Source organism: Anomaloglossus baeobatrachus, chromosome 6, assembly GCF_048569485.1.
Source record: "Anomaloglossus baeobatrachus isolate aAnoBae1 chromosome 6, aAnoBae1.hap1, whole genome shotgun sequence".
Lineage (NCBI taxonomy): Eukaryota > Metazoa > Chordata > Amphibia > Anura > Aromobatidae > Anomaloglossus > Anomaloglossus baeobatrachus.
The window spans coordinates 526,540,753-526,612,841 of NC_134358.1; the positions used below are offsets into that span (position 1 = coordinate 526,540,753).

At 41.0% G+C, this 72,089-nt stretch overlaps 2 protein-coding genes across 2 annotated transcripts in view; one reads left to right on the forward strand and one right to left on the reverse strand.

Annotated features, from left to right (window-relative positions):
* The window catches only part of LOC142243970 (patched domain-containing protein 3-like), an 8,156-nt gene extending 3,931 nt beyond the window's left edge, over positions 1-4,225 (forward strand). Inside the window, exon 4 of the mRNA XM_075316161.1 lies at positions 2,364-4,225. Within this exon, the coding sequence (XP_075172276.1) occupies positions 2,364-4,225 (1,862 nt within the window). The remainder of the gene's footprint in view (positions 1-2,363) is intronic.
* Positions 4,226-26,544: 22,319 nt separating this feature from the next.
* LOC142244548 (mycolipanoate synthase-like) lies at positions 26,545-47,063 on the reverse strand. The gene is made up of 6 exons (XM_075316791.1): positions 47,006-47,063; positions 44,346-44,499; positions 41,747-41,907; positions 37,423-37,626; positions 32,602-32,783; positions 26,545-32,115 (listed from the first exon to the last, which is right to left on the reverse strand). The coding sequence occupies exons 1-6, from the start codon at positions 47,061-47,063 to the stop codon at positions 26,659-26,661; spliced, it is 6,216 nt and encodes a 2,071-aa protein (XP_075172906.1). The 3' UTR covers positions 26,545-26,658.
* Between the last annotated feature and the right edge of the window lie 25,026 nt (positions 47,064-72,089).

A 72,089-nucleotide genomic window follows, 5' to 3' on the forward strand; every position in this document is an offset into this window, starting at 1 on the left:
CACTTATTTAAGTGGGACTAGTGTGTATCTAATGTGTATGGGGGCCTCGAAGGAGAGAAGGATAGAACAGGCATTTAGATTTCCTTTCTTGTTCCCCAAGGAGGAAAAAGCCATTGCCACCAATGGACAACACAATACCACAGTGACTTACTCCCCTCTCCTCATTGAAAACACACGCACTTCAGTCTAATCCTTGAACCAGGATTTCAATATAAAGTTTCCTCAACATGGAGGAGAAAATTTCATTCTTCAGTGGCGGAAACCATTTATTAATGAAAGAACAGTGAAGATGTAAAATAGTCAGAAATCAATTTTTGCAGAAAAAAAATATCTCTTTGATTCTTAAAGTATCCATATCCATAAAACAATAGTGGGCCGAAGCCAAACTGTTGTTTATCTTGTCTATATGAGGACCATCCGATATTACCCTGGCAGATAACATTGAGGCGAAGAAGAATTGGGCATACTGAATTTCAACACATATTCTGTCCGTTCTTAGGGATGATAATCTGACACCAAAAATGTCTAAGAAGCTTACACTCCTTTCCATTTTAAGAACTCATACATGAATGTGTTTGGGAAAAAGGGTCAGGAGAACTAGTTACTGGTCAGATGAAAGCATGAGAGTCATTCCCTGCTCCCATCCGCGGGCCCGCGACATGATCGTGGGTCGCCGATGGGTTGTGATGACAGCCAGTGTTCAGCTAATGACTGCCATGTCTGTCATCATGATTCTTCTGTGAACATCATAGGAGATCGTTATTTCCGCTATATAGAGCGGTGCTGATGCTAATGCACTGTTCTGTATAACAGAAGCGATCAGTTGATCGCAGCTTCAAACTCCTTAAGAAGACTAGTAAAAACAGTATACAATTAAAAAAAAGTTTTAAAAACTGTGAAAAACCATTAAAAAACACAAAAATTTACATCACCCCCTTTTGCTCCATTGAAAATATAACAATATTTTTTATGAAAATGCACATATTTGGTATTGCTATGTTCACAAATGTCTCATCTATCAAAATATAAGATAAATAAAGATAATAAGATAATATAAGATAAATAAATCAAATAGATAGAGTAACAAACAAAATCTAAACGCCAGAATTAGTTTTTTTTGCCAACCGCAACATTACAATAAAATACAATAAGTGGTGAAAAACATTTCATCTATCCAAAAATGCTATCAGTAAAAACATCAGCTCAGTGCACAAATAATAAGCCCTCACCTAGTCCCAGATCCAAAAAAAAATAAAAAAAAGTTACTGTTCTCTGAAAATGCTAAATTGCCCATGTAGTAATGTGCCCCAGCCTTTTCCCCTTGTAGTAATGTGCCCCATTTTGGTCCCTTTGTAGTAATGTGCCCCATCCTTGTCCCCTGTAGTAATGTGCCCATCATTGTGCCCTGTAGTAATGTGCTCCATCCTTGTTCCCCCTAGTAGTAATGTGCCCCAGCCTGGTCGATCTTGTAGTGATGCCCCATCCTGGTGCCTTTGTAGTAATGTCCCCCATCCTGTAGTAATGTGCCCATCCTGATGCCCTGTAGTAATGTGCCCATCATTTAGTAATGTCGTTAGTCCTGTCCCTTCTTGTCCCCTATTATGCTGATGTTCACATACACACATATTCTCACCTGTTCTCTGTTCCTGTGGTGTCCTCTTACCTACTTCTTGCGGACCGCAGACACATAGACCACTAAATGATCTTTTCCAATGCGCGGGGCCACTGCTGCCATCATCGCTTTACTGCAGTTGAATGGTTTGCAGTGCCACAAAGCATTCAACTGCAGTAAAGCAATGATGGCAGTGGCGGCACCATGCACCGGACGCAATCATCGAGAGGTGCTTCTTGCGGACAGCAGCACAAAGACCTCTGCTTGATTGCATCTGTTGCAGGGGGCTGCCGCTGCCATCAGTGATGTACTGCACTTGAATACTTTGCGGCAGCGCAAAGCATTCAACTGCAGTAAAGTGATGACGGCAGATGACAGCGTCTGCTCTGTGCATCAGACGCGATCATGGAGGGGTCTATGTGCCTGCACACAGCAAGAAGCAAGTAAGAGGACACCACAGGAACAGAGGACAGGTGAGGATGTTTTTTTGTGCGACCCTCAATTGAGTATAAGCCTAGGGGGGCATTTTCAGCATAAAAAAATAAGCTGAAAAACTTGGCTTATACTTGAGTATATACGGTAGATATTTATATTTATAGTTAATTTATTTGGCATTTCTTATATGGCACCAACATACTTTACAAACAGTAAACATAATGGACCCACAATTGAATACCCTATTTTCTAGTACACAATCCCAGGATTACAATTGCAGTAACACAGTAGTTGCTTTTGATTTTGTCTTGCATAGGAGTCGGGGTGGACAATATGTTCATTATAATCTCCTGTTGGCAGCAAACAAAGGTGAAGAGTACAATTGAAGAACGTATGGCTGACACATACCAAGAAGCAGCAGTTTCCATCACCATCACCACGCTTACGGATGTACTCGCTTTCTACATTGGTATTATGACTCACTTTCCCTCCGTGCAATCATTCTGCATCTACTCAGGAACTGCCCTAGTTTTTTGCTACATCTACTGCATAACTTTCTTTGGAGGAATACTGGCTTTGAATGGGATACATGAAAACAAAAACAGACATTGGTTAACGTGTATGAAAGTGACTGATAAAAAAGACGATAAAAGGAGCCTTTGGTATAATGCTTGTTGTGTTGGGGGAGCGTATGACACAATTCGGGAAACAGAAACTGAACACCCGATAACTGTATTTTTCTATAAGTACTACGGACCTCTTCTTACAAAACGATGGGCAAAAGTATTGGTGTTAGTTTTGTATCTGTTATACTTATCAGCCAGCATTTATGGAAGCATTCAGATACAAGATGGCATCGATATTCGAAATTTGGCAAATGCCGATTCTTCCTTAACCCACTTTTACGATGTAGAAGCTTTATATTTTTCTAAGTATGGTCCAAGAATTATGGTGGTGGTGACTAATGAAGCAGATTACTGGGATATAAAAACAATGGAGGTCATTGAAGCTTGTATGCAAGAGTTAGAAAAGAACCACAATATAGCCAAGGAATATACAGTGTCTTGGTTGAGAACATATCAGGATGTAGCTAAAGTGGAAAATTTGAACATAACCACTAAGGGGAATTTCATTAAACATTTAAATCATGTGTATCAAAATTTTTCGCAATATAGGCAAGATATCATAACTAATGGACATGAGATTGAGACATCAAGGTTCTTTATCCAGGCCATTAATATAATTACCCTGAATGATGGTAAAAATATGTTAACCCACTTACGAGATGTCACAACTAATTGTGGCATTGAAGTATTTGTCTATCACCCATTATTTATTTACTTGGACCAGTATATCGTAATAATTCATAACACTATTCAAAATATCGTAGTCGCCACAGTGGTCATGTTGGTCATTTCGGTTCTGTTCATCCCAGACCCATTGTGTGCCTTGTGGGTAACATTTGCAATTGCATCCATTATAGTTGGTGTGACAGGCTTCATGTTTTTCTGGAAAGTCAACTTAGATTCTATATCGATGATAAATCTTGTCATATGTATAGGGTTTTCGGTCGACTTTTCAGCTCATATCGTATATGCAAGTGTTTCCAACAGGAAACCAAATGCCAACCAGAAGGTGATCGATGCCCTGCATGTTCTGGGTTACCCTATTGTACAAGGCGTTCTGTCAACAATTTTAGGAATTGCTGCCCTTTCTGTGGCACAAAACTATATATTCAAAACTTTTTTTAAGATCATGCTCCTTGTGATCACATTTGGTGCCCTACATGGGTTGCTATTTATACCTGTTTTTTTGATGACAGTAGGAGCCTGCAGAAAATCAGGTAATGGCGAAGAAGAGCCCAAATATGATGAAAATAAGGATAAAAAAGTTTTGCCACCTGCAGTTATTTACAAGGCTCAACCGTTAGCAGCTGATAACCAAATGAGAAGACCGGAAGTGAGTTTACCAGGATATGTCATTTCAACATCCAATGTAAAGGACTACAGTAGTCCTGACGGTAACTGCTTCTGTATGAATTGGCAGGGAAGTGTCTACTCTGTACTTCATCAAGATGTTCAAAAAAAGGGCAATGAAAATGCAAACGAACTTGTGGAATATAGAAGGAGAATGCTACAAGTTTATCTGGAACGTGAAACTGACCAGAAATACCACTAAATGCCATTGGTAACACATACACACAAGTAAAGGCCTCCTAGGGCTAAAAAACCTCCATCGAATTCTGCAATTATATTGATGCTTTTGTATGAAGTTTGTAATAAACTGAAAATAATGTACTATTTTTATATTCCGTAATAGCCTGGAAGTCTAGGGTTTCAATTAACTCTATCAAGTACCTTCTAATCTTATGGTTTAACAGTGTATAAAGTATTCTAATAATAGTTGCACTCAAGCAAAAAGGATAAAAAGAAGCTTTTTCCCCTCTTGGTTGAGTGCAACCGTTATTGTGATAGTACAGTCATATGAGAAAGTTTGTGCACCCCTATTAATGTTAACCTTTTTTCTTTATAACAATTTGGGTTTTTTCAACAGCTATTTCACTTTCATATATCTAATAAGTGATGGACTGAGTAATATTTCTGGATTGAAATGAGGTTTATTGTACTAACAGAAAATGTGCAATCCGCATTTAAACAAAATTTGACCGGTGCAAAAGTATGGGGATCCTTATCAATTTCTTGATTTGAACACTCCTAACTACTTTTTACTGACTTACTAAAGCACTAAATTGGTTTTGTAACCTCATTGAGCTTTGAACTTCATAGGCAGGTGTATCCAATCATGAAAAAGGTATTTAAGGTGGCCACTTGCAAGTTGTTCTCCTATTTGAATCTCCTATGAAGAGTGGCATCATGGGTTCCTCAAAACAACTTTCAAATGATCTGAAAACAAAGATTATTCAACATAGTTGTTCAGTGGAAGGATACAAAAAGTTGTCTCAGAAATTGAAACTGTCAGTTTCCACTGTGAGGAACATAGTAAGGAAATGGAAGAACACAGGTACAGTTCTTGTTAAGCCCAGAAGTGGCAGGCCAAGAAAAATATCAGAAAGGCAGAGAAGAGGAATGGTGAGAATAGTCAAGGACAATCCACAGACCACCTCCAAAGACCTGCAGCATCATCTTGCTGCAGATGGTGTCAATGTGCATTGGTCAACAATACAGCGCACGTTGCACAAGGAGAAGCTGTATGGGAGAGTGATGCGAAAGAAGCAGTTTCTACAAGCACGCCACAAACAGAGTCGCCTGAGGTATGTAAAAGCACATTTTGACAAGCCAGTTATATTTTGGAAAAAGGTCCTGGGGACTGATGAAACAAAGATTGAGTTGCTTGGTCATACAAAAAGGCGTTATGCATGGAGGCAAAAAAAACACGACATTCCAAGAAAAGCACTTGCTACCCACAGTAAAATTTGGTGGAGGTTCCATCATGCTTTGGGGCTGTGTGGCCAATGCCGGCACTGGGAATCTTGTTAAAGTTGAGGGTCGCATGGATTCAACTCAGTATCAGCAGATTCTTGACAATAATGTGCAATAATCAGTGACGAAGTTGAAGTTACGCAGGGGATGGATATTTCAGCAAGACAATGATCCAAAACACCGCTCCAAATCTACTCAGGCATTCATGCAGAGGAACAATTACAATGTTCTGGAATGGCCATCCCAGTCCCCAGACCTGAATATCATTGAACATCTGTGGGATGATTTGAAGCGTGCTGTCCATGCTCGGCAACCATCAAACTTAACTGAACTGGAATTGTTTTGTAAACAGGAATGGTCAAATATACCTTCATCCAGGATCCAGGAACTCATTAAAAGCTACAGGAAGCAACTAGAGGCTGTTATTTTTGCAAAAGGAGGATCTACAAAATATTAATGTCACTTTTATGTTGAGGTGCCCATACTTTTGCACCGGTCAAATTTTGTTTAAATGCAGATTGCACATTTTCTGTTAGTACAATAAACCTCATTTCAATCCAGAAATATTACTCAGTCCATCAGTTACTAGATATATGAAACTGAAATAGCTGTTGCAAAAACCCAAATTGTTATAAAGAAAAAAGGTTATCATTAATAGGGGTGCCCAAACTTTTTCATATGACTGTATATGTTATGTTCGGTATACACCAGGTTAGATCTTCAGGTTAGAAAGTGAAGGTAGTTTATTTATTTTTATAGTATCTAAAGTGTCTAAATAACTAGTATCCATTTATAATCTGCTTTGAAAAAACTTTGTTCAGTTTACTTAAATACAATACTTAATAGTAATAAAACTAACACGATGCAAAAAAACACAATAAAGGTTACTACATCGCAAAAGCTAAAATTGCAGAATCATTGCTGAATCGTTTTCTTCTAGTAGGTTCTTTATTTATTGTATATGCAATAAAAATAAAACTATTACTGTTTCAAAGAAATTAAAAAAAAAATTTCAATGTTTCACTGAGTTTTTGTTGGTAATAAATAATATTATATTATATTAACACATGAGAAACTGGTCTTTGAATGGGTAAATGATATTTGCAAAGTCATTACACAGAATATTACAGCTGACAATTTTCTGTACATGTTCCAGTGATTAATACAAAGCTTCCAACCAAAAACCCTTGAATTTCCTTTGAACTTGGTTTAGGGTCACTTGGTAGACAGCAAATATTAAGAGTGTTCAAACAAGAAGGCAAAGCTGTCAAAAACCTCAGGTATACCAAAGGCTGACAAATATGGAAAGTCATGCTAAGCTTGTTCTCAAGAAGGATTATGATTAGGGTTTCCTTAGGAGAGCAAATATGTTTCAAGGATAAGTTATTGTTAAAAAAGTTGGGAGTCATTGGTCTTAAATGTAGAGTAGAGCAAAGGCCACTTTACACACAGAGATAAATCTTTGGTAGATCTCTGGTTGCAGTGAAATCATGGACATATTGTTCCATTTGTACACAGCCACAAACCTGGCACTGATTGTCCACAATTTCACTGCAACCATAGATCTGCCGCAGACTTTGTGTGTAAAGTGGCCTTTAAGCAAACTAATTTACAGGAGCCTAGTGCAATGGCCACAATGGTAGTCCAGAGCACTGCAAAGGTACCTCTACCTACCGCCCATATGATCAGTAGGCCCATTGTCAAAGTTGCAATGCTATGCACACTATCAAATTCCTGTCCAGCAACTAAAGTGGCTGACAGACCGGAGTCTTGTGAATCTTTTTGTTCAGCTGTACTCTAGCGTGATTGGCCCAAATTCATCAAGATTGGTGTTTTTCTACGCCACCACTGCCTACATGGTAGCCAGTGATGTAGTTGATTACAGCAGCCAAGGGCTGATTTGATATCTAGGGCAGTGGCACAGGGTCTTTTGCAGAGTGCATAGATTAGACTATGAGATTTATATATAGATCTACTAATCTATAGTGCTAAACTGCAATTCCTAATAAGATCTTACATTAACTGGTAAGCACTTTAGTTGTCATATTCAATATAAACTAGGATTCTTTTACATTATACAGTCATGGCCAAAAGTTTTGAGAATGCTACAAATATTAATTTTTACAAAGTCTACTGCTTAAGTTTTTCTAATGGCAATTTGCATATACTCCAGAATGTCATAAAGAGTGATCAGCTTAACAGCAATTACTTGCAAAGTCAATATTGGCTAAGAAAATGAACTTTAACCCCCAAAACACATTTCAACATCATTGCATTCCTGCCTTAAAAGGAGCAGCTAACATTGTTTTAGTGATTTTTCCATTAACACAGGTGTGGGTGTTGATGAGGACAGGGCTGGCAATCAATCAGTCATGATTAAGTAAGAATGACACCACTGGACACTTTAAAAGGAGGCTGGTGCTTGGTATCATTGTTTCTCTTCAGTTAACCATGATTATCTCTAAAGAAACACGTGCAGCCATCATTGCTCTGCACAAAAATGGCCTAACAGGGAAGAGTATCGCAGCTACAAAGATTGCACCTCAGTCAACAATCTATCACGTCATCAAGAACTTCAAGGAGAGAGCTTCCATTGTTGCCAAAAAGGCTCCAGGGCGCCCAAGAAGGACCAGCAAACGCCAGGACCGTATCTTAAAACTGTTTCAGCTGCGGAATCGGACTACCAGCAGTGCCGAGCTAGCTCAGCAATGGCAGCAGGCTGGTGTGAGTGCTTCTGCACGCACTGTGAGGCGGAGACTGCTTGAGCAAGGCCTGGTTTCAAGGAGGGCAGCAAAGAAGCCACTTGTCTCCAGAAAGAACATCAGGGACCGACTGATATTCTGCAAAAAATACAGGGAGTGGATTGCTGAGGACTGGGGTAAAGTCATTTTCTCAGATGAATCCCCTTTTCGATTGTTTGGAACATCTGGAAAACAGCTTATTAGGAGAAGAGGTGAGCGCTACCACCAGTCTTGTTTCATGCCAACTGTTAAGCATCCTATAACGATTCATGTGTGGGGTTGCTTCTCAGCCAAGGGAATCGGCTCACTCACAGTCTTGCCTAAAAACACAGCCATGAATAAAGAATGGTACCAGAATGTCCTCCAAGAGCAACTTCTCCCAACTGTCCAAGAGCAGTTTGGCACCCAACAATGCCTTTTCCAGCATGATGGAGTACCTTACCATAAAGCAAAGGTGATCACTAAATGGCTCATGGAACAAAACATAGAGATTTTGGGTCCATGGCCTGGAAACTCCCCAGATCTTAATCCCATTGAGAACTTTTTTATTATTATTATTATTATTATTTATTATTATAGCGCCATTTATTCCATGGCGCTTTACAAGTAAGAGAGGGTATATGTACAACAATCATTAACAGTACAAGACAGACTGGTATAGGAGGAGAGAGGACCCTGCCCGCGAGGGCTCACAGTCTACAGGGAATGGGTGATGGTACAATAGGTGAGGACAGAGCTGGTTGCACAGTGGTCTACTGGACTGAGGGCTATTGTAGGTTGTAGGCTTGTTGGAAGAGGTGGGTCTTGAGGTTCCTCGTGAAGCTTTCCACGATAGTGGAGAGTCTGATGGGCAATCATCAAGAGACGGGTGGACAAACAAAAAACAACAAAGTCTGGCAAAATGCAAGCATTGCTTATGCAAGAATGGACAGCTATCAGTCAGGATTTGGTCCAGAAGTTGATTGAGAGCATGCCAGGGAGAATTGCAGAGGTCCTGAAGAAGAAGGGTCAACACTGCAAATATTGACTTGCTGCATTAACTCATTCTAACTGTCAATATAACCTTTCGGTACTCATAATATGATTGCAATTATATTTCTGTATGTGATGTAAACATCAGACAAACACAATTAAAAACCAGAGGGCAACAGATCATGTGAAAATATAATTTTGGTGTCATTCTCAAAACTTTTGGCCATGACTGTGTATATATATATATATATATATATATATATATATATATATATATACACATACATACCCTGTTTCCCCGAAAATAAGACACTGTCTTATATTTTTTTTTGCCCTGAAAAAAGCACTAGGTCTTATTTTCGGGGGGTGTCTTATTCTCGCTCGAGGAGACATGGTTGGGGGTAAGTTTACCCCCCACAAAAAGCAGGTCCCCTCCCATCCCAGGATCGTCATACTTACCAGCCCTGGGCGTCTGTATGGCTCCCAGATCCTCCTGTGATCTCCCAGCAAGTATGCTGCACGCCTCCCCTGCGTCTGGCTGATATCAGATCACACACACACACACTTATGCACACATCACTTCTCCCTGTGCTCTCCGGTGGGTGGTCCAAGCAGCTGTGCTGCATGCCGTCCTCCTCTGCCTCCTGTCGACACTCACAGATCCGATCGCATACATTCACACACACACACACTCACACATCAGACAGCATACACGCACACATCTGTTCGCATACACTCACACACACACACTCACAATATCGCACATATGCGCGCACACACTCACAACATCCGGAGATACCACATGCTTCCGGCCATGTGATCCTTTGCAGGTCCTGGAAGATCACTGCACACACAGTGAACAGTATCACCGTCGAGAAGCAAGCGATATTGCTGGATGTGGTGAGTGTGTGGATACGATCTGTAGTGTGTGTGTGTGATGTGTGTGTGCGTGTGTGTTCTGCTGCAGGACCTTGATGCGCTCACCTGCTCCCGGTCGGCGTCTGGTTAGTATGATTGGGGGTCTTCTTTCTTATGTCTTCTTTCTTCTGGGGGTGCCCGCTGCCTATAAAGAAGTGTCCTGCAGTGTCTTTAACTTTTTCACCGCTGCATGACACTTCATTATTGACCATGGCTAGGTTTTATTTTCAGGGGATGTCTTATATTAAAGCTTCCCTGAAAACTCCTGGGAGGTCTTATTTTCGGGGGAGGTCTTATTTTCGGGGAAACACGGTATATATATATATATATATATATATTTTCTATATTATACAGGGTATATATATATATATATATATATATATATATAGTACAGACCAAAAGTTTGGACACACCTTCTCATTTAAAGAGTTTTCTTTATTTTCAGGACTCTGAAAGTTGTAGATTCACATTGAAGGCATCAAAACTATGAATTAAAACATGTGGAATGAAATACTTAAAAAAGTGTGAAACAACTGAAAATATGTCTTATATTCTAGGTTCTTCAAAGTAGCCAACTTTTGCTTTCATTACTACTTTGCACACTTTGCACACTCTTGGCATTCTCTTGATGAGCTTCAAGAGGTAGTCACTGGAAATGGTTTTCCAACAGTCTTGAAGTAGTTCCCAAATATGCTTAGCACGTGTTGGCCCTTTTACCTTCACTCTGCCGTCCAGCTCACCCCAAACCATCTCGATTGGGTTCAGGTCTGGTGACCGTGGAGATCAGGTCATCTGGTGTAGCACCCCATCACTCTCCTTCTTAGTCAAATAGCCCTTACACAGCCTGGAGGTGTGTTTGGGGTCATTGTCCTGTTGAATAATAAATGATGGTCCAACTAAACGCAAACCGGATGGAGTAGCATGCCGCTGCAAGATGCTGTGGTAGGCATGCTGGTTCTGTATGCCTTCAATTTTGAATAAATTCCCAACAGTGTCATCAGCAAAGCACACCCACACCATCACACCTCCTCCACCATGCTTCACGGTGGGAACCAGCCATGTAGAGTCCATCCGTTCACCTTTTCTACAAAGACACGGTGGTTGGATACAAAGATCTCAAATTTTGACTCATCAGACCAAAGCACAGATTTCCACTGGTCTAATGTCCATTACTTGTGTTCTTTAGCCCAAACAAGTCTCTTTAGCTTGTTGCTTGTGTGACGCCCTGGCAAAGCCAGGTTGTCACAGAAAGAGTTAATCCTCCTTGGTAACCTGATCTCAACACCAGTGCAGTAGGACAAACCACCTCCCTCAGTGTAAGAGCAAAACAGAACAGGAGAGGAGGGGCTGGAGCAGAGTGTGTGGAGAGAGAGAGAAGAGAGGAGCCCGGAGTTGTAGCTCCCGGGCTGCTACAGAAGCGTGCTCCAAAAGGGTCGGGACAGGCTTTTAGTGAGGAAGGGGCAAGAGGTAGCCGGGGCAGGGTAGTGGCCCGCCGGTACCAAGGGTGACCCGGATCCCTGCAGGGGAGTGGACTCCCCGTTCCCGGCTGAGGAGAAAGAGAAAGAGTGGAGAAAGAGGCACCTGGCTGCAGGGAAAGAACAGGGGCTGCTGCACCGTGTGTGGGACACTAACACCCTCCGTACCGAAGGCTGCGGACTCCGGCAGTTTCTGGTTAATTCCTGACTCTGTGTGAATTTTCTTGCAAAGCGAACTGTGAGTAACAACATCCCCAGGTCCAACCGGACGCACAGCTCTCAGACGGTCTCCATCTCCTCCCTGCACCACTTCATCGGGGTCCCGGGACACCAACACCCTACCCGTGGAGGGAAATCACCACCTTGCTGCCCACCACCATCCCCGGGATCCATTAACCGGCAGCGGCGGTGCTCCGTTACCTCACCGCACACCACGGGTGACGTCACGGACAATCTCCCTTACCTAATCCCCTTCTTACTGTGGAGCCTGGGATCACAAACTGGGTCACGCCACTGTGATACCCACAGAAGTGACCCTGTGGCCCGGATCTGAGTACCCCTTGTCCCCGGGCGACACACCTTTCCTTAGCAGTGGCTTCCCAGCAGCTATTTTACCATGAAGGCCTGCTGCACAAAGTCTCCTCTTAACAGTTGTTCTAGAGATGAGAAGGTGTGTCCAAACCTTTGGTCTGTACTGTGTATATATATATATATATATATATATATATATATATACATATTATATTATACTGCCACTATTATCACTGACAATTACATGTATATATATGTAATTGTCAGTGATAATAGTAGCATTATATATGATATAATATGAACACTGCAGAACAGTGGCTGAACGGAGACCGGAGTAACTTTAATGCCTTTTTATAGTGAATTAATCCATTGGGGCTTTAACGTCAAGCACGTATTTCAGCGATGTAGAGGGAAACCCTGATGTAAGTGCTCAGCATAGAGCACAGGATAAATGTTCTGTATCCCAAATTGCCACCAAATAGCATTCACCTCAACCCACAAAAATACAAGTCTCCTCTCAGGTCCGCCACTGTCACTGACAGGGTAATGTAGTAACTGGGAATAGGAGCTTCTAAACTGGCCCTCAGGCTAGGAAGCCCTAATTGTCCCTTATCCCAGAGATACTTCTGAAGAGTTCTGAACCACCAGCATAGTCCTGACTCCAGATCAGTCCTAGGTCTAATACTCCCTCATACACAAAGTGGTGTGGTAAATCCCACACAGATAAACAGACTGGGGGGAACCCAAACTCAACCTCACAGCAATCAGTCACAGAGGTATATGTGGCGCCCCTGACCTGGTCAGGCACCACTGAGTACTGCACCCATGCTGGGGGCAGTACAATACAGGTAATCCAGAAGGCTGACCGAGGTGTGACTACACAGGCGCATAGTAATCAGGTCTCACACATGTGCCTTTGGGAGGACTCCTGAGAGCTTCCAGGAGGGGGCGTGGCCTCCATGTCCACTCAAGGGGTGTGGTGGAGAGCCTGGTTGCTAGGTGGCATAGGCAGGCACAAGGATGAAAGAGGAAGAGAAGGAGGAACAAGGAGTCTGGAGCAGAGTGTTGAGGAGTGAGGAGTTAGTGAGTGCAGCTCAGGGAGAGCAGTCGCATGCAGCAGACCCTGGAGTCTGTCACAAGCTGACAGCGTACGCGCAGTGACTACTGACGGGGGAGATCGGTCACCTGGTAGTGCCACCGGAAATCCACCCAAGGCTAGAGAGAGCAAAGGGGTGGCAGAGTAAGGGGACTGCCAGGGAGGTACCAGGCCCGCAGGGGTAACAGGTCCCAGTGCAGAGATAGATTTACCTTTCTTCTGCCAAACCTGCCGGTGTGGGGCCCTTAAATCCCACACCATACCACCACAGAGTCCGCAGCCACGTAGCAAAGACAGGGCCCATAGTTCACAGGAGGCAAGCAGCCGGAGTGACCTGGTCCAGGCTACAAGCAAACGGGCCGAAACGAGGGGAGAACAGGCAGCAGCAACTTCCCTGGGTGACCCCCATAGGGACTTCAAGTCGTGGTCGCCACGAACACAAAAGGGTTAAGGAAGGCGAGTTGGTAGTCACCCTCACAAGTCAGCCTGAAGGACGCCTGGTTTCAGCCTGGTTCATCCCAGCTACGCCGGGGTTACTCACCCTGTCACCTAACGTGAGTAAAACACCTGAAAGACATTCTGCTTGTGCACGTGAGTCATTCTGCGACTTGTGGTGCCACACACTTACACAGGGCCCTGGGGCTTGCCTCACTCTCGGGAGGCTACTACAACTGACTGCACCCACCATCAGCCCCAGGCACCCCTTAATCTGCAGTGGCGGTCCTCAATGACCGCAATACCGAGAGTGGCGTCACGACAATCCTAAAAGAAGGTTCCCTACCTGTGACCAGACTGTTCCATCCACGTGGAGTCCCTGAAGGTAATGCACCGACACAACGACACCTGTGGGGCTTCACATCTATACAAAAGTGCTCAGGAGGAAATAAAAAAGGAAGGTAATGATCAAACGACAAGAGTATTTCCACAACACACCAGAATAGCATACAGCAGTTCACCAGAAGCTGGATAACCACACACATGTACCGGAATCGCAAAAGCTATAATCGGCATGGAAGATTCCATCATCTTTTAAGGGGCTGAGGCGTCCTTGATAGGTCTCCAGAAGCCCATAACTCTACCAGCAATTCAAAGGTCAGCAGAAATTAACACCTGCTAAACCAATCATTAGTAAGCAGTATACAGGTTGACGCCCGACTCTGAGTGAGCAACTCAAAAGCACCATGTGGCATGTCAGACACTGTGAACAGGGTCCGAAGACACCATGACACCTGGTAGGTTTAGAGCTAAACACCATGTGATAGTAACTTGTTAACAGAAATATAGGGGACTTCCACATTACTGGTAGCACAAAGGCTCTAGAAAAATGCTATGGCTCCCCTCATCCTCCCCGCCCCAAAAAAAAAAATAAATTACGCATCCACTTATGGGCTCTGTATATTAAGTCTGCAAACTATTCTAGAAGAATCTGTGCTCCAAAAATCAAATGGCACTCCTTCCCTTCCAAGCCCTACCGTGCAGTCAAACAGTACTGTACCATTACATGTGCGGTATTCAGTAGAAATTGGGTAACATAATATGGGGAATTTTTTACCTATTCCCCTTGTGAAAATTGAAAATCTGGGGATAAAATAACATAGTGGTAAAAATTTAATTTTTTGTTCTTCACCGCCCAATAGTATAACATTTTATGACACACTTGTTATGTCAACATGCTCACTGCACCCTGGATGAATTAATTGAGGGGTACAGTTTATAAAATGGGGTCACTGGTGGGGGTTTTAATATGAAAAACTTTCAGCTCACCCATTCCATGTGCTCAGATTTCCCTCTGCTGCTCGGGCTGCAGGTGCTGTTACCTGAGTATAATGAAGAGGAAAGAGTTCTGCCCAGCGCAAGGAGGAGAAATACGTCAGTAAATTTCCAGGTGCTTTATTTTACTTGGTTTCCAATAAAACGATCATATAAACATATGAACAGTTAAAACATAGTCCTCCATGGATATTGACACTGGTGGGGGTTTGTGCTTTTCTGGCACCTCAGGGGCTCTGCCAATGTGACATGGCACCCCACACACCATTCCAACTTAATCTGAACTCAAATATGGTATGCCTTCTCTTTTTCACTTTGTACTGTGCCTCCAAAGTAGTTTTCCGCCACATATGAGTATCGCCATATTCAGGAGAAATTGCACAACAAATTGTTTGGTGCCTTATCTCCTGTTCCCCTTGTGAAAATGAATAATTTGGAGTTAAAGCAACATCTTTGTGGTAAAAATGTAGTTGTTTATTTATAACATCCTGTGAAGCACCTGGCAGATTAAGGTGCTCACCAGACATCTACTGCAGACAAATTCCTTGAGGGGTCTTGCAGTGTACCCCACTGATAAGATGCACCAAACTCATTAACCCCCTCATGTTTTCACCTTCCTGACCAGGCCAATTTTTTCAATTCTGACCATTGTCACATTACGAGGTAATGACTCTGGAATGATTCAATTAAACCCAGTTATTTCATGACATATTGTACTTTATGTTAGTGGTAAATTTAGAACAATAGTCTTTTTGTTTATTTGTGAAAATATCGGAAATATGGTAAAAAATTGAGAATTCACAATTTTGAAACTTTGAATTTTTATGTCCATAGACCAGAATGTTATATCACACAAAATAGTTCATAAATAACACTTGCCACATATCTACTTTAAATCAATACCATTTTTTAAACATATTCTTTTCTTTGCTACAAAATTAAAAGGGTTAAAAGTTTAGCAGCAATTTCTGATTTTTCAAACAAAATTTACGAAACCATTTTTTTAGGGACCACATCACATTTGAAGTAACGTTGCAAGGCCTATGTGACAGAAAATATCCAAAAGTGACACCATTCTAAAAACTGCACCGCTCAAAGTGCTTATCCCAACGTGGGAGGGGCTTGACTAAGCGGTTACCACTAATATGATGTTTTAACCACAGATTCTCAATTTTCACAAGTGGAATAGGTAAAAAAAAATGGCTCCATAATGTGTGAGATAATTTCTCCTGAATGTGGCAATACCTAACATATTACTTTACAGTACTGTTTGGCCGCATGGCAGGGCTTGGGAGGGAAGGAGCGCTATTTGACTTTCAGGGCACAGATTTTCCTACAATAGCTTGTGGACTCCATTTGCAGAGCCGCTAAGTGCCAGAAACGCAGAATCCCCCTCAAGTGACCACATTTTGAAAATTACATCCCTCTAGGAATTCATCTACGACGTGTGTAGTGACTGATAAAATGCCTATTGTAGTATCTGGATTATTACAGCCATTCTGATATGGATTTTCAAAGTGAGTACACCGGCCTCATCAGAGATTTATTTAATAATAGTTTATATTATAAAATCGAATGTCAGCTCTTTTAAGGGAATTAATCACAAATATGTATCAGATGTTAAAGGGAACCTGTCACCAGATTTGGCAACTATAAGCTGCTGCCACCACCACTGAGCTCTTATATACAGGATTCTAGAATACTGTATATAGGAGCCCAGGCCACGCTGTAAAACGTAAAAACACTTTTACAATACTCACCTAATGGCGGTCTGGTCTGATGGGTGTGTACTGCCCCCACGCCAGCGGCCGAGCTGCTCAGATCCGGAGCCACGGTGGCTCGAGAGGTCTCCGGATCCGGGGAGTCCGCGCGGACACTCGAAATATAAGAAGAGGGGGGATATGTACAAAGGGGTTAGAAAGTTCGTGACGCCACCCATGGTTTGTGGTAATGTGAGGGACCACCGCTGCCGTTGGGGAGCCTGGTGACGATGGTGTGGCAGCCTGATGTTTAACCCCTCCATGGGTAGGGGGTTTGTGTCCTGGGGCCCGTTGGATGGTTTATGTTTGGGTGCCATTGGGGATCGGGACAGGGGTTTTCAGTGTACTCACTCAGTCCAGGAATAACCACACCGACAGCTTGTAAACCAGAATTCTGAGCACCACTGCAGCTTGTAGGGAGCACGCTTGGGTCCGTGCCCTTGGTGTTGCTGTTAGCCTGTGGCCCTGTCCATGGCACCTTTGTCTCTGTTTGGACCCTCAGGTATAAAACTCTTCGAGTCCCGCTCACCCGTATGGCTAACGGAGTGAGCTTGCTCTCAGCGTTCACGCGTAGGATTTCTTTGGACTGTATTGGGAAAGTCCTATCCCATCAGTGCGCTAGTATCCCGATTTTGGAGCGGGTTGGGGATGAATCTTGAAGTCTTCACCCCCGTCGGGTAAATTGCCGTAACGCGTGAAGCTACTTTCCGGCCTAGGGTCCACGTACCCCGTCGTGCCCTGGCCCCTGCCTGATGATAGCTCAAGGCCGGCGGCTGCCGTCCTCGGTAGTCCGTGCCCCTTGACACTATCCCCTGCGACCGGGGTTCCAGCTTCCACCAGGCCCAGACCAACGTCTGCCACCTAGTAACTACAGGAGCCGTGCTCCCTGCCGATGACCTCTCCCTCTCAGAGAGTCACCGCTTCACTCTCCTCTCCTTTGCTCTTCTCCTTTGCACTCTCCTCTCCTTTGCACTCTCCTCTCCTTTGCTCCTTTGCCCACTCAACTGTCACTTTCTTCACTTTCCCCTTACCAACCTCCCATTCCTCCTATTCCTTTCAGGCCCCCCCCATGGTGTGTCTGGTGGGTAAAGTGTAAAGTGTTCCTAGAATTTTGATTGGCTAAGCTGTTAGCAACACTAAAGGACCAGGACCCGTAACCAAAGAGGGTGGATACTGTGCAGAAGGGCAGATTGCACAATACCCTGTGACGACCTGATAGGCCAGGGCGTTACAGGTGTCACTCCTCTCCGGTCCTCCTTCTACCCACCCAGCCCAGTGTGGATGACGCGTCTACGTCATCCACACAGGCCGACAATGCGATTTCTGCGCAGGCGCACTTTGATTTGCTCTGCTGAGGGCAGATCAAAGTACTGTAATGCGCAGGTGCAAGGAAAGGTTAATGAATAGCCGTGCATGTGCACTACAATACTTTGATCAATACCAGCTAGTGTGCATGACCTAAAACGCATCATGCACACGGGCCTCAGAAGAAGGAGGAGAGCGATCACCACAGAGAGGAGGCACCGAAACGGAGAAAGGAGGCGCCGTCCCTTAGTTGAGTATTATAAAAAGTGTTTTTTATGTTCTACACAGCAACCTGGGCTCATATATACAGTATTCTGGAATGCTGTATATAAGAGCTCAGTGGTGGCAGCCGCAGCTTATAGTCGACATATCTGGTGACAGATCCTTTAAGAACATGATAACATGCTGTATAATTACCGATGATTTATCAGTCATTTTTTTCATGTTACCTCACTTGGTATTTTGTGGATTATCTCATTGGCATTTAAAATCTGGTATATCCATGACAAGTACAATTAATTTTTATCGAATATTTTAGTCTAAATAATTCACTGATCCATGAAGTTGGCAACAGATTTAATGGGAAAAATCAACAGATTAATGATGGCTACAGATGAATGCAGTGAGCATCGGTTACACTGATGGTACTGTTACATCATCATGATAGTTTAATGTACTGTGTTGTGATAATGGGTCATTATTATGATTTGTAGTGCTGCCTCACTATTAATATAACTATAAGTCTTGGTTTATACCCTAAAGTATATCACTTTGGTTATGTGCACACATTGAGCATTTGTAGCAGATTTCTGCACCGAAAAACAGAGTATTGGCAGGAAAAACATTGTGAAATATGCACATTTTTTGCTTGATTTTTACCTTTTTATATTTTTATTTTTTATTTTTCCCCAGACATCTGAATGGGCAAAAAAACGCTGCAAAAAGACTGAAAGAATTGACGTGCTGCGGATTTGGAAAAACACTTTGATAGTTAAAATTCACAAAGAAAAAAATAAACAGCCTGTGCGTGAGATTTCAGAAATCTCATCCAAGTTCCTGATACTGGAAAGTGCATCATTTTTTACTTTTGAAAAACACATAGAATAAACACATAATAAGTGTTTGGGGTTTTTTTTGCGTGCCAAGCTGACATTTTTATTGATACCATTTTGGGGTACATATCCCATGTTGATCCCTTTTTATTGCATGATTGGGGAACTCAGGTGACCAAAAAGTTGCAATTATGGCATTTTGATATTTTTATTTCTTTACGGTATTAAGGCTACATGCCCACATTGCTTTTTTGTGTGCTTCTTTTATGCACACAAAAAAAGCATGTTTTGGGCGACAAAAAGCAGACGCACATTTTTTATTGCATTTGCACATTTTTTTACTTGCACTTTTATCTGTTTTTTTGATACTTTTTTAGTCATGGCAATCACGGGGGTTCAGGTACAGTATCCACATGATCACTGCCATGTCCCCAGCTGATGTTACAGCCAGGACCCGGTTCTCACTGCCCGGAGCGGTGCCCATGCTGTTTTACCCCCTGAATGTTGTGATCAGTGCGATTACAGCATTCAGGAGGCAGGGAGAGGAATCGCTTACCTCAACCTGGCGATCGGGTCCCTGTAAAGGGAACAGAGGGACCTGATTGCTGCCATAGAAACCCTGGCTCATCACCATGATGACCCCAGGTTACTGAGCTACAGAGAGCCTCACATACCATGCTATATGCATGGTATGTGAGGGGAAGTGCTGTGCTGTAATCCCCTGTAGTGATAAAGCTCTGTAGGGGATTATAGAAACACAGGGAAAACAACCGCAGAAACAATTGATATGCTGCTTTTTTTCTGCAACACAATCTGCAAGGAAAAAAGAAGCAGCGTGTGCTCAGCAAGTCACGATTCTCATAGACTTTGCTGGGATGCTTTTATTGATTAAAATAAGCAAGGAAAACCGCATGAAAAAAACGCCATGTGTGCACATAGCCTTACAGTTCAATGCTTTTAATAATTTTATTATTTCATTTTTAAAAAACTTTTAGCATTTATATTTTTTAATCAACTTGGGGGATTTATATAGTACATAATGTAAATCATGATCTCTTATTAAGCTTTTCTTGTGGCTGAGTTTCAGAGAATTTCCCCACCTGCCATGGTAAACCCACTGGCACCCCTCAATTGTGTCACAAGGGCTGATGGGACACAGTGAGTGTGTGCACCGTCGTCGATTGCCAGTGGCATTTAATTGGTTAAACAGCAATAGAAGCTAGGGGCAATCAATGTCATTACAGGTAGATTGTGGCTGCGTACTACAGTCTGCAGCTGCTGGGTATGGTGCTTGCTCAGCTCAGTCCCTCTATACAGGCGCACCCTGACAATGAGGCACATACATTCTTTTATAAGGAAAACAAAAAAAATGTCAGTAGATGTATTTTTGAGAAGTCATAGGGCGGCTTTGCACGTTGCGACATCACAAGCCGATGCTGCGATGTCGCACGCGATAGTCCCCGCCCCCGTCGCAGGTACGATATCGTGTGATAGCTAGCGTAGCAAAAATTATCGCTACGCCAGCTTCACATGCACTCACCTGCCCTGCGACCGTCGCTCTAGCCGGCGACCCGCCTCCTTCCTAAGGGGGCGGGTCGTGCGGTGTCATAGCGACGTCACACGGCAGGCGGCCAATAGCGGCGGAGGAGCGGAGATGAGCAGGATGTAAACATCCTGCCCACCTGCTTCCTTCCACATATCCTACGGAAGCCGCGGTGACGCTGGTAGGAGATGTTCCTCGCTCCTGAGACTTCACACACAGCGATGTGTGCTGCCGCAGGAGCGAGGAACAACATCGGACCGTCGCGTCAGCGTAATTATGGATTACGCCGACGCTGCACCGATGATACGATTACGACGATTTTGCGCTCGTTAATCGTATCATCTAGGCTTTACACACTACGATGTCGCATGCGATGCCGGATGTGCGTCACTTTCTTTTTGACCCCACCGACATCCCACCTGCGATGTCGTAGTGTGCAAAGCCCACCTTAGAATTTTGTTATGAGCACATGAGATGGTTTCCCTCAGTATTACAGGGAAGGATATTTTACTTTCACTTTACCTCAGAGATTTTTATGATCTTCTAGAGCATAAAAATCTCTGAGGTAAAGTGAAAGTAAAATATCCTTCCCTGTGATACTGAGGGAAACCATCACATGTGCTTATGACAAAATTATGACCAACTCTGTGTGTGAGGCCTCCGACACACTCACGTGAAAATCACGCACGTGCCGAGAGACACGTATTTCCCCTGCGTGTTGCGTGCAGGTAACTATGTGTCTCTGGTACGTGCGGGCCACGTGTGTTCTCCGCATGCTATCCGTGATAACATACAGAGAACAGGTTATTTACATACTCACGTGGTCCTTCCTGCTGTCCGTGGTGCTGATCTTCGGTCTCCAGCCCTGCCGTCTCCCCGCTGCTGCTGCTTCTGGCCGCAGTGAAGTGAATATTAAATGAGAATAATGAGCGGCGGTCGGCAGCAAGTGACAGCAGCGGCAGAGACAGGAGGGCTGGAGAAGGTGAGTTAAGGTTTTTGTTTTTTTCTCCGACACGTGTGTTTTCTCTGGCGCGTGTCACATGGGACCGCATCCACACTACACTCGTGTGGTACGGGTGCGGGACGTGTGACACCCGTGCTGCCGGAGAAAACACTGACATGTCAGCGTGTAGAAAAACGCACACACGTACAAACGCACACGGACACACGTTCCGTGTGGTTTTACGTGTGTGTGCCTGCTACAATAGGGTAGCATTGCTGTACGTGTCTCCGTGCCGCCGGTACGTGTAAAAAATGGCAAACACGTACCGGCGGCACGTATGTGTGTCGCAGGCCTGAGGGGGGGTTTATACAACATCTGAATGATAGTGGAGCCTTGTGCTCAGATTCAGGGGCGGACATACCATTGGTGCAACCTGTGCGGCCGCAAGAGGTCGGGGGCCCATTTCTATCTAAAAAGCGGATGCAAATGCGTCAAAAGCGGATTATTTCCTTAATGTATAATTCTTTACTGCTAGGTATCTTGGGAGACCCTATGGCTAACACAAAGGTAGGGTGGGAAAGAGATGTCGTTTCTATTGCTGCTGCAGAATGGGAAAATATTCAAGAATCTATAAAGGCTTTATCAATTAACACAACTCAAAGAAGGTCCAAACTGTTCTTATACATAGGGTCTACAGAACCTCAAAAGCGCTACTCAAAATGTCATGTAGAAGACAACAAATGTCCGCGGTGTGGGGAGGAAGGAGCAGACCTACTTCACGTGTTATGGCCGTGTTCTCATCTAACTTATTTATGGGACTATGAGGGTAGACTGATACAGAAGGTGTTCAACGGTAGACTTCATCTATCTGAGCCCGAAATTGTGCACGCTGTATGCGGGGGGGGGGGGGGGGGGGAGGGGGCGGGTTCTTCCTCTATACAGCTTGCCATTTCAAAAATATTATATATTATATTAGAACAGGAAAACTATAGTTAAACACTGTCTGGCAAGCAATCCACTAAAGCTAGACTAGATAATTAAAAGCTTAAAGGGAACCTGTCACCAGATTTGGTGACTATAAGCTGCGGCCACCACCAGTGGGCTCTTATATACAGCATTCTAACATGCTGTATATAAGAGTCCAGGCCGCTGTGTAGAACATAAAAATCACTTTATAATACTTACTTAAATGATCGCTGCGGTGGAGTTGGATCATATGGGCGTCCTCCTGTTTCGGCCATCTTTGTCATCCTTCTTCTGAAGCCGGGGTGCATGACGCGTCCTACGTCATCCACACTTGTCGGCATTGAGGTCCTGAGCAGGCGCACTTTGATCTTCCCTGGGTAGAGCAGATCAAAGTATTGTAGTGCGCCTGGGCGGGACCAGCGAGTGTTTATGACGTAGGACGCGTCATGCACACGGGCATCAGAAGGAGGACGAATATGGCCGAAAGAGGAGGTGCCGGCACCCAAGAACGGAGATGCCCATGTGACCCAACTCCACCACAGCGACCGTCTAGGTAAGTATTATAAAGTGATTTTTTCGTTCCTCACAGCAGCCTGGGCTCTTATATATAGCATGTTAGAATGCTGTATATAAGAGACCACTGGTGGTGGCCGCAGCTTATAGGCCACAAATCTGCTGACAGATTCCCTTTAATCAGTACAGTCTTGATGGAAAAAAGAACATATACAGTGCCTTGCGAAAGTATTCAGCCCCCTTGATTTTTTTCAACCTTTTTCCACATTTCAGGCTTCAAACATAAAGATAAAAAATTTAATTTTATGGTGAAGAATTAACAAGTGGGACACAATTGTGAAGTTGAACGAAATTTATTGCTTATTTTAAGCTTTTTTAAAAATAAAAAACTGAAAATTGGGGCGTCCAATATTATTCGTCCCCTTTAAGTTAATACTTTGTAGCGCCACCTTTTGCTGCGATTACAGCTGCAAGTCGCTTGGGGTTTGTCTCTATCAGTTTTGCACATAGAGAGACTGAAATTCTTGCCCATTCTTCCTGTGTAAACAGCTGGAGCTGAGTGAGGTTGAATCGAGAGCGTTTGTGAACAGCAGTTTTCAGCTCTTTCCACTGATTCTCGATTGGATTCAGGTCTGGACTTTGACTTGACCAAATAATTCGATTTTGGTTTCATCTGACCAAAGCACCTTCTTCCACATGTTTGGTGTGTCTCCCAGGTGGCTTGTGGCAAACTTTAAACAATACTTTTTATGGATATCTTTGAGAAATTGCTTTCTTCTTGCCACTCTTCCATAAAGGCCAGATTTGTGCAGTGTACGACTGATTGTTGTCCTATGGACAAACTTTCCCACCTCAGCTGTAGATCTCTGCAGTTCATCCAGAGTGATCATGGGCCTCTTGGCTGCATCTATGATCAGTCTTCTCCTTGTTTGAGATGAAAGTTTTGAGGGACGGACGGATTTTGGTAAATTTGCAGTGGTATGATACGCCTTACATTTCAATATGATCGCTTGCACAGTGCTCCTTGGGATGTTTACAGTTTAAACCAAATCCAGCTTTAAACTTCTCCACAACAGAATCATGGACCTGTCTGTTGTGTTCCTTGGTCTTCGTGATGCTCTATGTGCTTTAAACAGAACACTGAGACTATCACAGAGCAGGTGCCATTATACGGAGACTTGATTACACACAGGGGCTTATATTTATCATCATCAGTCATTTAGGACAACATTGGATCATTCAGAGATCCTCAATGAACTTCTGGAGTGAGTTTGCTGCACTGAAAGTAAAGGGGACGAATAATATTGCACGCCCCAAGTTTCAGGTTTTGTTGATTCTTCACCATAAAATTTAAAGTTTTATCTTTATGTTTGAAGCCTGAAATGTGGGAAAAGGTTGAAAAAAATCAAGGGGGCCAAATACTTTCGCAAGGCACTGTATTAAAATGGGATGCATACAAAAGTTTGGGGGAGAATGGATAAAATGTCCCTTAGTAGTCTCTGATGAGTTGGCTAATGATGTCTTCTTTTATAATAGTCATGCTCCTAAAGAGGAAATTATTAATTTACATGTGGAGTACGATATGTAGCTGTAAAGACAGATCCTCGTTATTCTCTAACTGGGTGATGCTTGACTTGGGGAGTAGGGGGGTGGGAGGCTTAGAAGGGGTGGGATGGGAGTAAAATGTTACCCTATGATTACCTATGAATGCTTGCAAAATTCTGCCTTTCTTGTTGATATCTGTTATATCAGGAATATGTTCAATAAAAATTGTTCGATTAAAAATAGGCGTATGCGTGCTGCCAGCATTGCTGCAGAGGTTGCAGGGGTGAGGTTCCACCTGTCAGTCGTCAGACCATACACCTCACACTGTATCATATTGGTCTGCATAGCTGTCGTCCCAGAAGGAAGCCTCTTCTAAAGATGATGCACAAGAAAGCCAGCAAACAGTTTGCTGATCACAAACAGACTAAGGACATTGGTCCTGGAATCATGTCCTGTAGTCCGATGAAACCAAGATAGACAAAACAATCATTGATCTCGGGGAGACCAGCCTGAGAAAACACTGCTGGCAGCCAGCGAAGGCGCTTTACACAGTGAAATCCTAGGTGCATTGCCCCCTGGGAAGTATGCAAATCAAAAAAGGTCTGTGGAGCCTCCGTTAGGAGTCTCGACACGGAAAATAGCCAGGTCTAGGAAAAGTTCTGGTGGTTCCAAACTTCTTCCATTTAAGGATTATGGAGGCCACTGTGCTCTTAGGAACCTTGAGTACTGGAGAAATTAATTTGTAACCTTGGTGAGATCTGTGCCTTGCCACAATTATGTCTCTGAGCTCCTTGGGCAGTTCCTTTGACCTCATGATTCTCATTTGATCTGATATGCACTGTGAGCTGTGAGGCATATACAGTATAGACAGGTGTGTGCCTTTCCAAATCAAGTTCTATCAGTTTAATTAAACACAGCTGGACTCCAATGAAAGGGTAGAACCATCTCAAGGAGGATCACAAGGAAATGGACAGCATGTGAATTAAATATGAGTGTCTAAGCAAAGGGTCTGAATACTTATGACCATGCGATATTTCAGTTTTTCTTGTTTAATAAATTTGCAAAAATGTTTACATTTCTGTTTTTGTTTTCTGTCAAGATGGGGGATGGTGTGCAGAGTGTACATTAATGAGAAAAAAGAGAACCTTTTTGAATTTACCAAATGGCTGCAATGAAACAAAGAGTGAAAAATTTAACCGGGTCTGAATACTGCAGCTTCCAAACTTTGAAATTGGTCATTAGAACAAACAGAAGTGAAAAAATAAATAAAAGGTAAATCTATTATAGAGTAATGTTGTCACACAATAAGACTGTAACATTTCAAGTAGAGGGAGTAAATAGTTTTATTAAGTAAATTATAAATACAGTAGTTGTAGTTCATTTCAATTAGTATTTAATATCATGGTACAAGATTAATATTCCTATTTAAATCAAACTATAGATGTCCATGTTGCTGACAATTTGAAAATTACATCTTAAAATACTTATTTAAATAAGAAAAATGTCATTCTTCATATTGCGTAATATCAAGAAAAATTATCAGGCTTTTTATATAAAATTATACAGACGTGCCTACAATGGAAATTCGAACATACTATATACACATTTAGCTATATTTATACAATTACGTACAAACATCATAAATGTTTAATTTAATAATTGATTGAAAAATCATTGCTTACAGGTTTAAAATTGAAAGATAAGAATTGATCAATATACTAATATTACTGACTGCCCTGGTCTTTCGGGAACAGAATGTGGACCCAACTTTAGTTACGGCTTGGCATAATGAAGACAAGTGTATTGAGGAGTTGGCTTTTACATTTTGAGTCTGTAAGATTATATATGTTTTAACATGTTTGAAATGATATATAAAATATACTGAGATTTTGACAAAATTATGAGAACATAAATAAAAAGTTGGCTTGGTAATTTATCTCAAAATCACAATGTATCATATATGTTAATAAAAGTCCACAGATTTCTTTAACGCAAAGTACTTGAATCAGTTTAGTTTAGTTGTTGTCCACTTGTTTCCATATTACAGATACGTTTCTTCTATTATGTCACTACTTTCCTCTTTTTCATCACAGCTGTTTTCTTTAACCAGTGACACCAAACTGGAGACTGTTGTGCTGAGATCCAGTAGTTTTACCAGGGGTATGTTTATATTCTTATCTTTAAAGATACGACTTTGTAATGTCATAGCTGACATTGAGTCGATCCCCAGAGAACTGAGAACAGTATTGCTACTGATGTCACTTGAGCAGACTCCAGTGAGCTCAGTGACTACTAACAAAATGTAGTCATCACTGGTTTGTCTTTTATCATCAGCAGGTCCTTTTTCTTTTTGGGTTTGCTTCCAACTCTTCATCTCTTCTACTATCACAGTATAGAACCGCGTCTTCAGTCCTGGAATATTTGACAACATACTTTCATACATGCTTTTGAAGTTAAATTTGACAATTGCTTGAATTGAATTATTTATATGAAGACATTTCTTCAGATATTCATGAATTTCCACAGCATTTAAAAGAAGTATCCCTTTTGCTTCTAAGAGTTTATGAATTTGGTGTTGATTGAGTAAGACTCCAAGGTTGAGTCCACCCCAACAGATCGATTGTCCACAAAGACCCTTATTTCTTCTGTATAGGCAGAACATGTCTAGAAAGGAGTTGGCAGCTGCATAATTTGCTTGTCCTGCATTTCCCACAAATGAAGCAACAGATGAAAAGCACACAAAATAGTCAAGCTTCATGTTCAATGTGGCACGGTGAAGATTCACTGCTCCATCTACTTTTGGGCTGAGAACTTTCTCAAAGTGGAGCAAATTTAGATTCTGCAGAACTGCATCATGAAAAACAACAGCACTGTGAAAAACACCTTTTACTGAGATATTTGGAAATGTAGCTTTCATTAATTCCATGGCTTTTATTACTTCGGGATAGAAGGAAATATTACATTGTATGGAAACTATCTTGGCACCTTCCTTTTGATTCTGAACTGCAGTTAACTGTTGTTCCATTTCTGGGGATGGCTTCCTTCGAGATAAAATTGCAATGTTGCTACCACCATTGTTCACAATGAATTTGACGGTTTCAAATCCGAGACCAGTCAGACCTCCTGTGACAACATAAACTGCATTATCTTTAAAAAGCATCGGATCTGGTGCTGACATTGGTATCTTTGAGATTGTACTGTTTAGCTCAATTACAGGTAAGGACTGGGTTACAAAGTAGCTGGTTTCTTTAATATCCAATCCAGGTTCATGTTGGACCAAAACTTTTGGAATGTTATTATTAGTCCCTGGAGATATAGAATAAAGCCACTTGTGCAGTTCTTTTGCATTCTGTTGTAAATAGGCCTTCTGGAAAGGAGCCGAAATATCAAGGAGGTGAATATGAAAGTCTTGATTGCTGCTAAGAATTAGATTGTGCCAGTTTTTAACATTTTTATGATCAGATAACAAAACCAAATCTTTAAGAAGATGTAATGTATTAAGCATTTCTATAGTGACAGCTCTAGCTGTAGGTAGAATGACCATTGAAGAGCACTGTTTATCAACCACGCTACTTCCATCAGATATCACAGGATCCCATCCAGACTCTTTTGCTGTCTTGGACAAAACTGTACATAGAACTGACTTTACATCAGACATTAAAATAGCAAGTTTAGGCTTATTCTTTGCAAGTTGTAATTGATTGTGCAGAATTTCCCAGGCCAAGATGAAGAATGAGATACAAGGCGCATTTTTTATCATTGGTGCTTTTTTGACTAAGTAACAAACATTTTTTGGAAGAATGACACTAGAGGTTGCAGTGATCGGATAACAGGCAACAACTCTATCACCAACGTGGATTTTCTTAACAGCTTTGCCAACAGCAGTCACAACGCCGGCAAAATCCAGAGCAACGAGCTCATGCTTATCATTAACCAAAGAATTCCAGTACAGAGTATTCCCATATTTCCAGCTTGAAAGGCTTACAGGAAAATAATCATCTGTGTGGGTACAAATTTGATCAACACAAATCTTTAAATCTTGGCTTTTAAGCACAGAAACATTGAAATTAGTTTGCTCAGCAGAAATTTGAGTTACTGTATAAGGCTCCGAAGTATAAAGGGTAAAATTATCATATTTTATTTGCCGTGTTCTCCTTTCAGTGATGGTGGGAGTAATTTCACTAGTATAAATTGAACCCTCTTTAATCCAGATCTCTGGATATTCCTCTGGTTTATAATGAAGAAGAACCTGGGCTAATGCCTCAACATCTTGGGAACTTGAAGAGCTAAGATCGATTAGCTGAAATGTTATTTCAGGTATTTCAATGATACATGCTCTCGTCATTCCAACAAAAGCAAATCCAGGGTTAATGCGATCCACTGTACTGTCAACAGTTCTGAATGTGACTGTCCGAATTGAAGGCTTGGAGGTCTTTTTTCTCATTGTTAAAATCAGCTGTTGATAGACTTCACAGCATTTTGCTAGATACTGTGTAAGATTATTTGGAATATCTTCAGGCAATGATTGGATTCCCCACATAAACACAACATCTTCACATTCACTGTTAAGAAGCTTATGTGCTTGAATATCTGAATTCCAATTGTCGAAGGGAATGTAGTTCATTTTTTTCTGCATGTAGTTTGGTAACTTTTCACCTATTCCAACTTTGTCAGAATAAATCAAAAGCTTTGGCTCATTTTCTGATGCTTGACTGGATTGTGAATGCTTTCTCCAGTTTATATGAAAAAAATTGTTTTTTGTTTTGTTTCCAGTTTCTTTTACAAATGTCAACTGAGCACTTTTAATTTCTACTAAAATGGAACCATTGATATCTGTAAAACAACCACATACTTCAATGTGCCTCTCTGTTGTTTTTATCAATTTCATGTAGACAATCATTTCTTCTTGAAGAGGCTGTAGCATAGTTAAACTTCCTATGGATGATGGGAAGATTGCTGAGTCTTTCGTACCCGTTCCGACACAAATTCCCATTTGAAGAAAGCAGTCTAAAATAACTGGATGTATGTGGTACTCATACATTGTTTCCCTGACTTCTTCACTCACTGTTAATCTGGCAATTCCTTCATGAAGATCTTTTCCATAATGAACATCGCCCAGCTGTTTGTAAGCTTTTCCATACTCAAATCCAAATGTGGAGAGTTGCTCATACACATTTTCTGATTTGAAAATTGAAGTACATCTCTTGAAGATATCTTCAGCTGAGATTTTTTTGTCTTTGTTTCGTTTACAGTTATGTCTTTGTATTTGCCCACTTGCAAAAACATGGGATGTTAGAACTTCAAAAAGTGTTACTTTGTCTTCTTGGTGTAGGTTGACTTGTAAGTCCACAGAGTCTTGGTTGAGAACGCAAGGGCTGGAAAAGGTTGCACTGATTTCTAAAGAACTTAAAGGCAATTTAGGTTTAAAGCTTGTAGCCGCAGCTGCCAATCCAAGTTCTACATAGAAAGCACCTGGAATAAGGGCAGATCCTCCATTTTTATGTTCGTAGACATATGGTGTAATGGCTTTAGAAACCTTGCAGTGGAAGTCAGAGAAATCTTCACTCAAGCTATGTATTAATGGATGGTTGGGACTTGATGATGTTTGGCTCCCTTGTCTAACTTTTTCATATTTAATATCTTGCTTGATGCGATCAAATTGATATCTTGGAATTGTTGATGGTGAAGATTTATATGCATCAAATATGTTACTCCAGTCAGGATTGAATCCTTGAGTAAAGAGAGACATCAACATAGAAAAGACCGTTTCATATTCTTTTTGGGGCTGTATAGCAGGTAATACTGTTGTTTTTGCTCCTAAAGTTTCCATGATGTTCCTTTGTAGTGCTCTCCGAGGACCTATTTCAATGAAAATAGGATTTTCTTTATCTCTTGCTGAAGCTTCTACAGCTTGTTGAAAGGCAACTGGTTCACGAATATTTTTTGCCCAGTAATCACCAGTGGTGAAATCTCTTCTGGATGCTAGCCTACCTGTCACTGTAGAAATAAGATTAACTTCCATATTTTTTTCTTCCAAATCATGGAGCATCTCTTTTACCTCATTTACTATAGGATCCATCATTGGGCTGTGGTATGCTGCAGGAACACTTAGCTTTTGAAGAAATAGATTGTTTTCACTGTAATTCTTGGTCAGCTCCTCCTGTAGTTGATCTATGGTAAAAGTGTCGCCCGACAATGTGCATGAAGTTGGACTGTTGTAAGCAGCAATGCATACTTTTTCTTTGTATGACTGAATTATTTTTGATACTTCGATCACTGGTAGATTGCTAACTACCAGCATACTGCCCCCGGTGACTTTGCATTGCAGCATGCTCCTGTAATAAATAACTTTTACAGCATCATCAAGTGAAAGAAGTCCTGAACAATGAGCCGCTGCAACTTCTCCAACTGAGTGTCCAACAATGCCATCTGGCTTCACCCCCCAATGTGTCAGAAGAGCAACTAATGACACCTGAATTGTAAAGAGCAGCAACTGGGCCACATCTGGCATTGAGAAATCGTGAAACTCCGTCTCTAACAATTGCAGCACAGAAAGGGAGGTGTAAGCTTGGATCAACTTATCGATTGCTATACATTTTGCTCTAAACACTGGCTCATGTTCAAGTAGCATCTTACACATTCCTTTATAAAGGACTCCATTCCCACAGAATATAAACACTATATGAGGACTGGATTTAGCTATAGGGGCGTATTTGCTCACAGTTTTTAGCTGTTGGTGTAAATGAGTTATGGAAGACGCAAGAAATGCTGTTCTATATTTGTAATTTAGATGACCTCTCCTGCAAGCTGCTGTGTAGACCAGGTTTTCCAGGGATAATGATGTTGCATTGCTCAGCGCTTGTTTTGTGTCTTCAATACAGAATTGGAGGGAATTGCTGGAAGCTGCCGATAATATAAATAATTCAGCTGATCTTTTTGAATGAAACGTAGGGTATTCTTGATTATCTTGCTTTACCACAACATGAACATTAGTTCCTCCAAACCCAAAACAATTTATACCTGCCATTCTCCCAAATTTGATGTCCTCTTGCCATTTTTCAGAACTGGTTGGAATTTCGAGATTGAATTCCTCAATGATTTTGATGCCATTTTCTTTAGAATAATGTAAAGATGGCGGAATAATTTCATGATGCATCATGAGAAGAACTTTAATCAACCCAGCAGCCCCAGCAGCAGATTCAGTGTGACCAATATTTCCTTTAACTGATCCAATCTTCAGACCCTTTAGTCCTTTACGGCGTTTTTTTCCAATGTTATTTCCTAAGCTGGTAGCTTCTATTGGGTCACCAGTTGGTGTCCCAGTACCATGAGCCTCAACATACTGCACAGAACTTGGATCTGTCTTACTATAGATATGTTGTAATAAATGTTCCTGCTGATGTTGAGATGGTCGTGTAATTGGTGATACGGAGTGTCCATCTTGGTTTACTGCACTTGCAGTTATAAGACCCCAGATTTTGCAGTATTCTTCCTTAGCCTGAAAGAAAGGTTGAAATATGTTTAAGCAGAATGATCACAGCAAAATGAAAATGGAAGAGAATATAAGAATAACAACCTTAACACCAATGAACAGGAGATGAACAAATGTTCCACCAAAGTATCGGTCACTTGCAGAAAGTGGATAGTAGATGAAATATAGACAATGTGCAAGCATAAGATTGTGATTAAAGTGAGAAGTAAAAAACTAAAAAGTGAATGTATCATTCTCTTTGATGAGCCTAAAGATTCACTGTACTCAGTTATGACCTAGTCCAGTCGTCTTTGGCCGGCATCGTTTGCCATACCTCGGCTCATGCCTTTTTACTTCTTAGGCCTTGGGATGTCACAGTATCGTGGTTCAACACTTATGTAGTGCAGCCGCAACAGAGAAATATGTGAGAAATGGGTACTGAGAATCTTTTTTTCTTATCTCTAATGAAAACAATCAGTTGAAAAAAATATTGAGACTGTAAACATTTCAAACCTTTTTTAAAGATTTTAGAAGAACAATGCCACATCCTTCTCCTCTTCCATATCCATCAGCTTGTTTGGAAAAAGGTTTACTAATACCATCAACAGAAATCATTTTCGCTTTGCAAAGTGCAATAAAGACGCGAGGTTCGAGGATACAGCTGACTCCGCCACATATCGCCATCTCACAATCACCTTAAATATACAGAAATAAATCTATAAATTTTAACACATTAATTGGAAGTGTACATATGTACAATACTGTTCGTTATTTGTGTTAAACACTGACTTGTGGGGAGACTAGAGATGTTTTATGACATCCAAGATTACTTTTAAAGTCACTTTGGCAGCCTTGATATTGATATTTCTATCAAGATTCATCACCGGTCCATGTGGATTCCGTATTTACATTAAACTATCACTGTGGCTCTGGGAAGTTTCAGAGCATTATATATAATGCAAGAATCCTGTTCCCAAGTAAAACATTCTCTTCAGTACACTGCATCATCCCATTTAACGCTCTAAAAATTCAGGAAATCCCTCCGTATACGATACAACTGTGACAGAACTTTTTATTAAAAAGGTATTAATAGAAATTAAACTATCTATACAAAAAACCTGTAAATCCTAAACTTCACACATCAAACCCAGTTAATACAGAAACATTCAACTTAAAGGCTAGAAATATCCAGACTGCCTGTTACAACGTATATTTGATCAAATCACACTTATATATTACTCTCTTTTAAATCTTTCCAAAATGAGATTTATTCTTTAAAATCTCAAATGTTTTGAAGATACCGAGCTGCACAGTGGCTCAGTCGTTAGCATTGCAGTCTTGCAGTGCTAGGGTCCTGGGTTCAAATCCCACAAAGGATGACATCTGCAAGGAGTTTGTATGTTCTCCCCGTGTTTGCGTGGGTTTCCTGCCCCACTCCAAAAACATATTGTTAGGGACTTTAGATTGTGAGCCCCAATGGGGACAGCGTTGCCAATGTATGTAAAGTGCTGTGGAATTAATGGTGCTATATAAATTGTTAAATATTATTATTATTATTATTATTAAGATATTTCTAGGAAAAAAAACTAAAAATAAGGGATTTGTCAGAAAAGATCTTACCATCACTACTAAAAGTCTATTTATCTAAAATGGGATCTCATATCTCCTGTATAACAGTTCTGTGACCAAAGCCTTTATAATTAGGGATGATCGAATACTTCGATTATTCGGCTTCGCAAATATTTTCTGAATACCTCGCCGCTATTCGAATATTCGATGCGCAATGTAAGTCTATGGGAAGCCCGAATAGTTCCGAATAGTTGTTATTCGTGCTTCCCATAGACTTACATTGCACATCGAATATTTGCGAATAATCGAATAGCGGCGAGGTATTCGGAAAATATTCGCGAAGCCGAATAATTGAAGTATTCGATCATCCCTATTTACAACTCCAAAACCAAACTGTCTTTCAGCAGGAACTGCAAGATGTAATTGTGACTTTCAAATCGACACAAGTACTAAAATGGCCTACTTGCCCTAATGCATAATGCTACAAAACTTCCAACTCCATACAATTGTATACTTCTTTTCAAAGATCTATCAAAAATAACAATTCAAGATAGGAAATCTTTTTCAGCCACAACAAAGACTCTCCCAAACACAGGAACAAAGTATAGATGATTTCAATCAGCAACGTTACAAGTTCAACTTGGAAAGATATTTATCTCCATTGATTCTCCTGTAAAAGGCCCAGACCTCCTTCGACAAATGGAAATACCTAGAATTCTTCAATATTCTCTTCATACATGCTCAAACACAACCCAAAATTATAAAGAGCTTTATTAAGCTATCACTTTGATGGAACCTTTTATTTTCTTCTCCACACAGGATTTTTACAAAATAGAACTGTATTACTGATCTTATATGAGGATTACAAAACTGAACTAAATCGAACTTTATTTACTTTTCACTACAGAATACAAGTACTAAATAGACTGAACCTGCTTACTCCGTTGGATTATATTTTTTTTTCTTTTTAGCAGTCTTCCATCCATGGATATCTTCTGGATTACAATAGTTAAGCTCGAATTGGGTTACAAATGGTTAAATTTTAAGTATTGGAAAGATATCAGAATATTTGTTTTTGGTAAAAATTCATGTTCACTTCGATACTGGAAGCTTAAAACCAAACATTTCCCCCCAGAGTCAGAATAGGTGTATTTCGACCCTGACAAGAATACAGTACACAGCAACTTTAGTAGACTTCTACTTTTATATTTTTACTAACATACTTTTCTTTCTTATCTTTATATAAGGCCCTGTGTGCACACTGCGTTTTTTGCACCATTTTTTGCTGCAGAAAAGGTGCGGTTTTTGTTCATAACCTTTCTGCAGTCCTTCCCCAACAAAATCTATGCTAAAACCAAAGTGCTGTGCGCACACTGCATTTTTTTTCCTATAGGTTTTGCTGCAGAATTCTTGTCACTTCTTTTCTGCAAGTACCTGCGTTTTTGCCATAGATAATGGTAAAAAACCGCAGGAACCAATCTACGGAAAAACCGTGGCAAAACTGTGGGAGCATTTTTACAGCAGTTTGTGCCGCAGGTGTGGAACTCTGCAGAGGGTGCGGATTTTTCTTAAGAAAAGCAAATCTCCCAGTACGCACAGGCCCTTAAACAGGATTTTCCAAGCAATAAATTGTTTTATTGCATAATTGTTAATTTAATTTTATAATTGCTTATTCCATCCTACTCTTTTCCCCTTTCCTTCAAATCCTATTAGTTATTTGCCCCTCCCCTTCTCTTTTCGTTATTATTCCCATCTCCCTTTACTCATCAAATAATTGAATTTAAGAATAATTTTCTTTGTGTGTCTTGCATTCCAAACCCTTAAAAAATTCAATAAAAATATTTGCAAGAAAAGACCTGGGATCAGATTTCAGGCAAGATATGCTTGAATCTGATCAACAGAATGTGTAGAAGGATTCAGGAAGTGTTGAAAGCCAAATGTGGAGTTACGAAATACCAACAAAATAATAAAAATTAAAATTCAAATTTGTAGGAGCAAAACAGCAACAATGCAGTGAGATGACAAAATTCTGCATAATTAATCAGAGGTTAAGTAGTTGCAAGTCAAATTTATGTATCAGACAGTCAAGATGATTGTCTATAACATGAAGGTAATCAAAGCTGTAGTGGATGGCGAGATATGGAGCCTGAAAGTCAAATGTTTAAAACATTGTTACCCTTTTGCTCATCAGTGTATGTTTTACAGGCTGTTAAAGGCTTTTTAACAATGGGATGTGAATTAGTTTATGTGCCGCAAATCTAATTTCTTTGGGAAATTTTGAAAAGCCGTCGAATTTGAATTTCAAAAGATCCGCCCTTTTCTATTTTCTAGCTTCATCGTTTAAATATACCAGCCAGTATGACCACACAAGTGTCAGACATAATTGTTCCATAAACATGCTAATCATAGTGCCAATGCAAGTATCAGTACACAAAACAGTCATTAATGTTGCTCACAAAAAGGATGAGTGCATCTGATGAACTTACAATTTCGCAGATTCACTTGAATTTGTCTTGGAAATTCACATTAAGACATAAATTAAATGATCTAAACCGCAGAGCATAAAAAACATTTGGTACTAGTTAGGCCACATGTTGTCATGATGCCTGCTAGGCCTTACACCATGTTATGACTTGCATTGCGACATATTGACAGTGCCAAAGATATCTAACAGGCCTTGCATGATGTTGAGACTGGCATTGCGACAATATGACGTGTCACATTGTCAGGATATGTATTGAAATGTCAAGACAAATCAGAGCCTATCAGTGAAAAAGATGCAAAGAGGTCAGTGATAAATAAGCCAAAGAAGGGCGCCACCCCAGATATAATAAGAGACTGCACTAAATCAAAGAAAAACACAAAGCAGTGCTCCGCGAAAGGACAAATGAAGGACTAGTTGGTATCTTTTTTTCTGGGCCCTAATAATTAGAGAAAATTCAAAAAAGTTTTGTAAAATGTAAGTTGATTTTGATTTGTCGCAAACCAATTCACTCATTTCTAACCATTCCGTCACTATTGAGTGGATGCTCATGTATTAGAACATTATGTACCAAGCATCATCAAATATGTTCACAAGAAAGTAAAGTGTAAAGGCTACTTTACATGCTGCGATATCGGTCCCGATATAGCTAGCGTGGGTACCCGCCCCATCTGTTGTGTGACACGGGCAAATCGCTGCCCGTGACGCACAACATCGCGCAGACGCGTCACACATACTTACCTGCCCGGTGACGTCGCTGTGACCGGCGAACCGCCTCCTTTCTAAGGGGGCGGTCCGTGCGGCATCACAGTGACGTCACTGAGCAGCCGCCCAATAGAAGCGGAGGGGCGGAGATGAGTGGCCGGAACATCCGCCCACCTCCTTCCTTCCTCATAGCGGCCGGCAGGCAGGTAAGGAGAGGTTCCTCGTTCCTGCGGCGTCACACATAGCGATGTGTGCTGCTGCAGGAGCGACGAACTACATCGTTACTGCTGCAGTAACGATAATCGAGAATGGACCCCCATGTCACCGATGAGCGATTTTGCACGTTTTTGCAACGATGCAAAATCGCTCATCGGTGTCACACGCAGCAACATCGCTAATGCGGCCGGATGTGCGTCACAAATTCTGTGACCCCAACGACTCCGCATTAGCGATGTCGCAGCGTGTAAAGCCCCCTTAAGGCTAGGGTATTGTTCGTTATCCTATTACTCATATGGAATACATATTATGTAGAGGGCAAAGAAAATCATATGTATCAGTCTCAGTCTAATTGTTTTTACCTTGTCTGATAGCTTGGCATGCATAATGTAACGCAACTAAGGAAGAAGAACAGGCAGTGTCAATTGTTAGAGATGGCCCCGTCAGATTAAAGCAGTAGGATATCCTGTTAGCAGCTATACTCGTTGATGTTCCAGTGCCATTAAAATGATTAATACTTTCAGGAGAATTATTATAGACACTATCGGCATCTCTGTTCATGAGACCTGTAAATGTATAAAATAGTACATTATTCTGAGGTAACATCATCATTTATTTACTTATTATTCTCTACATAGTGGCCTAATAATAGTGTAATGAGAATATTACAACATTTATAAAAAAAAAAATGCAGAAAGGTAAAATGCAAAACATCTCACTGGGCACTACATTGTGACCCAAAATCTTAAGATAATCTTCAGGTTTCATGATGCCTTTCACAAAGTCAAGGCATCCAGTGCTCAAGGCAACAAAACAACCCCAAAACATCTTTGAGCCTCCACCATATTTGACTGTAGGTACTGTGCACTTTTGTTTGTTGGCCTCATTCTGTTTTTGGTAAACAGTAGAACGATGCGCTTTACCAAAATGCTCTATCTTGGTCTAATCTAACCACAAGATGCTTTTCCATAACGATTATGGCTTACTGACATACATTTTGGCAAACTGCAGTATAGCTTTTTTATCTTTGTGTCAGCAGTGGAGTCCTCCTGGGTCTCTTGCCATAGCCATTTGCAATTTAATTCCAATGTTGATGGATCGTTTGCGCTGACACTGATGCACCCTGAGCCTGCAGGACAGCTTGAATTTCTTGGACCTTAATTGGGGCTGCTTATTTAACATCCTGTCTATCCTATGTTGTAACGTTTCATCAGTTTTTCTCTGCTGTACATGTCCAGGGAGATTAGCTACAGTGCCATGGTTGTAAACTTATTTATTATGTTGCGCACCATGGACAAAGGAACATCAAGTTCTGTGGAGATGGACTTGTAACCTTGAAATTGTTGTTATTTTTTAACCATTTTGGTTTTCAAGTTCTCAAACAGTTCTTTTCTCCTCTTTCTGTTTTCAATGCTTAGTGTGGCACACACAGACAGCAAATGCAAATATTGAGTCAGCTTCTCCCTTTTCTATCTGGTTTCAGGTGTGATTTTCATATTGTCCACACCTGTTATTTGCCTCAGGTGCGTTTGAATCAGCATCACATGCTTGAAACATAGTTGTTTACCAATAATTTTAGAACGGTGCCAACAATTTTGTTCTGCCCATTTTTGGGATTTTGTGCGAAATTATATCAGTTTTTTTGTGTTGCTCTAATATACACAAAGGAAATAAACATGTGTATAATAAAACGTGTAATTGCAATAAATTTATGGGAGAAATACTTCATTTTCTGGAACAATTTCAAGGCTGCCAACACTTTCAGACAAGACTGTATATCTCTGCGTACTATTTGCTCATTGCTAATATATACTGTATTTATGTGAGCAGATTTATTTCCACTGTTGTACATGGGGCTCATGTATTAAATTATGATATGATTTATTTCCTGCTGGTATATAGTTACGTGTGAAGCTTACTCACTGCTGGTATATACTGTTGTTTATTTACTGTTGCTTTGTAATTTTTATTAAGATTTATTTTACTAGGGGCACTATTTAAATTTTCATCTCAAGCAGCAGAAAACCTAGACTTTGCCCAAGGGTCTGCATATTGCTCATAATAAGAGATAAGCGAACCCGAGGTTTGGTGTTTGATATTTGTACCAAACACATACTTTAAAAAAAGTTCGGGTTTGGAATTCTGGTGCTTTACATTGAGAAACCACTTGCCCGAGCATTGCTGTGCTTGGGTACACTCGGTGCTCAGCCCAATGCAACTAGCTTGCAGTTTTTCAGTCTTGCAGTAGCAACAGCGGGATCAGATGTAGCGTGTACAAAAAGAAAATGGAAAAACCCTGCCCTCCCTCCCCTGGAAGTATTCTGTTTATGGCTGGCTGTATGTGGGTGTAGACCTGAACTACCAATTAGTGACTTCCATTGGGGTTCAAGGCAAGTTTGGGTCCCAAACTGAACTTTATCTAAAGTCTGGATGAACGCGCCGAACTGAACTTCCATGGGTTCACTCATCTCTATTCATAAGTAATGTTTTAGAATGTCATTAAAGAGCCTGTGGCTGCACGGAGATTGTGCACCTGCAGGAATGGAAAACCGGCTATCACAGACAGCTGAACTCCCCATAAAGAAGGTAGAGATGGTTTATTACAATCTCTGACTTCTTCATGAGATGGAAAGAATAAAGATAGGGTGCACTGCAAGGAGACTAGCATTCTTTGTGTTGGCTATAAGGATTTCAATAGCTTCTGGGTCTTCCAACTTTCACAGATTTTTCCCTTCGTGCAGAATTGCTACATCACTTAATTTGCAATCACTTTCTAAGTTGCAAATATTAGAATTTCTTACAAAGCTACTTGTGCTAGGCAGAATTTTAAAGACTCATTCATTTTTCTCTTGTTGACTTTAACTGAGCACTGAAAGTCTTTTTTTGCCAGTTGGGTTTGGGGTGGGTTGGGAGATATTTGTATAGTACATATTTTTTGTATTTATAGTATTTAAATATATTTAGATACTTTTCTAACTCCATTTGACAGTAGGCTATAGACTTGTGCAAAATGGCCAACTAGTAGATGGCGTATACCATCCAGCATGAGTCACTGTTTTGAATTTGACACATTTTAAGACTCCGTTGTATAAGTAGTCACAGCAAAAATTAGAATGTTTTAGTGAAACTGTCATAATGGGGCCGATACTGTATGTCAATACTGTCTAATTGTTAAACTGTGCAAAATTAGACTATACAGTCTTAATATGTGCTCCTCATTATCACAATGGCTCATGTTTCATATGTCAGTCTAATTTTAAGACTGCCTAGTCTACGTTTACATAGTTAGCTTACTGTGTGCCAGGAATGTGCACCACAATTTGGGTGCAAGTCATAAAAGATTTTTTTTGTCCATATTACTCCAGAATTCAACAGCATTTATCTTGAGAAATGTTAGAGGTGATTGAATTAGGCAAAATTTGAATTTGTCTGTTCTCATGGATTTTCCTGGGTAATTCAATTTGCACAGAAGTTATTGTCCCTGAGTTTAATGTCTCTTATTATGCTGGGTAAAAAATAAAAAAAGAAGCCTCTCTCTTTACCACTCACCTCTGTGGACCCTTTGCTCGGCTCTTCACTGTGAGCCATCTGTTTTTTGTGGATCTTCTGAGCACCACTGAAGTCCTAGTGTTCTGCTCAAGTGCACAGAAGGTCACGTTGTCATGACGTGACAAGTGGACTGTGACCTTACGCGGACACACTCAGAACCATCTCAGGCCTTATCAGAGCCAGAAGTCCTGGCTTTCCATGAGATTTCAGCGCAAACAGCAGTGATCAGAATATGTGGACAGGATGGATGGCAGGCCGGAGAGGTGAACCAAAGAGGTGAGCAGTAAACTGAGTAAAACTAAGTGAGTTTTCTAAAATGTAAGTAGAATTCAATTCCACTCGAATATATTTGTGTCCGGACACCAGCAGAGGGAGCTGGAGTCCTGATGGATAGAAACTGTACTGTGCAGAATCAGCCAGGGAGCTAAAGCACAGTGTGTGCTGGTGCAATACCTTACAGCACCAGCAGGGGGAGCAGATGCCACGAGGCGTGTAGAGGATGGTCAGACAGGCCGGGTCGAACACCGTGAGGAGCAGAAGAAGACCGGAGGGGTGGGTAGGAGAAAGGTCTGGGTCAGGCCGAGGTCATTACCGGAGGAAGCAACTGAGGAGGGGAGGTAGGAGGGTGAGAGAACAAGAAGTGGGTAGGAAAGGAACAAAGGTATGTCAGGGGAGACCGATGGAGATCAAGGAGACGAGACACAGACAGAGGACGAGAGCAAAGGAGAGATGATCACGATGAAATACTTACAGGGACCACCAGTCACAGCAGAGCAGAGCCTAGCTTATAGCCGGTGTCAGTTCACAAGAGATAATCCCATTTAAAGCGTCCAGGCTCCGGAAACGAGGCCCAGGAGAAGGCTCCACCCCCTAACCATGTGGCAGGGGAGACGAAACCATGACAATTTGGCCATCTCCAATAAATATGCCCAATGTGTTCAGCCTGTATTAGTGGAGGAAGTCTGTAGCTTGAAATTAGATCAAAGTATAGAGATTGTGATGCATCTATCTGGACAAGTGAAACCCAATTGGGAACATTTGTGGCACCATAGAAGTTGTCTATGCAACTTACTTATCTTTGCAAACGTTCTTTTAGATACTATACATTTTAAGAAATTAAGCAAACTATTTTCTTACCTATAAACACTCCAATTTGAAGTCCATGTAAAGCTTCAGAGGCATAGCCAGCATCTTCTAGAGCTCGGTATGTGCATTCAAGCAGTAACTTTTGTTGCGGGTCCATATTTTCAGTTTCTGATTTATTAATTCCAAATAATTTGTTGTCAAATTCATCAATTCTTCATAAATAAAAAAAAGTTGTTCATTTTAGTCTTTTTACACTTATGTCTTTTTTATAGTTTTATATGTAAAATATATCCTCTAAAAATATCACGTTTCTTCAGAACTGATATTACAATGTGAAAATATAGTTATTTAATCAAAAACTGTTGCTCTCTATTTTTATATAAAAAGACCTTTTTTGTTTGAGTTTCTATTTAGTTAGTTCCGAAAGAATGAGCTCTTTCATGTTACAAAGAATACTAATGGGGTATAGTTATATAGGAAATATTATTAAAGTTAAGGGGGCTTTACACGCAATGACATATCTTACGATATGTCTTTGGGGGTCACGGAATTCGTGACGCACATCGGCGTCGTTAGCGACGTTGTTGCGTGTAACAGCTACGAGCGAGTGTTAACGATCAAAAATACTCACCTAATCGTTAATCGTTGACACGTCGTTCATTTTCAAAATCTCGTTGGTCGTTGTGGACGTAGGTTGTTTGTCCTTCCTGAGGCAGCACACATCGCTACGTGTGACACCCCGGGAACGACGAACAACAGCTTACCTGCGTCCTCCGGCAACGAGGTGGGCATGTCGTTAATGTGGCTGGTCTCCGCCCCTCCACTGCTATTGGTCGGCTGCTGTGTGACGTCGCTGTGACGGCGCACGAACCTCCCCCTTAACAAAGAGGTTGTTCGCCGCCCAGAGCGACGTCGCTAAGAAGGTAAGTATGTGTGACGGGTGTTAGCGATGTTGTGCGCCATGGGCAATGATTTGCCCGTGATGCACAAACGACGGGGACGGGTACGCTCGCTGGAGATATCGCTAGCGATATCGTAGCGTGTAAACCAGCCTTAAGTGTTGTTTGTGGCTGAATTGCGAGTAATTGTGCCAAATTTATCAAAAGTGATTAATGATTCGATATAAATTTGGCACATCTTAAAAAATTATACTTTTACCTACAAATGTTACTTCACTTTTTATGCCATTGCCTGCTGAAGTGATTTTGTGACTTTTCGTGAAACATTTAAAAAAAAGTCAAAAGATAAAAATGTCTAAAATAGGGAAAATGCTAGGAACTCATGTTTTGTAAAGAGCTCAAATTAAAAATGACAGACGTGGTGTTGAATGTATGAAAAGAGGGAACTGACTTTTATAAATGTAAAAATTGTAAAAAAAAAATACTGCGTCAAAAAAAAAGTTGTGTGTGGCACAATATCCAAGGATCTATGTTGAGAAAGCAGAAAAGAGGTATAAAAACACACCTGTCAAATGTGTGGTACAAAGGTAAACAATAAATATAATATCTACCTCTGCGCTAAAATAATTCAGGAACAATATTCTTTCAATAAAGAAAAAAAATGACCAGTGTATTTAAAGCCAAAAGGCTGGCATTGTAGTAATAATAGAAACTCCTTGTGCAGCAATAGCATACCCTGATTATTGATAGGTGCAGATCAAGGAAAGGGTTAAATGCCACACTGCCGTTGAAGAAAATACAAGACCAAATGGATAGGAATTGTTATCTTTGTTCGTCTATGCGCTTCAGGATTATTGGTCCTGAAAATGGAGAATAATCCCTGAAACACGTAAACAAATAAAGATCACGATTCCTATCCATTTGGTCTTTGATTTTCTTCAACAGCAGCGTGGCGTTTAACTACATGTGAGCCTTCCTGATCTCTTCATATCCGCTACTCTACTTGGGTAAGACCCTATCTGTGCTTTTTGTCTCCCTCAATTTGTTTTTAGCGTACCCTTAATATTCACATAGGTCAGAAAGCAAATACAGAATCCTTTATGAGTTGGTAATGATATACCTGACTATAGATTAGCTGATTAGTCAGTATCTATCATATATACATATATATATATATATATGTAAAAACACAGTTAGATGTTTGTGCTCTCAGACACAAGTACTGTAAATTACATATGGTATAACAGTGGGGCAGTCACCCCGTTAAGAGGAATTCCAAATGATATAGCCTGCAAATCTGAGATGTGATTGCCAGGACGCCCTGGCCGGTGGCGTTCTCGGCAGTGAAAGCCAGGCACTTGTGCACGAGCAGCGTGTAACGTCACACAGGCACAGTACAGGAACTGACAAAACCCGCACTTTCTTACGCGTTTCAGAACCAGTGGGTTCCTTCACTCTTCGTTTTGACTAGTATACTCTGTTCGTAAACATCTCTGGATGCCGCTTACAGAAGAATAAAGACACTCAGCACCCACCAACTAAGCATTTGGAATCCGTGGTGAGTGTGCCACTGTTACACCATATTTTTTCTTAATTGAATAAATATTGTTCCTTGACTATTTTAGCGCAGAGATAGATTTATACTTATTGCTTACTTTTATAAGTGTGTCTAAAAGGTAAAAATGACACAAAATATGACAAAAATCAGGTGTAAAACAAATGATAAATTAGTTACCCTCCAGTCTACTTACCCATTCACAAAAGCTGCTCGACTGGTATACATTTTGCCTGGTTTGGTTTGTTCGGCATCATACCATTTTTTATAGTCAAATCTGTCTTCTGGTATCTCTGTTGTACAATTTATCCCATTAAAAATAACTTTCCAGAAATTTTCAATTCCTTCACCTGGTAAGTGAGCATTTTTGTAAATATCAAATATTGAGATGAAAACAAAAAACACCTGTATTTTTTTTTGTTACCCTTAGTGTATAGGGTAGATTTGCTATTGTTATTATTAGGTTTTGTTTTTAATATTACAAAACAGAATTGAACAAAAATAATTTTGGCAGAAAATGAAACAATAGCTATGAGCTGAAGAGAAAAGAAGAAAAAAAATGCTAAACATTATCTTCCTCTTTTATGTTATTTTCCTTTTAATATATGCAGAATATTTAATGTATATTTATAAAATTCCTTTGAATAATAAATAAAAGTTACTAGAAGGTAGAATACACAGATACCAGGCATTTATGGCTTATTCTCTATCTATGGAACATATTATGGTATGAATAAAGTTCATGAGTTCCCTAACAGGAATTGAGGTTCATGTAGCTTTGATGACTGTCGATTTTTTATACACTGCAGTATGATCACTGCATCTCCCAAAATTGTTCGAGAGTGCTTTTGTCATTTTTGAAACAATGGATGTGATTATTTTGCCATCCTTTTGTAGATGTTCTGAATTCTCTGAAGGCAGTAGAAATAGTGGTCTTTATGTTTAAAGGGAACCTGTCACCATTTCTTTCAGTATTGATCCTAAAGTGTCCCCTTCTGCAGCTCTTGGGCTGCATTCTATGAAGGTGCACCTTGTTCCTTGACTCCCCTTGCAGACCCCAGAAATACATTTATAAAATCTGCCACCACATATGCAAATGATCTGTTCTGGTCAGATGGGCATGCTCTTTTTCGGCTCCCGTTCCCCTCTCCTGTCGCTGTTGCCGTCCTCCTTTCATGTTTGACGTGGATGACGCCTCCGTCATCATCCACATAGCTGGAGAAAATTGCGTGCCTGCACAGTCATTTCCGACTCATGAAGGCGCACTTCGCTCTGCCCCATTGCAGGCAGAGCCGAAAACATAGGTGCGCTTGCGCGAACGCATGAGCTCTCTGTACAGGCGCAAGATTATGAGAGAGCTCCAGCTACATGGATGATGACAGAGGCGTCATCCACGTCAATCATAATAATAATAGTCTTTATATCTATAGCGACAACATATTCCGCAGCGCTTTACAATTAAGGAGGATCATATACAAACAAGTAACAGTTATAGAAAATACAAATCATCAAAGAGAACGGCAAACAGCGGCAAAAGGGGGTGACAGGAGCCAAAATGAGCACGCCCATCCAACCAGAACAGGTCATTTGCATACATGGCGGCAGATTTTATAAATGTATTTCTGGGGTCTGCAAGGGAAGTCAGGGAACATGGTGCACCTTCATAGAATGCAGCCCAGGAGCTGCAGAAGGTGATCCTTTATGTTCAAGACTGAAAAAACTGGTGATAGGTTCCCTTTAAATGCCCGATCACACCATCTTATAAATCGGCCAACCACTATCCAATTTTTTTTATCATATAGCACTAAAGCCCGCTTTACACGCTGCAATGTATATTACAATGTGTCGGCGGGGTCACGTCGTAAGTAACGCACATCCGGCATTGTAAGCACATTGCAGTGTGTGACAGGTACATGCGATTGCGATTGAACGTTAAAATGTTCATCGCATACACATCGTACCTGTCTCTAGAATTGCACGTTCGATTGTTCATCGTACCCGGGGTAGCACACATTGCAGTGTGTGACACCCCGGGAATGATGAACAGATCTTACCAGCGTCCTGCGCCTCCCGGCCCACAATGCGGAAGGAAGGAGGTGGGCGGGATGTTTACGTCCCGATCAGCTCCGCCCCTCCACTTCTATTGGCCGGCTGCCGCGTGACGTCGATGTGACGCCGAACGCCCCTCCCACTCCAGGAAGTGGACGTTCGCCGCCCACATCGAGGTTGTATGGACGGGTAAGTACGTGTGACGGGGGGTTACTCATATGTGCGGCACGTTCTACAAATTGAACGTGCCACACATACGATGAGGGCGTTGCAAATTGCATACGAAATCGTATGCGAAATTGCAACGTGTAAAGCAGGCTTAAGACCAATGTTATTCAATGAGCCAGTGCGGATGACTATTTTTTTACATTGACAGAATTTGTCCCTGAAAACAATCACAGCATGCTGCGATTTTACTGAAATCTAATGGGTGCAAGAAAAAAATCAGATGGAATATGGAGCAACAATATGGCATCCGATTTTTATAGATACATTACAATTCTGTAGCATAGGAAAGTCTAAATGGTCCTGTAAATGATTAATAGCTGCTGAGTAAAAAAACAGATTGCATACAGATGACAAGTGAGAAAAAAATCATCTGACTTTTACGGATGAAAATCAGACCAATTTTTTTATGCTCTCATATGACCCTTGCCTAAAGCTGAGCAGCGCTCATTTTATTCAGAGTAGCCATAATCGTTTTGAGATACCGCACCAGGAAGCACTGTCTTTATATTTTAATTTGTATATGACACGCACTGAGTTATAAATTATGTTTTTGGAATACCGCTTGTTTATAACACTCACCACCAGGAAAATTGCATCCTATGCCAACAACTGCTATGTGATCCTCTGGCTCCTCCATCCTGATTCTCTAGTTCAGAAAAAAAATAAAAGCCACAGATGACCTTACTGACCTTATGATAGAAAGTCATTTTTTTGAATTTTGATTGATAAAAGATACCACACTGTATTTATTTCCATTGATTTCAAGAAATTCTATAATAACATTGCACAATATTCTAGTCCCAGCGGTTAACAGGTATGAAAGCAGAATATTACAGCAAATTGCATTGACTTTGTCCACTATATATCGCTTCCTTGCTTTTGATGCGGGCTCGCAAATTGGGCTCACATCTTTCCCGGCAGATGATGGATGTTATTGACCACACGTATTTATACATATAAATGAGATCTCCTCTGAGACATCTTTTTTCTAAGCTAAACATACAGTATCTAACTTTTCCAACCTCTCATCATATGGGCGGCCTCCATTCCTTGTAGTAATCTAGTTGCCCGCCTTTGAACTGACTCTAACTTCTGAATATCCTTTTTAAAATGTGGAGCCCAAAACTGGATCCCATATTCTAGATGTGGCCTTATTTATAGAGCGGTAAAAATATTCTATTATGACCGTCCAATAAATATTGATATTTTATATTGCTCCTTCTATCCACAGTAACTTTTTTACTTTTTTGGTACTTTATTCACATTGTATTTCTGGCAGGATCGATACTTTTTCTATATATTTTTGGCAGCAGAGAATTAATTACTGGAGAATCATGTTGCCAGGTCATTTTTAAAGCTCACAGAAATCTGTAAAAAAAAAATCCCAACAAAGACGGTGCCATTGCAGTGTTTTCACAATTTCATCCCAATTGGATTTTTTTTTCCACATTTTTTTATTTGTAGTACATGATACCATAAAATGAATGACATACCGTAATTGAAAACAACTTGTTACACAAAAAATAAGCCCTCATATGACTATATCAATGGAAAAATGAAAAAAAAGGTATGGCTCTTCGAAAAAAGGGAAAAAAAACCCCAAAACAACGAAAGTTTAAAAAAAAATGTAAAATCATGTGGTTCCAAAGGGGTTATTACACAAAGAGCATTAGAGAGCTGGCTACCTTCATTATGCAGTGATTACTTCATATTTACATAGCAAATAGAAAATACTTTATTTTTGTAAAAAATAACATCAGATTCAAATTTTAATGCAATTTGCTATTAGTAAAATTCTAAAACTCTATAATAGAAAATAGATTACATTACCTTCCGGTAGATATTGTCTTTGCTAAAATTAGCAGAAATGGGTATGGCAGTACACTTTTATTATGCTCAGAGACATTTTCCAAATCACATTTTCCAATCACAATAGAAAATAAAGCAAACCATGGCACAGTCTAGACAGAATTTAACCTATACGAAACTTTAATTCCCAAAAAAGTAAACTAATACTTACATGTCTGGGATATGGAGTGAATGGTAAAAAACTAATGAGATTCCTTCATTTTGTACTTGCCATCCACTAGCCCATCCTTAGATTTGATAATTAAGTTAACTAAGAAAAAGGATTGGCTGAGATAAAAATTCCAAAGTACTGAAAGATAGCTTTATATGACTTACACTATAAATGTAAATTGTCAGGTATACAGTAGATATGTATAACTTTGGAGTTAATTTGTCTATGATTATGCAAATATTATTACACCTAATTACTCTGGCTTCCTTATGGAATTAAACACTGACTCCTGGACTTTAATTTTGTTCCGTCACCTTAATATTTGCACTAATATATTTTTTTTACTTGATATACACAGCAATTTTATATTTGCGAAAGGAATTGTCACAAATAGTTGCTTACATTTTTACAGTAGTTCATTTTGACGAATTTCTGAGAGCTTCCACTTTTGCAGCTTGTTATGAAACAATATCCTAAACAGATTGGTCTCTGTTTAGGATATTGTGATATTCTAAGTCTGTGTTCGTAACTGCATAATTGCTTCTATTTCTAACTGAAACCATACTACAGACAGGCAGGGAAAGAGACAGACACAGACAGAGACTGGGAAAGAGATTGAGAGACAGATAGGGAAAGACATTAAAAGAGATAGAGAGAGAGACAGACAGGGAAAGAGATAGAGACAGAGACAGACAGAGAGACAGAAACGTTACTATCCCGGGCAACGCCGGGAACTACGGCTAGTTCTATTATATGACTGATGCCAACAATGACATAAAGGTCTCAGTTCCACTTGTGATTTTCATGGACGAGTGCAATTTGATAAAACATCAGATTGCCTTCGCACCAGTGTTAATCAATCAGGCAGTGTCCATCTGCTCTTTTTTCCTCAGCTCTAATTGTGCTGAGGATTAAATCGCAGCATGCTGAGTATGGCTGCCTAGATCGCACCAGACTTGCTAATGCAAGTCTTTGGGTGCGAGAGAAATATCGCAGAGAATTACATACGTATGTGATACGCATGGCATATGCATGTCACACAGATACTAGGTGAGAAAACTTACACACTTGCATAGCACTTGCACAGGACTCGCATGGCACTCGCATGTCATACGGATGCTAGGTGAGAAAAAAAACCTCACTCACATGACATATGCAGGACCACATGCATGACACTCGTCCCACTTTTCGGGATGAATATCAGAGTGATTATTCGTTCGCAAATGGAACAGAGCCCTAACACCCTATTTAATTTTGGTGTGGTATCCTATATTTTGATGGGAAAAGTAGCTTTCCATTCCTGCTATCAAACCGGACTGAATTGGCAACAAGAACTTGCCAAGAGTCAATTGTGGACAAAGTCAAACACATTCTAAAAGTCATATCAGAAAAAATGTCACCCGTTATAGAATTTTCAAGCATTAGTGATGAGCAAATTAATTAAAAACACTTTGAATTTTCTTAGAATTTGACCAGGTATACAGATTCAATTTACTTAAATCAAGCAAAATATTGTCTGCCTTTTTCCTTGATTCTTTTTAGGGCCATAAAATGGTTAAATAATACAAAATTATTGTATTCCCATCTTGTTCCTATCTTGTACTGGCTCCACAACTTTACTCTTCTCTGCTGACTGTTTGCACCTTTCGGTTCCTGTCTTCTCTTTCATCTTCAATCTTCACATCATCATGTCATGTGGGTGATGCATGTAATGACATCACAACAACCCTGAGGGCATGTGAGGGCATCTTCAATGTGGACATTTTTGTTTACATTGTTAGTTGGCAAAAGCATTGTAGTGTGCAGACTGTGTAGGAAGAAGAATACCCAGCTGCCATTATTTTTCCAAAACAAAAATCTTTAATCTGTGCTCTGAGGAGAAGGAGAACATGATCTACTCCTTGAAATTGTCACTGGGGAGCAAGGTGAACTGCAGAATCAAATGATGAAGCTTCAATAATGGATAGGGAGAGTATATGTCTTTCTTGGCTGGTTAGGTATCGGTTTTGATCAACTATGATGACGATGCACCATTGCAACCAGGCCAGGCCACAGCAATAATTCTGGTCCCTACCCAGGGTGGCACTCATCCACCTTCGCCACTCCCTACTTGGACATCTTGTGGAGTCGGCGCGGTCTTCTGAGGATGGCATTTTGCATCATTATGAGAGAGAGATTTCCAACCTTTTACAGGCTGTGCCCGTACTGTTTCTGTTTAGGTCCAACATGAAATTATTCGGGTTTCCGATAGACTTACTTTGCACATCGATTATTCGCAAAAAGTCAAATAGGGGCAACCTATTCGTCAGATATTCGCCAAGTAGGATATTTTGGTATTCGATCATCCCTAACCATTACTTTTTACCTCATTATTTCAGCATTACATCACTATTGTTTCACTATTATTCACATTCTCACACTTTCATATTATTCTTTTTTTTTTTTAATTTTCTGTATTTTTCACATTCATACTATTTATTTTTATTTATTTCATTTTCATTTTTTTATTTATCCACATCCATTTACATCCATTCCTCACACTCTCACTCCTCATCATCATGTATTTTCACTTTACTTTGCGGTTTTCTCTCTATAAGCATGTTCTTCTAAGTTCCTTTATTTTCAGCAACTATGAACTTTCTTTTCTTTTGTGCCAACTAAAAAAAGCACAAGAGATTGATTAATTGGCCTAATTATTCACCACCTATGTTCTGGCTGTGTATATCTGCTTCTTTCTCCCCATCTCACCACTCCCTGACGAAGCATTTGCAAAACGCGTGTTGGAGGGTGAGGTGGAGGACACAGCAAACATGGAATCTTCTAGTTTGTGTTGACAGGTAGATTTTTAGTTCAGACAATGAATTATCCCTTTCATTCATTTGCACAGAATGCACTTGCGCCTCATCAAATCCAGAAGTTCATTCACTTTGCATTTTATTAATTGATAAAAATAAACTATTAACACTTACATTTTTAAAAACATTTTTCACACTACTGTACAGCTCTGCTCTGCTTCAGACCTGCCCTTATCCTTCTCATCTGCTGTCTTGGTGATTTGGGTTACATCTGTATGTCTGCCCATTTTTTTTTTTTTATTTTACTCACTTATATAGCGCTATTAATTCCACAGTATTTACAGACATGATCATCACTGTCCCAATTTGTGCTCAGAATTTAAATTCCCTATCAGTATGGTCTTTGGAGTGTGGGAGGAAACCAGAGAACCCGGAGGAAACCCACATAAACATGGGGAGAACATACAAACTCCTTGGAGATGTTGTCTTTGAGATTAAATCCAGGACCCCAACCCTGAAAGGATGAAGTACCAACCCCTGAGCCACATGCTTCCCATTCAGCATAACCATTCATTTGGGTCCTACTGTTCCATGTGCCGTCCATTCTGCTGTGGGACTGTCCATGTGTCCAACCTTCCTGCGATTTCATGAATGCACACCATTGGTGGAGCCTAACAGAGAAATCAAACCATGGATTTCAAAGGTAACCAGCAACAACACTATTACCGTTGGATAAGGAGGATTGGTCTGGACTGGTTTTGAAACTTGCTGTGAGCCATTGTGAATTTGTCCAGGCTGTCCAAGACCTGTCAGTCTGTCTAGCTAGACACACTGCGTCAGAATTTTGAAGTTTCACCACAGGTTCCTCTATACCTGCCACAGCCTAATTATCAGCTGTGACATTCTGCTTCGGCCGAATTTGATGGAGATCCTAAGTTCTGCCAGGCTCAGTGCACTATATACTTTGATGATTTTTTCTGACAAACATTTTTTATTGTTACAGCGAGATACCTAAGCATGGGAACATGCACCATTATGGGAGTCAATGAAGTATATCATACTTTGTAAAGAAAGATATGAGTCATCGTGCTAAATATAGGGGCTATGGGCCATCATAATATGTATATGGGCTATGGGGCCATCATTCTGTGTACAGGCGGACCAAGTTCAGTATCATAGTATGGGGGATGGAGGGCTATGGTGCCATCATACTTGGTTTTTGGAGGGTTAGAGCTATCACACTATGTATGGAGGAACTGTGGTGGACATCATACTGCATATAGGGTGATGCATGCCATAATTATAAGGAGATACAATGGGCGCTTATTATTATTATTGTAGTGAGGGTATTATTATTATTATTATCGTTATTATCATTATTATTATTATTATTATTATTATTTTAAAAAAAACAGCACTGAGGTGGAGGGTTATATTACAAATAGGTACTGGGTCATTTTAATTGTTAAAGAAGGTACAGGGAGACTATTATTAAAGGAGGCATATGTCCTTCAAAAATAAACCTTCATTTGGCTATGTGGATGCAAAAATAAAACAGTTGTTGACTCTTGGAAGAATGGGAGGAAAAAAATGGAAAGTAAATACAAAAGTGGAAGAATCACCAGAGGCAAAAAGAGCTTAAAAGCATCTTGGAAACATTAGATCTACAGTATGTCTACTGATCCTGGCTCTTAAGGGCCCTTTGCACACTACGACATCGCAAGCCGATGCTGCGATGCCGGGCGCGATTGTCCCTGCCCCCGTTGCAGCTGCGATATCATGGTGATAGCTGCCGCAGCAAACATTATTGCTATGGCAGCTTCACATGCACTCACCTGTCGTGTGACGTCGCTCTGGCCGACGACCCACCTCTTTCCTAAGGGGGCGGGTCATGCGGCATCATAGCGACGTCACACGGCAGGCGGCCAATAGAAGCGGAGGGGCAGAGATGAGCGGGACGTAAACATCCCGCCCACCTCCTTCCTTCCGCATAGCTGGCCGGGACGTAGGTAGGAGATGTTCCTCGCTCCTGCGGCTTCACACACAGCAATTTGTGCTGCCGCAGGAACGAGGAACAACATTGTAACATCGGTCATTCCCAATTCATTAAAATGACCAACGCTACACCGATGATACGATAACGACGCTTTTGCGCTCGTTAATCGTATAAAAAATGCTTTACACACTACGATGTCGACAGCGACGCCGGATGTGCGTCACTTTCGATTTGACCCCACCGACATCGCACCTGCGATGTCGTAGTGTGCAAAGTGCCCCTAAGGGCTCTTCTCCACTGGCGTGTAAAAAATCATAGCGATACTCGGCTCAAAATGTGAGTCGAGTATCCTGCGTTTGATCTGCGTTTGATCTGCGTACTGTGTGTGTTGTTTTTCCAAACATAGCATCCGTATGACGTGTGAGTGTCATGCGAGTGCTATGTGAGTTTTTAGATAAGCAGCGTCAGACTGGCTATGGGAGAAAACTCCTGTAAAACCAGTCCTGGCCGCGGTTACCTGCACTGAGCTCCGGAGCTGTAACCTGAGCTCCAGAGATCTGCCTGGTCTGTTTTCAGCTGTGCTGACCTGAACAGCAATCGCCAGGGAATTATTCACTCAGCGCTCGCTGTTCAGACTGCACTCTGGAGCTCAGGTGACAGCTCCGGAGTTCAGTGCATGTAACCACGTCCAGGACTGGTTTTACAGGAGATTTCTCCGGTAGCCAGTCTGACGCGGTATGAAAGTGTCAGGATCCGTGTGACATGCGCATGCCACCCGGATTCTGACTTTTTTCTCAGCCCCATAGGATTGCATTGGGATGAGAGAGCTGAGAATCGCATCAAATCGCAGCATGCTGCGATTTCAAGGAGAGCACGTGTAGAATCTGAAAAAAACAGGGAAATGGAGACTGCATCATATGAAACCCTTTGACAGATTGCAATCTGTTTTTCCATGTGATGGGATTTGGAGAAAAAAAAACGCCAGTGGAGAAGAGCCCTTAGTTTCAGTGTGGTTCTGCCTATGTATAACGGCTCACACGTGTATTCTAATAATTTATTAAATTGCCACAAAGGTAAGAAATATCTAAGTATCAACTGTCTAAATAGTAACAAGAACTTTCTTTCTCCATCAATATATAATATATTTGCTGTGACTACAGTTCCCAGAGTTTCACAACATAAGAGAAAATGATGCGCCCTCTGTGACTGCTATAGTTATTTCCTTGTTATCAATATATAACATATCTGCTGTGACAGCAATTCACAGTTTCTCTATATAAGAGGAAACAACTTGCCACTAAAATACTAATATTTACAGCATTGAACTGAAGACACAGCAAATAAGTTACTTGTAAAAATTAACATTTTATTTTGTTTTCTCATGCAGTAAGGTTTGCAAAGTGGTGAAATGTAGTCACAGCAAAAATAAATATTGGAACAGTTATTGCTTCTATTTAGACAGTTAAGAGGCGAGATCTGTTGTTATAATGGTAATAATATACATCTACAGGATTACATTCATAAAGGAACATTGGAGGTTATAAATTTTCGGTGTCTTTGATGACTTCTATGTTTTTTTTTTCATAAATAATAAAAATATACCTACAGTATTGTGTAAATATGTAAAAACAGTAAGTGATACAATTAGGTAATTTGTTGACTTTGCAATTTGATAATCAATTATTTAATATTGCACCGAATGGCTCCTAGGAGGGGTTTTGAATTAAATATTTGTATTCTAATAAATAAATCACATAATTTTAGGCACAAAGTCTAAAAAAAATTAGAAGGAAAATGTGTATAATGTGTTCGTGCCTCATGAATTTCATCCATATATTCTTGCAGCATTTATAGAAAGACATTGTTAGAATTAATCACAAATCCACTCATAGCATGTATATACAGTACAGACCAAAAGTTTGGACACACCTTCTCATTCAAAGAGTTTTCTTTATTTTCAGGACTCTAAAAATTGTAGATTCACATTGAAGACATCAAAACTATGAATTAACACGTGTGGAATGAAATACTTAAAAAAGTGTGAAACAACTGAAAATATGTCTTATATTCTAGGTTCTTCAAAGTAGCCCCCTGTTGCTTTGATTACTACTTTGCACTCTCTTGGCATTCTCTTGATGAGCTTCAAGAGGTAGTCACCGGAAATGGTTTTCCAACAGTCTTGAAGGAGTTCCCAGAGATGCTTAGCACTTGTTGGCCCTTTTGCCTTCACTCTGCGGTCCAGCTCACCCCAAACCATCTCGATTGGGTTCAGGTCTGGTGACTGTGGAGACGAGGTCATCTGCCGTAGCACCCCATCACTCTCCTTCTTAGTCAAATATCCCTTACACAGCCTGGAAGTGTGTTTGGGGTCATTGTCCTGTTGAAAAATAAATGATGTTCCAACTTAAAGCAAAACGGATGGAGCAGCACACCGCTGCAAGATGCTGTGGTAGCCATGCTGGTTCAGTATGCCTTCAATTTTGAACAAATCCCCAACAGTGTCACCAGCAAAGCCCCCCCACACCATCACACCTCCTCCTCCATGCTTCACGGTGGGAACCAGCCATGTAGAGTCCATCCGTTCACCTTTTCTACAAAGACACGGTGGTTGGATCCAAAGATCTCAACTTTGGACTCATCAGACCAAAGCACAGATTTCCACTGGTCTAATGTCCATTCCTTGTGTTCTTTAGCCCAAACAAGTCTCTTCTGCTTGTTGCCTGTCCTTAGCAGTGGTTTCCTAGCAGCTATTTTACCATGAAGGCCTGCTGCACAAAGTCTCCTCTTAACAGTTGTTCTAGAGATGAGAAGGTGTGTCGAAACTTTTGGTCTGTACTGTATGTATGTATATATATATATATATATATATATATATATGATGGTGGATGAGATTTGTAAATGTCATTTCTTATATTTTGTCATGTAATTTATGGGACTTTTTCTCTTTTGTAATTCTGACATTTTTGGCCATCTAGTCTGTATATAAATGTGTGACATTTGTATATAGTCTGCATGTCTACTGAGATGTGATGAAGGGTTAAGACTCTCCGGAAGGAGCTATCCATAAGACTACAGTCTGGAGGCTCTTTTATTAGGAAAGCGCAGCATCTTTGTATTCCAGTGATTTATCCATAGATTTCCAGAAAACTTCTAGATGCAACAAATATGCAATATTCAAAAATGGCTGAGAGGGGAAAAATTTACTACTGAGCCGTGATCGGAAGAATTTGATCCGTCTTCATAGTGGTTGAAGCTCCATTTTTCTGATTCAGAGATCCAAATCCCCTGCCCAGCCATAAAAATGGATGAATGTAAATAGATAAGCATTGTGGATTGAATTTCACATCATGTCAATTTATGCTGCAGATTTCAATACATGTATTTTAGCCTTTACAAAAAAATTTGCACCTATTCCCCAATTAAACAGGTATTTAATGCGCACCAATCACCAGGACTTTGCTATATAACCTAAAGCCAGTGCTATACTGGCACTATCATGCTGATTCTATACATACCTTTAGGTGTTACCTCGGATGTATAGGTTTTGAAACACAAGAAAGTAAAGTTTGTAAAATCATCAGCTTGTTGCGTGACAGCAGGTCTTAACTGGGGTGGATATTCATAGTTACACCCTCCCCCTTTTACTTATGCTAATTTTATTATAGAATCGATTTAGTTTGTGACTAACAGGACCTGTGCTGAGGTTATACCCATGTGACCAGAAGCGTCAGAGCCTCAGCCAACAGAAAAATGTTGCTTCCTGATATCAGCTATATTGGTTGAGGCCACACCCCTTCTGGTCACATGGGTATGACCTCACACAGGTCCTGTTAGTCACAAACTAAATCGATATTGGGTATTTTATTGGGGATTTTACATTGGAGAAACAGGACAGAGACTGAAAGCAAGAATGAGGGCTCATCGTCACACAACTACAGACAAAAAAAAACAACATGTGGCCAAACATTTCTGTGCTCCAGGACACAACATAAACCACATGAAAGTTGTCATATTAAAAGGCAACTTACGGCAAAAGATAGGTGGTTGGTGGCTAAGAGGGTCTTTGACGAGTGGGCGAAGAAAAAGGAACAGCTATTTTGGTCCCACAAGGAAGCTGATCTTCACAGATTTGGCAACAAGGCGGGGAGGATGTTGGCAAATTTAGCAAGGGGTAGCAGAAAAACGACGGTAATCTCTAAATTGAAAACAAAGGGTGGGGGGGTGACCTCGGATCCTAAGGAAATTAACAGGGTGTTGGGAGACTATTATAGGAAATTATATGGGTCAGGACATAATGACGTGACTGACGTGTCGGAGTGGATACGACGAGCCCAATTGCCCAGTCTAACGGAGGAGGAATTAGAAGCCCTAAACGCTGATATTACAGAGGAAGAGGTATCAAGAACAATTGGAGAACTCAACACCAATAAGGCACCAGGACCGGATGGTTTCAATAGCGAATTTTATAAAGGACTTAAGGATCTGATTGCACCAGATCTGACCTTAGTTTTTAATGCTATTCTGGGAGGAACAGAAATCCCTAGAAACACCAATATAGCATATATTAAATTGATACATAAGGGAAATAGGGATCTGGATGACCCCTCGAGCTATAGGCCCATCTCGCTCATCAACCAGGACTTAAAATTAATTATGGCTGACAGATTGGCCAAGGTCTTACCAAGGATAATCTCAGAGCACCAGGTAGGGATTATCAAAGGGAGGAGTGCGGTGACCAACATCAGGAAGACGATTTTAGTGGTTGATGCGGTTCGATTGGGCCGTACTGAGGGAAGGGCAAGACCTGCGTTAGTCACACTCGACGCTGAGAAAGCGTTCGATAATGTTAATTGGGGTTGGTTGGATAAGGTGATGGAGGCTGCGAGGATCATAGGCAAGATGAGACTCTACATCAAAAGTTTATATGCTAACTCAGGAGCAAGGATCCACACTCCGGGTTTCCTGTCGGACGTGTTCCCTCTGATGAAAGGGACGAGACAGGGATGCCCGTTATCCCCCCTACTATTTAACCTGGCAATCGAGCCATTGTCAAGGGTGCTGCAGGGTCATGACAGTTTCAAAGGGATCACCATAAGAGGAGCAGAAATGAAGATAGCGCTTTTCGCCGACGACATGATTTTATACATGGGGGACCCTGGTGCGGATCTGCCTCAGACACTTGACATGATTGAAAAATTTGGATCCATCTAGGGTTTCAAGTTGAACAAAAAGAAGTGCGAGAATCTATTTTTGAAGGGGGGTCAAGGGCCAACTGGGAGAAATATAAGTGAGGGCCATGTAAATGGGATTCCTATAGCACAATCATCAGTCAAATACTTGGGAGTGTATATAGGGAGGACGGTGGAATCAATTTACAAACTGAATTATGGACCACTGATTAGAAAAATCATAAACCAACTGAAAGGATGGAAGGGACTACCCTTACCACTATTAGCAAGATGCCACCTTATAAAAATGATGAGTTTCCCCAGAGTGTTGTATCCCTTCCAGAAGATTCCGCTACTGGTACCACTGAAAGATGTCAACAGAATTAACTCAGCGTATGCAGATTTTGTTTGGAGGGGAAGGAAACCTAGAATAAAGTTGCGTACGCTAATGAAGTCAGTGGAGGAAGGAGGAATAAATTTCCCGGACGTCAGGGGGTTCAACATTTTGTGCATCATGAGACACATGATTGACTGGCTGAGAGGAACAAGCAGACACTCAGATCTTGGTTTGGAACACAAGTATTCAGAGTCATGGGACCTGGCATCCATTCTCCATTCCCCACTGTCTAAGATCGAACGGCACATAAGAAACTCAATTATATTTCGAGACACCATGCTGGCCTGGAGATTGGTAAGATGGAAACTGGGACTCTCTTGGAAGGTATCAAAATATCTAAACCCTTGGGCATCGCCAAACTTTCCCCTGTGAAGAGAGAATAAACTGTTTCTCAAGTGGAAAGAGAAGGGCATTAGAAGAATGAAAGATGTTATGAATGTGGATGAGAGAAGGTGGCTGACAGGACAGGAAGTGCTTGATAGATATGACCTCAACAGTTTCCACATTATCCAGTACGAACAATTGAGGCATTGAGTAATGAGAGACCTTGGAGAGATGGGAAGGGAACTGAACAAGAGTATGATTGATGAGCTTATGGACGGGGATGCAACAAATGTGAATGTTTCTCAAATATACCGAACACTCAGAGGGGTGCTAATATCTTGGGAAGACAGCCGTATGCTTTAAGCATGGGAGAAGCAACTGAAAGGACAAAAAGTGGTGGATGTCATATTGAAAGGATGGATTCAGATGTGGAAACATGTCACCAATGAGAGCTGAAAAGACACCCAGTTTAGGATATTGCATAGCGCTGTATTGGGTTTTAACATACCGGGTAGAAATGCACGATGTCCTAAATGCCACGAAATAAAAACAGACATGTTACATGGTCTGTGAGAATGTAGGGTAATAAAGAGGTTCTGGAATCAAGTCAGAACATTGGTTCAGACAACATGGAGCATTTTTTGCAAATCAGAGTTAATGGTGTGGATTTTTCACTCCTTTGAGGGGGGCGTTAGAGGGGGACTGAACACTCAGGACAAAAAGACATTTGCAATCATACATGACATAGCCATGATAGCTAAAAGATGCATACTAAGGCACTGGATACAGGAGGAAGCTCCATCTCCAGGGGAAGTTATTGGCGAACTGCATAACCTTTTGAGGCTGGAGAAACTAGAAGCAGAAAGAGACAAAGACAATAAGACTACCAAGTTCTTTGGGAGATGGAAAACCTTTATAGAAACCCATCTCTCACGGGAAGAAATAAACAATTTGGTGACACCTTTCAGGCAGACGGAGTGGCATCTTCTAAATGAAATCCAGGGAAGTCTGGGAAAATTAAGGTTTAACTAGCGGGGACTAGAGGGAAGGGCGAAAGAGAGACGCCACAGTAAGAACAAGGCTCGACATTGATTTTGGATGTATTAGAGAATGACAAGGGGGTTTAGGGATATGTTCTATATATGTTACGTTTAGACTTTCTAATACTGGCTTGTTATTTACCATTGTGAAACAAGAAATAGATTGGAATAATTAGTTGGGGTATTACACCTTTCTTTGGCATATTTTGGCAACGAATGTACGTTTTTTTTCTTCTTTGGTAACCCCATTTCTTCTGCAATGATATTGGCAACTTCAGATTACAAAATCAATGAAGGGTCTGGGAATACAAATTCATTACAATGTTTTATTCTGTCCACACAGGATTCAACCTGTCAGACGGATTTATGACTCAGTACAATATCTGAGGAATCTGCTCCAGAGACTGTGAGGGCACCAGGCCTCTGATCCTACATGGATATTCAGACAATAAAACTTTCACACCCCTAATAAAAGTTAATTAAGGATTCCCTTTCTATGCTTAGTGTTTGTTTATTTAAATGCCATTTTATTATACCATGAATCTGCTCTGTTTGTGTATATATTGTGTTTCTTCAGATGTTTTGTTATACCATGCCTGATCAAGAAACCTGAGAAGCTTCGAAAGCTTGCTCTGTAACATCATTTATTTTATTTTAGTTAGCCATTAAAAGGTATCACAACTACAAGATTATAATTTTATTTCTCTCACTGAGAGCAATCAATCAAAGTTCCGAATGTGGCGAATAATCTGGAAATACATAGCTGTGTTGTTGATCTAAGCCTCCCAAAAACATATTTGCATCTGCTGTGGTCAGCTCAGGAGCAGATGATGCTGTTACTGTAGGGTCAGAAGTTGTCAGAAGCATGCGGTGCTGGTGTTGATTATGTGAGGGCATCTCCTGTGGGGGAATTTTTATTTAAATTGCTAGAGGACAAAAGCATTGCAGTGTGCAGTCTGTGTAGAAAGAAGGGTACCCAGGTGCCATTTTTTTTTCTTCAAACAACACTGTTTATATTCTGTGCTCTGAGGAGAAGGAGAACATGATCCACTCTTTGAAATTGTCATTGGAGAGCAAGGTGAACTGCACCATCAATTCATGAAGCTGCAATTATGGATAGGGAGAGTATTTCATGGCCAACTGGGCACGTTTCAATCTGCCACAATGCAGCACCACCGCCAGGACAGATCACTAGCTCTGACTTCAATACCAGGTGGCACTCATCTACCTTCTCCACTTTCTGCTTGAACTTCTTCATGTCCTGATCAGCAACAGGGCAGAACTTTGCTTCCGCTTCCCTTCCTCAGTCATTTTGTATGTAAAACTATGAAAATAAATACCACGGCACTCAGGAATGCTAACAATGAATACGGGAACTCTGGTATTGTATTACTGCTATGGGAATATTTGAAAAAAGATATTTAGCTTATGTATTGGCCAATGAATGTGAACCTGATAACCACAACAAGGTGATCTCTTATATATCGTAACCCTAACTTGAAATGCCTCTATCTGGGTTAAACAACTACATGTTTGGGCAGAAAGGATCCAGCTGTAAAGTCTCTTGTACTCAGTACAAATACAAATAGGGTGTGGCACCCTTTACTTGAGCTGGACATTTCATCTAGAGTACTTCCCATGGCTGTGTGTCCATAGTTGAGACCAAGTGCCTCTCCACTCTTATTCAGATTGAGGTTTGTTTTGACACATAGTAAGGATTTAATACTAAAGAGTGTTAGGCACAATCCCGATTTGAGTACACCTTGTTGCGGTGGGATGGCTTTATGCTTTTTTGATCAAAAGTACTTTCTATTAAGTACTCTATGTTTATATATATATATATATATATATATATATATATATATATATATATATATATATGATACATATGCACTAATGCTTTTACTTATTTACAGCAGGGTATATGTCCATATTATTTTCATCGTGGTTTTTCTTTATCTTATGGCCAGGCTGCACATGCGCTTATAAGTTGCATGTATACCAATTCATACTCCGGCTCATTTTTGGCATTTTGCTACCTGTAAAGTGTTTGAGAACCAGATCATGTTCACTTAGCTGCTGATTCCATACTGCGATTTGGAGAAGGGACTAACTCTCTTGGACATTGAAGGGAAACCATCATGGCCCAAACAGTTTTAACCAGCAGATTTGGAGTTAATCTGCAGCTTCATAGTATACTAAAGCTGTGTAGCCACCAAACTTAAAGGGAACCTGTCACCATTCTAGCTGCATATAAGAGCCCAGGCCACTCTGTAGAACATAAACAACACTTTATAATACTCACCTAGGAGGTCACTCTGGTGTAGACTGGTCAAATGGGTGGCGCCGTTCTCCGGGACCAGCGCCTCCTCTTTTGGCCATCTTTGTTCCTACTTCTCAAGCCGGCATGCATGACGTGTCCTACGTCATACACACTCACCGGCACTGAGGTACTGCGCAGGCGCACTTATATCTGCCATGCCGAGGGCAGATCAAAGTATTGTAGTGCACCTGCGTAGTACTTCAGTACCGGCCTGTGTGCATGAAGTAGGGCGCGTCATGCACACTGGCTTCAGAAGAAGGAAGACCAAGATGGCCGAAAGAGGAGGCGCCGGTCTCGGAGAACAGCGCCACCCATTTGACCATTCTGCACCGGAGCGACCACCTAGGTGAGTATTATAAAGTATTTTTTATGTTCTACACAGCAGCATGGGCTCTTATATACAGCATGTTAGAATGCTGAATATAAGAGCCCACTGGTGGTGGCCGCAGCTTATAGGCCCCAAATCTGGTGACAGGTTCCCTTTAAAGTTCAAATAGCTTTCAGTCATAGAGGCATGTTGGCACGGCTTCAGCCACTGCTCAGTACTTTGTGAGCAGCGAGTGTAACCATGCCTTGGCACTGACTGACATCCAATCAAATACCACTCAGTCAATGCACTGATTGGTGATGAAGCGACGCATCTATGTCTGAAAAGCCCGCTTTACACGCTACAATAAATCTTACGATGTGTCGGCGGGGTCACATTGTAAGTGACGCACATCCGGCATCATAAGTATGAATGTAGCATGTAAAACCTCTGTGCAATTGCGATTAAACGAAAATCCGTTCATCACATGCACGTCGTTCATTCCTCAAGGATTGAACGTGAGGTTGTGCAATGTTCCCGAGGTAGCACACATCGCAGTGTGTGACACCCCGGGAACGATGAACTGCAGCTTACCTGCGTCCTGCAGCTCCCGGCTAGCAATGCGGAAGGAAGGAGGTGGGCGGGATGTTTACGTCCCACTCATCTCTGCCCCTCCGCTTCTATTGGCCGGCTGCCGCGTGACGTCGATGTGACGCGGAACGTCCCTCCCACTCCAGGAAGTGGACGTTTGCCGCCCACATCGAGGTCGTATGGAAAGTAAGTATGTGTGACGGGGGTTAATTGTTTGTGCGGCACGTTCAACAAATTGAACGTGCCACACATACGATGGGGGCTTTGCAAATCGCATACGATATCGTAGCAGGCTAAAGGCTGCCAGGAGGGATAAAGTTAATTTTCTCCTGTTAAGCAGGCTTTCAGTGTGGTGGCCAAATGGTTTTAGAACGCTATTAACCTCCAGATTAACCCCAAATTTGTAGGTTAATAGTGTTTGGGACATGATAGGTTACCTTTAAACCTAGTCTGTCTGCTGAATTATATGAATTACAGAATATATTAAAAACCATTAGACTGTAGTATTATTCCTAAAAATCTTTGACTGGTTACTGGTTGACTGCCCCAATAATCTCAATTTCTACCTATTGCCAAAATTGCATAAAGATTCAACTAAATTCAATTATGTTCTAAAGATGTGTAATATCATGTGGTTAATGTCATGTGATTGCAAGTATGTGATTGACTTACTTAAAGTAATGTGTCAACTGAAATAAAATATTGAGCGACTCGATACTCTAGTCGGAACGTGACCACAGAAGTGCAAATCACAACTGAAAATGACCAGCAGGGTAAATTTACTCAAGAGTATACAAACCTTTAAGGATATGATAAGTTTGATGGCATTATTCTGTTACTGTGTGCTAGTATGATGTAGTAATGGCATAGAAGTATTATTTAAGGTTATATAGCATAATTATTGGTAATATCAGTCTTGGAATAAATCTTGTTTTCTCATGGCAAGATAATATTTAGAATAGAGACCCCCCAAATAGAGAGGCATCATAGGCCAATGTCCTTTCAAATGCCATGGCTGAATTTCAGTCCCAGCCTGGACCTTCTGCATACTGAATGCCTTAAAAACTAAACGCCAAAAATGGTAAAATAGTGGGGCTTTCAAATATTCATAATTTATTATGCTTTGTTTTTTCCCATTGTGTCATTCAAAACTAAAGCTTAAGGACATAAAAAGTAAAAGACCCCACAGTACAAATTATAGCAAAAACAAAGTCATGTATGGAATCCTCTTACCCAACATGAAATAAAACTTTGTCTAGAAAAAAAACAAACCTTCATTTGGCTACAAAAGTAAAAAAAAATAAAAATAAATAGTGACTCTTGGGAGAGGGAGGAAAAAATGGGTGGTAAAAACTTAAAGACAACCAACTAGCAGGATTTTCATGTCTAAAGTAAAGCCAGTGCTATACTGGCACTAAGATGCTGAATCCAGGCATTCCTTCAATTCTGAGATTGAGTGTTTTATCATAGTAATATGTGCAAGTAAAGTTACAGAAATGCACTGTTATTTGATTTTCAGGTGCAACAGGGACGGGAATATGGGGTTGGGTCTTGCTATCTATTCTTGGCCATGTCTACCGGCCTGGCCTTCCTCCCCGTTGCTGTCATAAACTTTAATTCCGGCACCTGTTCATTACCATTTATCACTATTGCAGCCAACTCTTCACTAAGATGGTGTCAGAGTTGGCACCTGCGTAGAGCGCTATCTCTGGCATCATCTTTGTGAAGATTCTGTCTTTCTTCATTGGACTGATGGATGCACAATGTGAGAGCTGCACATGCGCCTTTGCAGCCTCAGCTCTCATTGTGAGCACGGGAGCTCACGCGGTCACAACACAAGTGGAGCCCACCCACCCCCAAGATCAACTCCACGCACATGACCGCAGACCGCACAGAGAAGACGAGCTGCAAGCTTCAGAGGACCCCAGTGAGTTGGGGCGATCTCCACTTCTCTTGTGCGCTCCCGGGGTCACGACAACAGCTGAGGATGCAAAGGCACATGCGCCGCCCTCACATCGCGCATCCATCAGTCTAATAAAGGAAGACAGAGCTTTCACAATGATAGCACTATGTGCAGGTGCAGGCGCAGACTCCGACGTCATCTTAGTGAAGAATTTGCTGCAATGGTGACAAATGCTAATGAGCAGATGCCGGAATTAAAGTCTATGAAAGCGACAGGGGGAAAAAGGCCAGGCAGACAGGGTCAGGATTAGATAGCAAGACCCGACCCCCATATTCTCAAACCTGTCAATCAAATAACAGAGCATTTTTGTAACTTTACTTGCACATATTACTGTAATAAAACAATCTTAGAAATGAAGGTATGCCTGGATTCAGCATCCTAGCAGCAATATAGCACTGGCTTTACTTTAGACATGAAAATCCTGCTAGTTGGTTCTCTGTAAGTGCAAATTTGAAAGGCTAAGATAAGAAGATATAAAAGCACCTTGGCAATATTAGATCTATGTTTACTGATCTTGGTTCTTAGGCCGGGACCACATGGGGCACTACTGCGATCCTCGCATGACACTCAGCTCACGCTGGCAGCACAGCGGGAGCCAAGAGTCATGCGAGTGTCACTGCGACTGAGGTACGATCATGTGATCGGACCGCAGCTGTGGGGGCGGGCTGGCTGAGGAGGGGAGGGAGGGATTTATCTCCCTCTCTCCTCCGTTGCCGGCTATTGCCATTCTCGCCCTGCACTCACAGTACACCGCTGTACTGCGAGTGCAGTGTGATTTTTCTCTCGCCACATAGAGTTGAATGCGTGCGAGAGAAACTAGGATCGCATTACAGTCACAACATGCTGCGATTGTTTTCTCGGCCCGATGAGGGCTGAGAAAATAATCGCTCATGGGTGCTGGCACATAGGCTAATATTGGTCCGAGTGAAATACGATGTCTTATCGCATTTCATTTGCTCTGATTTTCATGTCGTGTGGCTTAGGCCTAAGTTTCAGTGTAGTCCTGCCTAGGTATAGCAGGTCAAATGTGTATTCTAATAAATAATTTATTATCAAATTAGCACAAAGGCAACATATATCTAAATAGCAACTGTCTAAATAGTAGCAATAACTCTCCATCAATATGTAACATATTTGCTGTGACTGCAGTTCACAACCTTTCACCGCATATCATGAAATGATGCACATTCATCTGAAAATGGTGCTGGTGAGGTGGCTCTCCTGACTCTCCGGGCCTGGTCGCGGTCACACCCTCTGATAGCCCCTGCTAACAATATATAACATATTTGCTGTGACTGCAGTTCAGAGTTTCTCTACGTAGGAGAAACTAATTTATCACTAAAATACTAATATTAACAGCAATGAACTGCAGTCACAGCAAATAAATTACTTACTGTAGCGAAAATTACTATTTTATATTGGCTAATCATGCTGTAAGATTTGCAAAGTGGCGAAGTGTAGTCACAGCAAAGATAATATTGGTACAGTTATTGCTACTATTTAGGAAGTTAAGAGGCGAGATACGTTGTTTCAATGGCAATAGTATACCGCTACAAGATTAAGTTAGTAAAGGAACATTTGCAGTGTTAAGCTTTCTGCGTCCATCATGACTTCTGTCTTTTTTTTTCATAAATAATAAATTAATATATAAACAATTATGTAAATATTTAAAAAGAGTGATGGAGACAATTAGGTAATTTGTTGCCGTTTTGTAAATTTTATAATAAATCAATAATATACCTATTGCCTGCTAGGAGCGTTTTCGATTAAATATTTGTATTCTAATAAATTATTCTTATTATTATTATTATTATTATTAATATTTATTTATAGAGCACCATTGATTCCATGGTGTTGCACATGAGAAGGGGTTACTTACAGAATACATATACAAATTACAATAGACAGACTGGTACAGAGGGAAGAGGATCCTGCCCTTGCGGGCTTACAGTCTATAGGATTTTGGGGAGGAGACAGTAGGTGGGGTGTTGGTTGGGCAGCAGTTCCGGCACGGTAGGGAGGCGGTGATGACGCAGTGGGGTCATTGGAGATTATAGGCAGTTCAGAACACTTGAGTTTTCAAGTTCCGTTTGAAGCTTGTAAGTGAAGCAGATAATCTGACGTGAGACAGCGAATTCCAGAAGACAGGGGATGCTCGGGCGAAGTCTTGGAGGCGGTTGAATGAGGAGCGAATGAGAGAGGAGGGGAGAAGGAGATCTTGGACGGACCGGAGGTTATGTGTTGGAGTGTAACGGGAGATTACTTTGGAGATATATGGAGGAGACAGATTATAAATAAATCACATATATTTGTGCACAATTAAAAAAAAAAAATTAGAAGGAAAATGAGTGTAATAGGTTGTTGCTGGGAAAATTATTGATTTTGCTCTATACGTATATTCTTGCAGCATTTACAGTATTTACAGAGAGACGACAAATATAAATGTGTTTTTAATCCTCCCCTCTCAACATATATATGTATGATAGTGGTTGAAGTTTGTAAATGTCATTTCTTTTTTTTTTTTGTCTTGTGATTCCTGTGACTTTTTTTCTTTTGTAGTTCTTGCATTTAATCTGTATATAAATATGTCACATTTGTATGTAGACGGCATGTTTACTGAGATGACAATTTGTCTGGAGGCTCTTTTATTGGGAAAGCGCAGGACCCTGGTATTCTTCCAGTGATTTATCCACAATCTTCCAGCAAAGTTAGAGATACAACAGATATGCAATATTCAAAGATGTCTGAGAGGGGAAAGGTTTACTACTAATGGAGACTCAACTTTGGAATTTTGCCAGTACCAGAAAAATGTATAGTGATATGCAATTATAGGGGATATTTAACTTTAGGTTGACTTACAGTGTGCTCTCATAAAGTTGCTGTAGTAGAAATTCTCAAATGGGTCATCCACTTTATCTTTATTTTAGTAATTGTATTGAGGATACTATATATTTGGCACTTATTATTATAGAAGTATTACAGATTCTCCTCCTTTTTACAGCTCCAACCCATTGTTTATGCTGACTTTCAGGTGTGCATTAAAATACAGGTGTCTATAATTAACTCAGCTGTTGCCAATAAACCTATTAGAAGCTTCTAAAGGCTTGACATCATCATATGGGCTGTCCCATATTGTTTAAAGGCATAGTTTTCTTAAGGGGGCTTCATACGCTGCAATATCGTTAATGAATTATCGTCAGGGTCACAGTGTTTGTGACGCACATCCGGCGTCATTAACGATATCGCAGTGTGTGACACTTATGAGCAACCTTAAACGATCGCAAAAGTGGTCGAAATCATTTGCCGCGGAGAGGTCGTCCTGAAACAAAAAATTGTTTTCAGCTTATTAGCGATGTTGTTCCTCGTTCCTTCGGCATCACACATCGCTATGTGTGACACCACAGGAGCGACGAACATCTCCTTACCTGCCTCCACCGGCAATGCGGAAGGAAGGAGGTGGTCGGGATGTTCCGTCCCGCTCATCTGCGCCCCTCCGCTTCTATTGGACGCCTGCCGTGTGATGTCGCTGTGATGTCGCACGAACCGCCCCCTTAGAAAGAAGGCGGTTCGCCGGCCAGAGCGATGTCGCAGGGCAGGTAAGTCCGTGTGACGGGGGTAAGCGAGGTTGTGCGCCACGGGCAGCGATTTGCCCGTGTCGCACATTCGACGGGGGCGGGTACGATCGCTTGCGATCTCGCTAGCGAGATCTCAGCGTGTAACGCTCGCTTTAGTGTATGTAAAAACTTTTTACTTTGCAGAAAGTAATAAACATGCCTTGAAGCATTCTCTATTCCTCTCATTATTCTGCCATTTGGCCAATATAAATAATTTTGGTTCCTAATTTACTTAAAATGAAAAAGGTTTATTTTGATTTCATGTCAGATAGTGAGAAAAACATGCAGATGTGTCTTTTTAGATAGTGTGCAAAAACTTCTTTCTGGTTTCAACTGTACATTGTGAAATAACAATTGATAAAGACGCGGATGACCAGACACATCCTCCAAAGGAAAAACATTGTGCATGTGAAACGTGTTTTTAATTGGAGGAGGCTGGTAAATAGGTGTGATCCCATCTCTCCATTAGAGCTTGATATATAGGTCAGGTGTCATGATTCACCTCCCTATCCACATGGCTAGGGGGCGGAGCCTTCTCTCGGGCCTCACTTCCGGCCCCTGGATGCCTTAAAGCTGACACTTCCAGTGAACCAGTGCCGGCTATAAGCTTAGCTCTGCTTTGCCTGTGATTGCTGGTCCTGTGAGTGATATCCTGATCAGTCTGTTCCTGTGCCCCCGTGCCCTTGTCTGTGTTCTGTCCCCTGGTCGTCCCTCCTGTCCTGTGTTTCCCCTCCTATTTCCCCACTCGGTTGCTTCCTCCGGTACTGACCTTAGCCTGACTTTGACTTCGCTTCTGCTCGCTCCTCCGGTCCTGCTTCTGCCCGTACGGTGTTTGACCCAGCCTGTCTGACTATTCCTCACATACCCTGTAGTTCTGCCTCTCAGCTGTGCTGAATAGGCAGTGCATGAGAACGCTGTGCATTTCCTTCCTGGTTCTCATTGCTCTGTGTAGTGTCGTCTGCTGCAGAGCTCTGGCTCCCCCTGGTGGCAGCATTACATCAGGATGATTTACACCCTAGAGTCTTGAAAGAGATAGCTGAGGAAATAATAGTACCACTTTCCATAATCTTCAATAAGTCATGGGAAACAGGAGTGGTCTCTCTAGATTGGAAAATGGCAAGTGGTTCCTATCTACAAAAAGGGGAAAAAGGAGGATCCAGGGAAATACAAGTCAATAAGTGTTTAACAGGGACAAATGCAAAGTCCTTCATCTGGGTAAAAGAAATGTAAAAAGCATATATAGAATGGGAAGAATAGAACTAGGTGATAGTACCAGGGAAAAGGACTGGGGCATAATAGTAAATCCTAGATTCAACATGAGCCAACAGTGTGGAGCTCCAGCTAAAAAAGACAATAAAATTCTGGGATGTATCAAGGCAAGCATTGAATCTAGATCAAGAGAAGTAATTATTCCCCTATACGCTGCCCTGGTCAGACCCCACCTGGAATACTGTGTACAACTCTGGGCACCCCAATTCAAGAAAGAATCGATATATTGGAGCAAGTCCAGAGAAGAGTAACCAAGATGGTAGAAGGTCTGCAAAGCGTGTCCTATGAATACCGGCTAAAAGAACTAGGGATGTTTAGTTTGCAAAAAAGAAGGCTGAGAGGAGACTTAATAGCGGTCTACAAATATCTGAAAGGAAGTACAGTACAGAGGGAACTACCCTATTCTCATTAGCACAAGGAAGTACAAGAAGAAATGGGATAAAACTAAAAGGAAGATTGTGAATGAGAACTTAAGAGATACCCAATTCAGGATCATACATAGAGCTATCTATGGATTTAATATATTGAATGCAAGACATCCAGATAAGATGATGAGTTGTCCAAATTGTGGTACAGAAAAAACAGATCTATATCATGGGATATGGCAGTGCGAGAGGATTGAAAGATTTTGGAAACAAGTCCAAGGGGTAGTGAGGAAAATCTGGAATAGAAATGTGGAGTTGGATCCAATGGTCTGGTTATTTCACTATCAGCATCGGGAGGAGGGAGAGAAAGGGGGAGACAAGTTACTGAATCTTTTCCATGATATAACAATGATAAGTAAAAGGGCTCTTCTTCAGAAGTGGCTGGTGAAGGAAGTACCAACAAAAGAAGAACTTGTTAATCAATTGAAAAAAACGCTCATGTTGGAAAAGGTGATGGTGGAGAGGTGTAAAGAAAGGATGACAGCAACATTTTTTAGTAAAAGGAGAAAGTTCATAAGCGTTATATGTTCTAGAGAAGAAATAATACAAATAATGTCCACATTTATGTCTACGGAATGGTACATGAAGGAAGATCTGTCAGGGTCCCTGTGCGAGCTGAAAGTATAGCTGGCTAGAGTCTGGGTCGTGTCGCATGGAGAGGCGAGGGGGGGGTGGGAGGGATAGTGTTTATAAGTAATGTTTATAACAAGTTATGAAGGAAGGCTGAACGGGGGTAGCAGAGACTGAATAATGGAAATATACACTGACGAAGAAGGGGAAGGAGCAAATTTGATGACAGTGACAGATATTTGGTTGATAAACTGTAGAGACTATGTTATTTGCTATTTTGATTTGTTGACCCTTATTTTCTTCATTCTGTACCCTATTTTACCATTGCAAGAAAATAAATAAAAATTACCCTGTCTGAGCAGGGTAAAGCTCCAGAATTGTCACATGTGGTGGCTGCAGGCTGGTATTTTTAGGCTTGGAAAGGCCCAATGGGCCTTCTCACCCTGATAATACCCCAGCTGTCTGCTTTACTTTGGCTGGTTATCAAAAATAAGGGGATTCTATATCTCTTTTTTCTAATTATTGAAATACATATTAAAAAAACTGTCTAAGAGCCCCTTTCTTCTTGATAACTAGCCAAGGTTAAGCAGACTACTGAGGGCTGCAGGCAATCTATCTATCTAGCTATCTAACGATCTTTGTACATCTTTAACACATAAAAACATTTATTTCAGTCTCATGCATTTTTTTTCTGGTACATGTCACACGGATTCCATTCGTGTGCTGTACGTATTTCACCTGTAAAAATGGACATGTCTCCATGTGGTTCACAGGGACTCATGGTTTGTGTGAAAAAACAGAGGTGTGAAGATCCCTAGTGATTTCAATTAGTATGCATCTGATTTGTGAAAATGGACACCA

Bases quoted from the DNA above. Each gene is read 5' to 3' on its own strand.
- LOC142244548 (XM_075316791.1), bottom strand. From the start codon at position 47,063: ATGGAGGAGCCAGAGGATCACATAGCAGTTGTTGGCATAGGATGCAAT. The intron at 41,908-44,345 runs GTAAGTAGACTG...TTATTTATGAAG, and splicing joins CGAGCAGCTTTTGTGAATGG to AATTGATGAATTTGACAACA. The intron at 32,116-32,601 runs GTTTGAAATGTT...CCTTTCTTTCAG, and splicing joins TTCTAAAATCTTTAAAAAAG to GCTAAGGAAGAATACTGCAA.